Genomic DNA, 72,089 nt, shown 5'->3' on the forward strand with positions numbered 1-72,089 from the left:
ACCATGGAAATAATTATCTAAATATCTAGATAGTGGCTAACGAAAGGTCAAGGTATAATTTAATATGAAACCTTTATTACTTACACAGGTGCCAAGTACTCAAAGGAAGTTCCCCAATCTTAGATGTGAAGAACAAAAATCTAAGAAATGGAACATCAAATCTGAGTAATAGCAAAATTGAAAATTTGATTAATAATCACAGGTTCTTAAATGAGAGCTTCTTAAATTTCCTTAAATATACTGCACAGCTCAGAAAAAGATGCAGTGATTTAATTCTGCTACTCACCCCCTAGAGCAAAGGAGTATAGAGGCAGGGACTTGGAAGTAGCATGTTCTACCCTTAGCTAGGGTCCAAATTAAAAATGTAGCTAATACACTTCCAAAAAGAGTAATTTGAGTAATGCAAAGCATTTTTTGGTGTCCATTAAAAAGAAACACTTAAAATTCTAGACTTTCTTTTTTTTTGCTTCCTTCAGAAAAAAAATAATAATGATAAACTCATTCCAAATATCAGGACTGTTTCAAACAACAAATTCACATTGACAAAGATTCTAATGCACAGCCATATTGAGGAGAACCCAAGTGCTATCTCTGGAGGCAAAGAAACGGGATGAGTACCCATAGCAACGTGATTTCAAGGCAGTGGAATAACCATGAAATCAGGGGGAAGAGAGCAGCTGTTGGATCCAGCACATTTAGCACAACTAATCAAACCAAGGTCAGCAGCTGGTGTGAGTTCTGAAGTGAAAAGATAAAATTCACTGACAGGCTTTGAAAAAAGGTCCATCGACACAGAAATGACTGTATCTGTGTTTTGTTATGGCAGAAAGGGCAATGTTCAGTTCAACAAGCATAGACAGCTAAACCGTCTTAATGAGCATCTTCAGGAATGAAACATAATAGAGGGAAAGATGTATTCCCTGATAAATAAGAACGGCTTAAATCCAAGAATCTTACTGACTATAGACTCTGATATTATTTCATTCATCTTATCCCTTAGATAAATTTAGAGCCATTTGGCCCCATTTTATGTCTAGGACTACACAAGTTTTTTTTTTTTTTTAAGATTTATTTTATTTATTTATGCATACAAGAACTGGGGTACAGGCCAGAGGTGCAGGGGGCAAGAGGATTCACCAGAGACAGAGTGGGGAGCAGAACAGGTGGGTCTACTGAAATACACTGCTGAGGGGAGCAGCAGGCAAGACAGGAGAGGTCTGCTCGCCTTGTGGGTTGCTCCGAGGCCGGCAGGGATCGAACCGGCACTGCAGAGGCTGCCGACAGCTTCACAGCGCTGCGCTCAACCACCTGCGCCACCAGGGAGGCCCTTGATTTTGTTATTTTGACCCTGATGAGAATTGCTTTTACTGAATTGCACTATGTCAGCACAAGTAATCTAGGAAATAACCATGAGGAAACATACTTCAACATTGACTGTAATGAATATATGCCTTAAACATATTTTCCAACATCATATTGCATGCCTGAGTATCACAATAAAATTTAAAAAATTCTTGTGTCAGAACTAACTGGCTTGTATTCCATCTAACTACCCTATAATTTGCTGTTTTTTATTTAATTTGGAGTCTAGGAATCTTGATTAATAAATTTGTGGCCAAATCTTAGAACTGAAACAGTTCTTAAGGGATAAGTTGTTACCCCAAATTAATCTACCCCTAGGGCTTGATCATACATTCCTAAGTCTAGGTTCTGTTTGCTTTGGTTTGTTTCTGAGTATTCACCTGCTGAATTTGAGACTAAATAAACTAATTAATATCATTTTAAAGAATGAAACTAACTCTACGCAAGAGGTTGTGTAGCAATCCACATTGAGAATTTTAGAAAAAAGCAAATGTATAATTTTTTTGCCTTGATATAATGGGTACAGTCTTGCCACATTGTCCAAGTTATTCTGTTGGATCATTTCTCAGGGAAAACATCATCAGCATTACAAATGTTGTAATTACCTTGCTTGACTCAAAATCCAATGACTCTCAAACACGTCCAGTCTATTCACAATATCAATTTAATCAGATCTTTCAGCTGCAATTTGCCTACAGTGTTATCCATTGACTGGTATTGTTCATGTCTGCAAAAGTTCCTCCATTTCCGTGATCTAAATCAATGGTCAAACTTTCTATCCAAGACACTGTCAGGGAAAAACTTTGCTATTTCCTAGACTCAAATATATTGTAGCTCCTAGCACTGGTTCTACTTACACAGCATGCCTGAAATCTCAATCCAAAAAGAGAATTTTCAGTTGTCACATAGTTGTGCAGTTAGCATTTTTGTTTTTAAATTTCATCTACCTTGGAAGTGAAGCTCTGCTTTTAAAACGACATGCAACACAGTGGAGGAAGATAAGAGAAGAATTGAAATTCATTGTTGAGATCTCATTAACCAAATCTGTAGGCACCAACATGCATTGGTTATCTACGCAGGAAGGTGGTGTCTCTGAATCAGTAACTTAATGAATAAAATATGAAGAAGGTGTTTTGAAGTGTGTTTTTATGGAGTAGTTGTAGTCTTAGAATTTTCATCTAGAAATTGTTTTAAACCCTATGAACCATAATAAAGAATTATTATGACATATGTGTTCAAGAGCTCCATTTCAAGGGAAGAAAACAAATATAAGCCCATTTAATGTGTGATTTAAGAACTAAAATGAAAGAAATCTTGGTATAAGTGTATTAAGTGAGAAGCAGTGGATGAACATGCAATAATCCCTATTAAAAATACTCATAGTAACAGAATTTTCTTTCTTTCCTTAAACACAGGAGGATCTTCAGAATGTTATTAAATGGACATCTCTGGGTTTTAGTAGAATTATAGAGAATAAATCAATATATCTTCTACTGGGTATAATTTATTTTATTCTTCATGCATCGTGAAATTTATACATATTTATCACATACCTACTATGTATCACAGTAAGTATTGTGGGCCCTTAGAATTGATTTCTTTCCACAGGGAGACAACATCATATGTTGAGGGAACTAGCAACATACAAGAGATGAGATAACAATCAATACTGTTGTTTCCCACGATCAACCACGGCGAAGGAGAAGCACTGAAGATGTAGCTAGGTTTCACGAATGGAATTTAGTTGAGTCATGAATGACATAAGTTTGAGGGATCACTTATATCCTATACATGCACTATCTTGTGAGCAGATCACATGAAGATCTAGATAAATATAGTACATTACTGAAAATGTATTTTATCTTCCTTATGATTGTCATGATCATACTTTTTCTCTTGTTTATTGTAAGAGTACAGTATCTGAAGCATCTCAGAAAATGTGTTAATGGACTTCCAGTTGACACAAGGTTATTAGTAACTTAGCTTTGGGGGGGGTAAAAAAGGATTTTTGACTTCCTGGGGGTCAGCATTCCTAACCCCCACATTGCATGTTAATTAAGCAAATTGTATATTAATTAAGCAAATATTTACCACGAGCACACTGTGTTAAGTGGTGAGGATGACATGGTGGACAGGCTGATTGGAACAAATTGAGCTTTTAAACAGTGGGAATGCTAAAAAAAAAAAAGAGGGGGGAATATCTACCAATATTTTACATAAAATTATTGCTGTAACAAAAACATAATAGAAAAGAGAATTCAAAATTCATAGCAAAAGCTATTTTCCCATGGAATAATATAAACTACTCTAGATCATTTTGCAATTAAAATATGGTCTATACCCATCCAACTCACAAATAGTACTGAATTATCATTTACATTCAGTAGTCTGCTGTGTATCCAAGGTTATAAATATTTGGTATTTTTTTTCCAAATTTGTAAGGTTCTTATAAATCCTGTTATTTAGGAAGCAGTCTTCAATGATATGATCAGGTAAATCTAATTATAGAGGTTACCAGAAAGTAAGGGGGGTGGAGAATGGATGAAGGTAGAAGAGAGAAGGGAATATAATAAGGAAAAAGGGGAATGGAATGGACTCGTAGTAAAGACCTTCTTGTAGCATGTCCACATGTTGATTTTCAGTGATGAACACCTGACATTTATATTATAATGCAATGTTACTTTAATAAACTAAATTATACTGCATGTAATACCTAGCATAAGAGTACAAAATATGAAACTGACATAACTAAAAACAGGTATAGGAAGATCAATCATAATTGATATCATTTCATATGGAGTCCTAAATACTTAGCATAGAGTTTAAAATCAGCTATAGGACTTATATAGAAATTAGACCAATTATTGTAATAAAAATGACTGTAGTAAATAGTCCAACAGAATACTACAGGACTTCTTAGCCTCAAACAAAAAGGCAAAATCAGAGGCAATCAAGTGATTATTTGGTCAGAAAGAATTGAGATTCAGGGTACACAGTTTCAGATAGAAAATGAAAATGTTATCCTGAGAAGGGGTAAAAGTTAGGTGGAGAAGTTTTAGGATGAAAATGAAGTGGGATACAAAATATTTTACTGTTGTTTATACTCCAGCAAGAGTCCACAGTTGTCAGCCTTTGTGATCCAGATGTCCATCCCCCCTGCTGTGTTCTCAAAAATGGTTCCTGGAACAATTGCTGTTTGACCCAGTCTAAGGGTCTTTGGCCCAGTGCAAATAACAAGCAATTTTCCGTGGAGACAACTCTGGCCCTATTTAAATGGCTCCACTTAAATCTATTTGTCATAGACTCGTCGGAACATATCCTGGCGACCTTGGTATAATGAGTTCTCTTCTTCAGCTCTCAAATCAAGAGCAGCTGTGATAAATGTGATAATAGAATTTAATGTATAAATATTAATTTCAAAGATGAAAAGATACCACTAAAAAAAAATGTTTAGTATTTAGCAACAATATTGTACCAACCATTGCTTAATCTTTGTTGGGGAATTATTACCACAATTATTAATCCCAAAAGGTGTATTGAAAGCTGTCCTTGTCCTCACCACTATGTTACTATCTACACATACCAAAACATCCATTTTAAGAAACATCTGGGTATGTTGAAATTACATATTTACAAGTTCACCTCCCACTATATCATGAAATATTTGAAAGAAAATACCACGTTTTATTATTCATTTTTTTCATCAATTTTAACAGTGCCAGAAAATAGAAGGCAATCCATACAATGTTTATTTACATTAATCAATTCTTTGTACTGCTAATTACTGCATAATGTAGCTATAGGCAAAGAACACAGAAGGGACAAATCAAAATGCATAGAATAAAAAAATTTTCAGACATAATAAAATATAAAATAAGAGCGCCCATAAATTTAACAACTTTGTCCTTAGAACTTTGCAAATACTTTTCATTCAACAATGATTCATTTTCACTGGCAAAGTCTCCAAGAAGTCACTTATCATTTTGATGATTTACTAGCTCGAATTGTTATTTACTCCACTTGCGCAGTCAACCAACAGTGCCCATCCCTTAACCAAATCATACCTAGCACATTACCATTTCCCTGCAAGTATTAATCAGCAGCTATTCCATGGTGGTACCTGAATACTGTGAGCTAAATTGAGCTGAATTATAATGCACATTAAGAGAGTAGGACTCAGCAGATATTGTTGATATATGGCAATTGTGTTCCGCTTTTACTGATCATACATTAAAGTGTATTAAGGTGAGAAACACCCCTTAAATAAGTAAGTGAAAGCTTACCCTGCTTGAGCAATTTCAACTTAGAAATTAATGTGTTAACATGGCCTGTACGTCACAGCCTATCTTCTCCAAATAAACACTTGTGATGGAAGTAGGATGTACTCACTTGATATTATACTGCCCTCTGGCTAATAAAACTTGCTGCCAGAATAAGAGATTAGTTAACATTCAACATATGTTAATTAATGTACTTTATTAAAATGTGTTATTGTTGCCTTTATTCATTCTTAGTACTTACTTAATTCATTGCTTTAGGGAATATAATAAAATCATTAGGGCTTTTCAGTCATCAAAAACCTCTCACAGTTGAGTTAGACTAAAATGATAGGACTCTTCCATTTACTTCTTGCTGCTTAAAATAATCATTTTTTCTCAATATGTGGCAAACTATAATTTAAAAATTTATTAAATCAAGTGAATAAGGGAAATCCATTTGCAAAATATGTGGGGGTTTTGTCCTAGGATTTCAATTCAATATGTTTAAAATATTTTGTTACAAAAAGATTAAATTTTATAAATTTACAATACTTGGGGAAGTCATTTAAGTTAGTGATCTATGCACTCAGGCATACAACAGAACTTCTTTAATCAGAGTAGCTTATTCCTTCTGTAAAAGACGCTGACTCATGCTCAGGGCTGAAAGCTTTCCTTACTAGACTACTCTGAATGACCCCTATTGGCTGTTCCCACCAGGTGAAGTATTATGGTAACTAAGAGTCAACTGGATTAACCCTTAATCCTCTAATATCAATCAGGCTTACCTGAGAAAAGTTAGGCATACAACCTCCAAATCTTCAGTGATCTAACACAAAACTTAATAGTTTGTGTTGGTAAAGTTTGGTTCATGATTTCAACACAAATCAGCTGTCCTTGTCAAATAGAAAGTGCTTCTACCACAACTGCCATCATGTCCTCTGTGTTGTCTTTTCAACAAGTGCCTTTAACGTTCTTGTGCAGGGGAGGAGAAAATATGGAGAACAAACAGATCTTCTATGCCTCATTTAAGAGTTTACATTCTCCTACAAAACATCGTCCACAGCTAGTCACACAGAATGAAACAAACTGCAAGATAGATCATGATGTGTATGGGAATACATGGACAGTTGATGAGAATAAATGTCTTTTTCTATTGTAATTAAGTTAGGGTGCAACCAAGGGGCACCCAAGGACCCCAAACTGTTAAAGGGTGCATGCCTTAAATGCATCTGGCCATCTGTGCACACAGAGGCAAAGGGAGCACTCTTAGTGTGAAAGGTCTTAATAGAACTAGTGTGCCTAGAGAAGAAAAGATATTCCTAATAATTTCCCAATAAATCTCCCCATTTTATACACCCCCTCTTGAGCAAATGCCCAGGCACACAGGGTCAGCCTGAAGTGGGAAGCTGAGGCCACAGTCTAAGGAACCTTATGGTGGGGAATAGTAAGAAAGGGGTAAGGTAGGTTGCAGATATTTGGAACAAAAGTAGAAAAAAAAATGCACAGCCAAGATAACATCTGCCATTATCTCTGCAAAGGGCAGCCTTTCCACATCCGCTGAAAAAGACATGTGGCTAGAAGGGGATCCCTGAGTATAACGAAATTTTCCTCCTAGATGTTTTCTTTGCTGTAAGATTGATTTCTCCGGGCCTCCCTGGTGGCGCAAGGGGTTAAGCACTGCACTATGAAGCAATCCGCAGCCTCTGCAGCACAAGTTCGATCCCCAGCTGGCCAGAGAGAAACCCATATGGCACAGCAGATCTCTCCTGTCTCCCTGCTGCTCCCCTCAGCAGTGTGTTTCAGTCAGTCTGCCTGTTCTGTTCCCCACTCTGTCTCTGGTGAATCCGTAACAGGGTGGTCCCCAGGAAAGGGGGAGGTTCCAGGTTCCCTGCCCCACCCAAGGGAGGGTGGAGCTGAGCAGGGAGAAAAGAAGCTGCAGAGGAGACTGAGGAAGGAGCAGGATGGAGCCAGGAGACCTGGAGGAGGCACATGGAGCCTAGAGACACATGAAGAAACTGTGCTTGCCTTTTGGTCGGGGACTGGGTGACACAGATGTAGGTGAGACCCATGGGGAGGTGACCATGGCAGCTTTTATCTCGAATTTGATTTTGCTCTTTTCCTTCCAGGCCTGTCTGGTTGTTTCTGACCCTTTTCTGTGGGTCCCACTGGAAGATGCTTTAGACTTGGGGCAGCTTTGGGGCCTTGCTCTGGGCCAATCCCATATGGATGGACTTTTACCCACGAGGGGACGGGGAACTTTGGGTGCTTCATTTAGAAACTAGACTCTTTGCCTTTCCTGTCTTGTTTCCTAATTGTATTAAAGTTCCTCCCATTAAAGTCTCCTATGTTTTGTGTTGATGTGGCGGATGGCAGAACCCATTTAGAATAGGCAGGTTTGCGGGGTTTGGGCTGCCCCTCTCCCTGCCCTGTAACAAATCCTCTCACTCCCCACATCTCTGGCCTGTACCCCAGCTCTTGAATGCATAAATAAATAAATTTAAAAAAAAATAAGATCGATTTTTCCAATAGAATGGTTATTTCTGGAGATGCCCCTAATTCTAGGTAACCTGCATCAGTGAAGGTTATGGTAACAGTTTCACCCAAATGCACAGGGCTTTGACTGACCCTATCCCATATACCAAGGTGATGCATATTAGAAAAAACCTGCTCTCAACATGTTGGACAAGTCTGTCTGAACATTTTGAGAGACTGATCCTGTATTAGTATATTTCAATTTTTATTTCTATTTAATAAATTTTTTTAAATGTAGTACATTTACATAATTACCTGAAGCTATTTTGCCTGCATGTCCCACTATGCCAAAATCCTTAGTTCCTGAGCAAGAGAGCTTAACTAGGGACAGAGCTTTGTGGCCAGATGTAGCTAGGTAACACAGCAGGCAGGTAGGCTCTGAGGGACTCCTCCTGCTTCTTCAGCTTTGAATCACACTCAAATGAATTGGGGCAACTTGAAGGAGACACATGGAGAAGAGACATTTTAACTTATTTAATAAAGCCAAATTCTAGTTTGACTTATAAAGTTTAAAATTGTTTGGTCTTACTGAATTTTACTGCATACATATTTAAAAGTTAAGTCTCTGAGATTTATTTTAAATTTAACAAAGCTAACTTAATTTTAAGGATTATTTTTCAAATAAGTTTAACGCTTATTTGATTAATTTATTAACTTCTTTAGTATATTGCTTTTTCCCTATACATCCATGAATTCCAAGTGAAACAAAGTCATGTGCAATAAGATTTTATTTCAACTCTAAAAATATACTAACTAACAGACATAAAGACATACATACAATCAAATGCTGTTTTCAACTCATCTGTTAGTGTTTGTGAAAATTTCAACAGTCAGTGAGTGGTAAGTGAACCTGAAAGGACATAAATAAATAAGATTCTAAAAATGATAATTTGCACACTGAAAACATGCATTACTTGTTCTTAATGCTGCCATAATTTTAGTTGCTTTTCTGAGTGATCTAGTTTTTCTCTTTAACATTGGAATTTTAAGAACATATAATACTTTGAAATACTCTGTTACATGTTTAAAATAAGTTTTTGTTAAAAGTTACAATGAATAGATCTTAGTAACATATTAACATAGAAAGTATACAATTTCTTTTATAAAATTGTCTGGTATACACAAATTCTTCTTAGTTCGACAGAAGGAGGCAGTACATTTAAAATGAAATACAAACTTAAATTTTTCTTTAGTTTTCTACTTTTTCTTTTTAATATTTGGACTATGAGTACCAAAATATATAAAATCAAAATTCATAAATTTATAGACTAAAAACTGAAAAGACAGATGGGTAACGTTCAGATTTGAATTTATTATCCTCTCCTTTGTGACCAAATTACATAAAGTGATAATTCTGAAACCAGTTTGCCAGTGACCTTCTGGGCCTTTTCAACCACCCCAGCTCCCTTTACTAGAGAAAACAATCCACCATTTTTTTGTTTCTCTACTTTCTATTCAAATGCTAACATTAATCAATCATGGCAATTTGAACATATTCATATTCTACCTAGAATGTAGAGCATTTGCATTTCAAATGTTATTTGCACTACACACAAAGCACTGAATTTGTTTTGATCTCAGCTGATCCTTGGTTTGAAATCAAACACCCCAATAGATGCTACAGAACCTTCAGTTACACTTCTTTGATGACAGAATCTTTATTTTTTAGTGGAAGGGGAAACAGTCTCTTCTGGCAGAGACCAAATATACAGTAGGGATCAGCATGTCTCTTAAGGCTTGGAGTGTGCGGTTACAAATTCATAGCTTCTATAACTTTGATGGGAAATTGTGATTTGGAAGCACAGCAGTGCGATTTTATAACCCAACAGAAGAAACTTGTATGAAAATAACTGATGGAAACACAAGTTCCAGGAGAACTTCTTACATGTGTCTGGTAGTGCCAGGTCGATTCAAGCCCACAGCTGCCTCCCCGGCTGGCATCCCCCGGCCTTGCGGGTGGACCAGCTCCCCATGGCTAGGACCGTTCCTGTGATTGTTTCTGACAAGCGTAGCAGTCTGCTCACAGGCGTGGAAGAGTTTTTCAGGAAAAGAAAGAAATATCCAAATTTTGGCTGGCACGTGGATTATATTCCCACAAACACTAAATACAATTGAAGTTACAAAAAAAGATACAAGGAGATCTCCAAAAAGATATTTCGTATCTTCATCATTGGGAAACCTGCTTTTAAATAAATATGCATGCTTATTCAAACCAAATTCATAAATTTATAGACTAAAATCTGAAAAGACGGACGGGGACATTCAGATTTGAATTAGTCTACATGGCACTTTCACTGGATCGAAAGATATTAATGGACAATTTGCGTTTCTTTATGTATTTGTTCATTGGGAACATCTATATGATCCTTCATGCATCGTAGGCATGAAAGTGCTACCTGGTGATTCAAGACTTTGGAAGAAACTGTGTGCCATATTAATTCAATAGTTTGGGGAATCTGGTATAGTTCTTTAAAACTCCTTTGAGAATCTGCAGGGAGAATGCCAAGTGGGATAAGTAAACCATTTTTGTCATGAAATCCCAAGTTCACAAGTTTACCCGTGTCACTGTCAGCTTCTTTTGTAGTTCTTGTAGAAGTACTTTCTTTTTATGTAGTTTTTCCTTTCAATTAAAGATTATTTATTATTCATATCTAGTACTGCTTTTTAATAGTTCCTCACAGTTCTCCTCAGCTCCAGTCATTCTCCTCAGTGTGGCGGTGGAATATCTGGGTGAGGCCAGCAGCACAGGGGTGAGGCTGGAGGCCCAGGGAAGAAAGAATTCCCAAGGAAGGAGTGGGTAACAGGAAAGGCGGATTCATTAAAATGCCCCACAAGGGAGCAGGGGGTGGGACGGGAGCTATCCAGGAGCCATCCATCTGTCTGGGAAGAAGGATTTGAGTATTTCTTTCATACTGTTTTCTCAAGCTTTCCTAATGGGGGGCACAGGTTTGAACCAGTTATCTCCTGGGGTGTCTGGTCTCAGGTGCTGGCCTTTGACACAGAAACATGCCCTGGCCCTGCTTCTGCAATCCTGGAGCTGGGCTGGTTTTTCTGGTCAAGGTGTTGGTCTGCCAGCCTGTTTCCCATGGCAACCTTATCAACCCCCTTATCTATTCAAGCCTCTGGGGCAAGGAGTGGAGGCTTAGTTTTTAACCTTATTGAATGGTACCCAGACTCCCAGTATTCCTTAATCTCTCACTGTCCCCATCATCTCCATAGAGTAATGTTGTAGAAATTCTGGCCTTTTACCCAGGGGAGGAAGAACAAGCAGTACTTAAGGATTGTGAGGTCAGGAAAAGCTTTATTACTCATGCATGAGGTCCCACCCTTTTGAAGACCAAGGGTTCCTTTTATACAGAACTGTCTTCATATTTGTTACATTGATAGCATCGATTTTTTCAGCAGGCACAACTGTTAGGGGGAGAGGATGTCCTGAGCTAATCCCATCCAGGCTTTGTGGACCCCAGCCCCACTCCAGACTAAAGCCATCAGGACATTGGGAAAGACAAATCCCATCACCACCAAAGGGAGGTCGGCTGGGACCTGAGGGTGGAGTTAAGCAGCCAGGTTGGGTATAAAAACCAAACATGTGGGCCTTGGGCTCGCTATCGCTCGCCTCCTGGCTTCAGGGCTCCTGGCTCACGGCCAGCTCTCAGGGCGCCATTTTGGGATTCCTGATCGGCTGATTGGGTAGGACGCATTTAAAACTTTGTCTCCCACTGATATGATAATATACATAGAGAACCCCAAAAACTCCACAGAAAAACTAATTCAACTCATCAATCAGTTCAGTAAAGTGGCAGGATACAAAATCAACACGCAAAAGTCAGTAGCCTTCCTATATACAAACAATAAATCTGAAGAAGAAGAAATCAAAAAAAAATCCCTTTTATTATTGAAACAAAAAAAATCAAATATTTGGGAATAAATCTAACAAAAGAGGTAAAGGACCTATACAAAGAAAACTATAAAACACTGTTAAAAGAAATAGAAGAAGACACAAAGAAATGGAAAGACATCCCCTGCTCATGGATTGGGAGAATAAACATTATTAAAATGGCCATCCTACCAAAAGCAATATACAGATTCATTGCTATTCCAATCAAAATTTCAATGTCATTCTTCAAAGAAATAGAACAATTATTGATGAAATTCATATGGAATCACAAAAAACCCCGAATAGCCAAAGCTCTCCTGAAAAAAAAAGGGAATGGAGGCATCAAACTCCCAGACTTCAAACTCTACTACAAAGCCATAATCATCAAAACTGCATGGTATTGGAACAAGAACAGACATACAGACCAATGGAATCGAATAGAAAATCCAGAAATAAACCCACCACAGATTTATGGTCAACTAATCTTTGACAAAGGAGCAAAGACTATGCATTGGAGCAAAGAAAGTTTGTTCAATAAATGGTGCTGGGAAAACTGGGTCGCTACATGCAAAAGAATGAAGCTTGACCACTACCTCACACCATACACAAAAATCAACTCAAAATGGATTAAAGAACTAGACATAAGACATGAAACCATAAAATACATAGAAGGAAATATAGGCGAAACACTACGGGATTTGCACATCAAAGACATCTTTACAGACACATCACCCAAAGCAGTGATAGTGAAGGCAAAGATAAACAGCTGGGACTCCATCAAATTAAAGAGCTTCTGCACAGCAAAAGAGACAATAACAAAAACAAAGAGAAACCCCACCAACTGGGAGAACATTTTTGCACCCAACACTAATGATAAAGGACTGATCACAAAAATCTGCAAAGAGCTGATGAGACTCAACAACAACAAAGAAAATAATCCAGTCAAAAAATGGGCAGAAGAGCTAAAAAGAAACTTCTCTGAAGAGGAAATGCAAATGGCCAACAGGCATATGAAAAAATGTTCAACATCACTTGCCATCAGGGAAATGCAAATCAAAACTACCATGAGATACCATCTTACACCAGTGAGAATGGCACATATTAAAAAAACTAGCAACAACAAATGTTGGCGAGGTTGTGGAGAAAAAGGAACCCTCCTGCACTGCTGGTGGGAGTGCAAATTGGTCCAACCACTATGGAGAGCTGTGTGGAGATTTCTGGACCTACTAAACATAGAGCTTCCACAGGATCCAGCAATTCCACTCCTAGGTATTTACCCAAAGGACACAGAAACATCAATTCCAAAGAACACCTGCACCCCTATGTTTGTAGCAGCACTGTTTACAATAGCTAAGCTTTGGAAACAACCCAAATGCCCAAAAATAGATGCCTGGATCAAGAAGATGTGGTACATATACACCATGGAATATTACTCAGCATTCAAAAAAGATAAACACATGCAATTTGCAGCAACATGGATGACGCTGGAAGGGATCATGCTCAGTGAAATAAGCCAAAAAGAAAAAGAAAAATACCGGATGGTCTCACTCATAGCAGGAATCTAGAAAACTTAAATAAGGGACCAGGAAAATGAATAATTATAAGAAAGTGAAAATCAAAATCAACAAAAACTATGAACCAGAGACACTTTTAGGGGGGCGGGAGGGGAGGGATTGGGGTCAGAATGGGGGGGCTGCAATTGTATGGGGAATATAAAAATAAAATTTATTAATTAAAAAAATAATAATAATAAAATATATTTGATGATAAAAAAAATAAAACTTTGTCTCCCACTTTTCTCCCTGAGTTGTCCATTTCCTCATTTCCCCTTCCCTTGTGAATAAACCTTTTATTAACCTTTCGCGTGTGCCTGCAGTAGAGCATTGATAAGTCCTTTTAAGCGCGTGGGTGAGGACCCACAGTCAGGCACCCCGTTTTGTATCGGGGCTGCCCTATAACACAACCACTTGCTGCAAAGTCCCCAGACAAGGTGGGGGAGGACAGACAGGCAAAGGGGAAAGAGGCAGACACCCGGAGATGGCCTTGGAGACACAGACCAGCTTTGACTGGCTACCCCACCCTCCTGAAATGCAACTTTGTGTAGATGGCAGTGCTGAGGCCCTGGCCATGAATCTTTAAGGAGAAAGAGCTGTAAGTAAGCAAACTTGTTAATTATGCCTGCTTTGGAGTGTTCATTGCACCTGGACTGGGAGTTTTGTTGGAAATTTTATTATATTCATTTGCTCAATAATATATTTTCTCATCAGTAATGCAGCGTTTTGTGCATCAAAATAAATTGATCTGTCCTCTGTTTAATTCTCATTTTTTCCATGAGATGTCAGAGTTCTCACAATCTAGTCATTTTAAATATTCCCCAAAAAGCTTCTTGCTTCATGAAAAAGGAACTGTATCAGACTGAAAATAATTGTGTTGCTCTATTAAAAGAGGTTGCCAACTATCTAAACGCACATCCTGTAGAAGATCCCAAGCATAAATACCAAAGAAATCAAAACATAAACTCCCTTGAATACATAACGTTGTTCTAAGTCATTAGGATTTGTTCACAATCCATGTTAGAGTTTAAAAATTACAGGCAGGATTTTCACATAATTACAGACGCCAGAATATTCACTGGTTGAAAGTGTCTCATGGAAATCATATCCTGATGAATGCTGTGATCAGTTTAAACAAACACAAATTCCTTCTTGTATTGTTCGCTCAGATTGAGGGACACTCCTGAACCCCCAAAATTCCACACTGTAGAGGGGTCTTGCTATTAGCGCACAAAGCACACTCAGTGTGAGAGGGCTTCAGGATTAGTGTGCATGAAGAGGTAAGAGAAGAATGGATAAGCATTTCCCAGTGAAACACCCAAAGTTATCCGCCCTCACTGGTAAATGCCCAGCCGAGCAGGGCTGGCCTCAAGTAGGACACTGAGGCCCCTAGGCACCTTCTGGCAGGAGCCACAGGAGAGGGGCAGAAGGAACCAGGCAAGTCTGGGACAAAAGGAGAAAATCCAAGCTATCATTGTCAGCCTCAGGGAGGGTCTCCCACCCTTGGGTCTTCTTAAGTCTCTACATATCTCTCCTTCATGTGTTTCCTCCAAATTTCTCATGTTCCTGGACACGGCATCAGTGAAAGAGGAAAAATAGCCTTAAATATGCCTATCGTATTTCACCACTAGGAAAAAAATCACAATTACTGAGAAAAATTTAAGCAAGTAACCCTATTTCTAGCAAAAGTTATTAAATACATCCAGTTATGAGACAAACATTATGTTCTTAGATAAATCTCTGAAATTATCAACAGAAATCTGACAATTTCAGAAACTCACAATCTCTTCTTGCAAAACTTTTAAGATACTAGTAAATAGCACAAAAACTTAGAGGATTCTCCAAAGAGAAACATCAAAATGGAACAGAGGAGTGCTTGCCGTCACTGCTGCTGTGGGTTCTGATCTGATACTGTGATACTGGGCGACCTGCGTTGTTTCATTGTTTTTTTTTTTTTTTTTAAAGATTTATTTATTTATTTATACAAACACTGGGTATAGTCAGAAACATGGGAGGGTGAGAGAATTCACCAGAGCCAGAGCAGGGAGCAGAACAGGCAGACAGAGCGAAGACACTGCTGAGGGGAGCAGCGGGCGAGGCAGGAGAGGTCTGCTGCGCCATGTGGGACCCTCGCCGGTGGCTGGGGATCGAAACGGTGCTGCAGAGGCTGCGGGCAGCTTCGCAGCCCAGCGCTCAACCACTGCGCCACCGGGGAGGCCCAACCAGCATTGTTTTTAACAGGCGCAGAACTTTTTTCAAAGCTCTCTGAAAGTCCAGAATGACCTGGACTTGTAGCCAACAAGTGACCAAGAGTCCTCATTCAATCTCTGTGTATGCACACTTCTTGAAATATTAAAGGTGATATTTAGGCCTATAGGCCACACAGAATATCATCTTTGACTTACTTCATTGTGCAAGATGGTAAAAATGATGAAGACTCTTCAAGAACATGTTCCTGGACATGAAGCTTAGACTTCTTAAAGAGTAAATGTGACCTCGTAAAAGGTTTTACTTTCTCACCTGAGCTTGCCTGGTGACTGACCTCCTAACAATCACACCAACTACCAGTCAATATTTATCTATTCTTATCCTGTTTTTTCAACATTCCAGAAATGTTACCAATAAAGTGATAGAAAGTTGTCAGAAATAGCATTTCTTCTGAGGTTGTGCTTTAATGATTTTAACCCAAGAAACTTTGATTTTCCTATATACAAGTTGCCTTCATATTAAGCAGCTTTTCAGAGAAGTGCGTAGTGAGAAATGTCAGAGTGAATCCTTAAACCACGGAGAGTATGAATTCCTCTACTTGGGTTCTGTCAGTTGGGTATAACTGAACAGTCCCATTTCCCACAGGGTCCATTTGGTTCAAGCAAATATGATTGTTTTGACAAACCCTAACTGCATGAAAGTTGACAACTTGTTACAGAAGTATTATCATCGAAGATCTCGTCAAAGGACTTGAAGGAAAAAAATGTGGTTGTCGAACCCAAAAGCAGCAATATAATAATAAAAATAAGGCACCGTGTCTTCGGAGTTTTCATACCTACATCTAAAAACGTGGCCTTCAGTCCCTTCTTCCCTAGTCACTCCTCTCTTTCCACTGCTGTAAGGAAACATATTCAAGCATTTCTGGAACTGACTTAGCACCATAGTACCTCCCCAAATTTCTAATCTTGAAATTAGAATGCCCCTGGGGAGGGGTGTGAGAGGGCACCATGACAGTTTAGGAATCTCCCTGTCCAAGCATTGTTTGACCGGTGACCTGTTTGATCTGAGTGAAGGTCTTAGTCCAGGAGGCACCTGGAGGAGTGATGGATGCCAATTCTGTCAGAGACTGAGCCGCTTCAGAAGGAGTCAACTGCTCTAAACCAGACGCCGGTGGAGGGGGAGCTGCTTGGGAGATGGGGCACCATAAAACCCCCAGAAGTTGTTCACCGCCTGGATGGAGGCCAGCTCACTGATAATTAACTGTCTTTTTTTATCTCGCTATAAAACAGCCAGTTAGAGATGAGCTGTTAGAACTGTTTCTTTGGAGCATGTTGCTTAGCCCTTCTCAGATTTGCTGGCAAATCTCAAAATCAAAACACACACTGAAGATTCAATTTCTGTCCTTTGCCTTTTTCAGCTTCAAGACATGTGGCAGGCAAAGAACCTGGAATTTCTCCACAATCTGCCCTCTCTTCCCCTGTTGGACACTGGAGTGACAGATCCATCCATCTCTAAAAGACAATGTTAAAGGCAAAGTTAAAGATGTTATGGAGGGGACTCCTTTTCTATAAAAAAAGGAAAAAACATGGAATTTGATAAGAATAACATGATTTTTATTTTTTTAAGATTTATTTATTTTTATACAAGAGCTGGGGTACAGGCCAGATGTGGGAGGTGAGAGGATTCACCAGAGAGAGAGAGCAGGGAACAGAACAGGCAGACAACAGAAATACACTGCTGAGGGGAGAAGCAAGAGAGACAGGAGAGGTCTGCTGCGCCATGTGGGAATCCCCCTGGCAGGCTGGGATCGAGCCCTCACTGCAGAGACTGAGGAGAGCTTTACAGCATGCTCAACCAGCTGGGCCACCGAGGAGGCCCCAAAAATAATATGATTTTAAATATCCATCAAAAATCCCTAGGAATAGGGGCCTCCCTGGTGGTACAGGGGTTAAAGTCTCAGCACAATGAGACTATGAGTTTGATCCCCAGCCAGGGAGCTGACCCACAGGGCACAGCAGACCTCTCCTGTCTCCCCGCTGCTCCCCTCAGCAGTGGATTTCAGTAGATCTGCCTGTTCTGCTCCCTACTCTGTCTCTGGTGAATCCTCTCATCCCCGCAACCTCTGGCCTACACCCCAGTTCTTGTATGCATAAATAAATAAAAAGAAATCTTTTTTAAAAAATTTCTAGGAGTAATCGAGTATCTTTTTTTTGGTTAAAATGAATATTTCTTTAAATCTCTCTTACCCCAATTTCTTAGTTTTTTTTTAAAATTTTTCCAAAATTATTTAGGTTTTGATTCTCAGTTCTTCCTTGAAGCCCATCTCAGCTATAAAAGGCAGCTAGCTTTTGCTTAATACATGTTCATTGATATTCACATGAAACAACTTTCTCTCAAGACTTATTTTCTGTTATTTGCCTTTGTCACTGTTGATGTTTGAAATAAGTCATTTAACTGGGAAAAAGTGTTTAAATTGAATAAGGCTGACATAGACAATAAGGTGAATTTTACCTGAATATATGTTTAAAGTAAGATGACTTTTCTTAAGAATTTTCAATAAAACCTTCCATGTGAAGACAGCAGAGGTCGATGTGCCTGAGGTCAAAATTAGATTGCTTTATGGTGGATTTATGGTGAATTTTATACTCTCGATTTGAGCAGTAAATTCAGGCCCTGGTGTATCATTTCTGCCCAGGATTTCAACTAGGGCTAGTATGTATATAATTCTAGCTTACTTCATTATTATAAAAAAAATGGTTTCTTCAAAACCAAATTTTGCAGCCTATATTTATTTATATTCTTTTACTTTGCTTTTCAAATATAATAAACAGAAACCACTAAAATTTAAGATAAGAAGGTTACCATTCTTATACTGAAGTTTTGCAAAAGTGGTCACATTTTTAGGAATGAAACTCAGCATTTATAATTACTGTCCAAATTTAAACAAGTATACCTTGAAGCAAAATAAGTGAACTGGAGCACTAAAATGATATTAATTGTATATTAAGTGACATAAATTCTGCAGAAATTTTTAAAAGAATATTATTCCATGAGCAAATAAATTTGTAAGTACAAAATTTTATATCTTGCCTTTGAGAGTCAGAGATGTTAATCAATTCACTAAATGTTCTTGAGAAATTCAGCAGAAAAAGTATGTGAATATCTCATGCATAGTTAATTGAACTCAGTTTGTATAAACTTGCTTTATTAGGGATACTTCATGCAACAATTTAATAATTTCTGGAGACTATACTTTGGTAAACAATCATTTTTCTTCTAGGTAACTATTTACATAAAAATTATTTTGTGTGAAGATGATTGTCTTTCTAAATTTACTTGACTATTTTCTTATTTTGATCATTCTAGATAAAAACATTCCCATATGTAGGTGTATATTCAGAATTGTTACACACCTCTCTCAGATAAGATTTTAGCCACACCATCGTGGATCTACACACACACAGCACACACACACACACCATAAAAGTAAACAAAGGCAGATTTCTATGATGTTGAGTCAAAATTAGGTTGTATCTGCATTATCCAATCAGCATGATTCATTGACTGTTTGATAGAAGCAACCAGAGAGAAATGACCGCCCAGCCTCTACCAAGCATACAGATTCAAAGGAAAGTTGAATTTACATGAGAAGGAAAAACAATAATCAATAACCAAAAAAGCAGAGTGATACTTAGATAGTAGGGGCACATGTACATATTAGAAGGAGATTACACTGGAAATGATATAGTAGCAGAAGCAGGTGAAGATCCAACAAAGCTGTGAATTTTCCTTATACAGAAAATATTGCAAGATAATATTAGAAGTAAGACCTAAACCTAAACAAACTGATATGTTTAAGTGGAGCCAACTAAGCAGTGCAATTAGAAGCAGTTGGGAAAAAACTGAAGAGGCAGGAAAGGGAGAGGGAGCAGAAGTAATGAAGGTGGCTCCTTATAAAATTTGAGTTAATTCAGGAGGAAAAGAACATAGCACAGTGCTTAAATGCCTATCAAAACATGCGCGCACACACACACACACACACACTCCAGGGCACTAACATAAATGTGTATATTCTGCATACCAAATTATAAACAATTATTTAATAAATAGCTATTTAAATAATGGCAATTTACCAATTTCAGAAAAGTAATATCATCAATGTAGATTATAAACACGGATAATACTTTCAGAAAGATTGCTACCTTTACTGATTATCTACTGATCATAGCATCCTCCTGCAATTATATAAATAATCATTAATTATTCCTTTATATTATGAGGTCAAATATATACCCAGCAAACCAAAAATCATGCCTTATACCACATGTTTTATGCCATAACCTGTATAATTGTTTTTTTTTTAATCAACGCAAAGGAGGAAATAGAATATAATGTGAAAACCAAGATTAGATAACTCCCGATTGTAAGCTACAATATTGTGTAAAGCTAATAAAGCTTGGAGTCTAAATGAATGCTAATTGATTGCAAGATTTTCCTTGAGTAAGCTAATAAAGAAGAATTTTCCATTTGCTTCATGTGAGAAGGCATAAACTAAGTCACCCAAAACTCATGTTTTACAAATGCCAATGATAATCGTTTCAATATTTCATCAAAGTAAATTAAAGAAATGTCACTGATAAAATATTATGTGAAACAAAAAACCAATCACCAATTAGCCATTTTCTTCCAAATATATCAAATTTAATGTATGGTATCATACATTCCACTTTGCCTATCATTTATTTAATAAAAATTTACATTTATTGAGTTCTTAAACTTTCCACCTTATTTATAATATAAAGTTACAGTCTACTTGACTTTAATGGAATTCAATAAATGAGCCTAATTTGTGATGCTAATAATTCCTGCTTGAATGAAATTGTTTTCTATAGTTTATCAGTTATCAGTATTGAAGAAATTATTTCCCATAAGCATTAGATATTGCATTTTCTTCCATGTATAAACAGAATTAATCAAATAAATCATAGCTAACTAATTGGAGATTATTTTTCCATAGAAGGAGGTTTTTCTATGCCAATAATTGTATATAAAAACATGTACTTGTTAATTTATGTTTCCCTTTGTGATGTTGCTCTTTATCTAATTCATCCTTAATATTCTTAATTTCGCATCAGAGTTCTGAGTGTTTAATGCAATGCCAGGGTCTTCCTAGACTTGGGTTTCTTTTTGTCTTATACTGAGCAAAAGTATTAGTTTAATTTGACTTGCAATGTTAGGGCATTGATGTTGAACAAAATATGATAAGGCACATTGGGCCTCCCGGGTGGCGCAGCAGGTTGAGCGCAGCGCTGTGAAGCTGTCCGCAGCATCTGCAGTGCTGGTTCAATTCCCAGACGGCCAGGGAGCAACCCACATGGCACAGCAGACCTCTATTGTCTCGCCTGCTGCTCCCCCCTCAGCAGTGTCTTTGGTCCGTCTGCCCGTTCTGCTCCCTGCTCTGTCTCTGGTGAATCCTCTCACCCTCCTATGTCTCTGGCCTGTACTCCAGTTCTTGTATAAATAAATAAACCTTTAAAAAAAATGATAAGGCATTGAAAAAATGATGCCTGGATGTTTGAAAGACACATTTTAGAGTCATATTTTTACTTACATTCTTTTTATTCTAAATCAGTAATGAAGGAAACCTATACTGTCACAAAAGCAATATTTCTGGTAACCTTCCAAATTTCATTAATTTATTAAATCAGGAAAGCTATCTGAGAAAAGACAAAAGGTTTACATTGATTTGGAAAATAAATCATTTGTTGAAAAAGAATGTCCATAGTTTTCGATGGGGATTGGGTGTGCTTTAAATATTAACATTAGAACCAATGCAGTCTTTCTCATAGGATCTTTATGATAAGAAAAAGTCCTTAATGTGACTTTGAATAATCATCCATATGTATTTATCTTAATAGTTTACAAATGTAATTCTCCCTACTTATTATTTTGTTAAACTCAATCCCTTTGGGATAAGCAATGAAATAAAGAATGGATTTAGTAGAATATCATCTCTTTCAGGTAATGCCTAAAAGACACCATCCTTCCCAGTTTAATCATAAGGAAACTTGCTCTCATTCAGATTTGCCTTTGTTTATTTTCTGCCAGATGTTTTCCTCCACCTAGCTCACTCCAGATTGGTATACACTTAGGTAAGGAATGCATCTCTCTAATAATGTTATAGTAAGGGACACTTTCACTTATTTCTTCAACACTTTCAAAACACTAAACCAATTAAAATTCTCCTAAAATTGTCTTTGAATGCTTTATCTCTCATTGCTACAGTAGCAAGCCTTGAATGTTTATTTTAAAAAGAAAGAAATTATTTCCATGACGTATACAAGTGTGGCACTAAAGAAGTGTGGACAGTTTTGTCACAAAGGTGAACAAAGTTTTGGGGAATGTTGAGGAGAGGATGCTGATTTGTTCTGACTGAAGACAAGGAGAGCTTCATGAAAATGGGTAAAGTTTAAACTAGCTGTGGAAGTTGAGTAAGATTTTGACAGATGAAAATGTGTGGGAAAGTCTACTAGATTTCTGATTTTTTTTTTTTTTAAATTGACAGTGCAACATTTCTGGCAGCTCCTTTTTATTAACTTTTCCCCCCCTCTGAGCTGCAGGCAGACATTTAGCAATTAATCTTCTGGTGTTACAGTGAAATAGGAAAGTGTGATTAGAATCGAGAATAGCTCAGTGTGAGGATAAAAGATAAAAAAGACAGAAGTGACAAGTCTCCGATCATAAAAGCAATCAATCTTCAGAGATTAGAATTCTGAATTCTAGACTTGACTATGTGGATTTTTGTCTGTTCTAGATGTCACTGGGGTTCTTCCCTCCCGTGATATGGTAAAGTCTCAGGAAAAATGATATAGTAGTTTAGTCCTTTATGAAGTATATTATGATCTGTAAATAAACATTTTATAAGGGAAGTGAAGTAATTCTACTAATGTTCAATTGCAAAAAACAAAATGGCTTTGTAACTTATTCTTAAACATTCACCAGCTTTCTGAAGAATGAGTTTACTTGGCTAAAATTTACACCAACATTATTATTGTATTCCAAAATCACTGTCATAATCATCTTCATTTTATTCTTCATATCCTTAATTCCATCCATGCCTAACCTTTTATAATCCTTCATCAATTTTGTCACACTTTCTGTCAGACTCAGAAAGTTTTCGGAAAATGCACATAGTATTTTTCAGCATATGTTGTCTCTAACTGTAATACGTACAAAATGGGTAGGCTAATGATTCAGAAATTTCCCAGAAGCAAAATGTATTCTTGATGAAAGTCAGGTAACTATTTAAAAAAGCACAATATTGTCTACAACTAATAAAACTATATATATATGTATATATAGACCTAGCCAACCTCCAAGCTGAGCATTCACTGTACTCCTGGTCAAACAAGAAAGCCTCCAAGCTGAACTGTGGCCGGCAACCTGGTGGACAGTGGCAGCCTCTAGGCTGAGCCTTGGCTGGCTGAGCCTGGCAAAGTCCTACTTGTTGAACCCTGCAGCCTCAAGGCTGAAACCAGGTAGGCCACCTGGTCCACCTCGGCAGCCTCCAGGCTGAGCCTACCCTGGCCTCCTGGTCGACCTTGTCAGTCTCCAGGCTGAGCCTAGAAGGGCTTGTTGGTCGACATAGGCAGCCTGCAGTCTGACCTGGGCAGGTCCTACTTGTTGAATTCAGCAGCCTCCAGGTTGACCCCGGGGCCAGCCTTCATATGAACCTCGCCAGCTTCCAGGCTGAGCCAGCACCAGCCTGCTGGGCCAATTCAGCAGCCTCTGGACTGTGCCTGGGACCTGCCTCCGGACTGTGTCCAGGACCTGCCTGCTGGTCAACCTCGGCAGTCTCCAGGCTGAGCCCAGGCATGTCTACTGTGTTACCTCTTCAGGCTCCATGCTGAGCAAGGGCCAGCTTTCAGGTCGACCTAGCAAGCCTATACATAAAGCATTCACTGGAATCCTGGTCAACCTAGAAATCTACCAGGCTGACCTGCAGCCGACCTCCTGGTCCGCCTCGGCAGCATCAGGTCAAGCCTGTGTGGCTTCCTATTTCTCATTGGCAGCCTCCAGGCTGAGCCCTGGCAGGCCTCCTGGTCCACCCCAGCAACCTCCAGGTTATGACTTGGGCTGGAATGCTGGTCAACCTCAAGAATCTCCAGGGTGAGGCTAGGGCAGTCACCAGGCTGAACCATGCAGCCAAATGATTGACCTCCCCATCCTCAGGCTGAGCCAGGGAACAGTCTGCTAGTAGAGCCAGGCAACCTCCAGGCTCCCTAGGTCAACCAGGAAGCCTGTCCAGATTCAGCCTGGAGGACTCAGCTTTGAGGTGGCCGAGGTCAAACATGGGGCGGCCTGGAGGCTGCCAAGTTTGAACAGGAAGCTTGGAGTACTGAGACTGGAAAGTGTGGAGGTCAGCCAGGAGGCCTCCTGGGACTCAGCCTAGAGGCTGCCAAGGTCAAACAGGAGACCTGATTGGGACTCAGGCTGGAGGATTCCAGGGTTGACTTTGGGGACTGCCTGGACTTTCTGCCTGTTGGCTGTGAGTTCGACAGGATTCCCGTCCAGACTCAGCCTAAAGACTCTAGATGTCAACCACCAGTTTGTTGCTTACACAGCCTAAATGCTGCTGAATTCCACCTATAGGCTGATTTGAGGCCCTGCCTAAGAGCTCCCAAAATTAAGTGCCTGCCTGATAATATCCTGCACCTGTACTCAGCCTGGAGTCTCCCAGAACAACAAAGTTCTGCCCATCAGGTCTCAGCCTAGAAGATTTGGAATTTTTAATGCCAAAAATTCCAAGGTCTATCCCGAATCCACTTGTAGACTTGAGGCACCGGCACCCAAGAACAACAGCTGGTTATACCTGTTCTCAGGATGGTGACAACTATGACCAAAGTGATGCAGTCACAAATGACTTGTCTCTCACTAAGCATTAATGTTTGCCTTTCCCATATTTCCTGCAATCCCCCCGCCTTGTTTGGCAGGTTTGTCTTCTTGCATTCCAAGGAGCACAGCAGTTAAAAAAGCAAGCTGGTTCCCCCCCCACCCCTACCTCCTCCCCCTTGCAGACCCTTGCCTATCTCCTTTTATTTTCCTTTGTATAAATACCACTGCCCTCTGCCAAAGAGCAGGATGGTTGTCTTTCAGGCATGAGTCTGCTGCCCTCCTCATTTGTCAACAAATTAAACCACTTTCCTTTTTCTCAAACTCAGTTTCCTTTTATTGGCTGAGGGAAACTAAGGTTGGCGTTCGGTATCAAGATCATTAGCCGGTGCTTGATTTCAATGAAGTTAAACAGTCTATGTGAGAAATATTTTGGAAAGTAGCCTCAAACTTTAACACATGATTGTAGAAAAGAAAATAAAAACTTGGATTAATGCAAAAATAACAGCATCTATTTCAGTGACAAAAATAATATTGCAGAAAATTGTAAGATTTCTAGTAGCCAAATCCTGAGGTCTATTTTCTTCAAAATGGTGATATTTTACTAGATGATTAAGTATAAATTTCAGTTTTAAATTTCTATTTCTACTCCAGTATAGTCATATATTTAATATTCTTTTTCTATTATATCTATTTACCCTATGACAAACAAGTAAGATGAATTTATAATTGCCAAAAAGTGATCACTTGAGAAACACAGTGATTTAGTATTTTCATTAAATGTCTTAAATAATAATTGTCATTCACCAGCAATTTTTTTTCTGTCCTGAGGAATTTCAAGAGGAGATAATTCTTGAAGACGATTTCTGAAATTTGAGAGGATGCCAAAAAAAAAAAAATGGAGATGAGATATGTTGTGATTTTTAAACTTCATTCAGAGACAGAGGCAGATACAGATGTCAGAGACAGACGGTGCCATGCTTGCCCCACCGAGGTCATCTTACTCATGGACAGATTGTGCTAGTCTTTACTCCACTCGTAGTTTGATTTTTGAGGAGCAAGGTAAAGCATCCTTCTTTGCTAATGTTTGAGAGAGGGAGGGACAGGGAAAATAAAAGGGGAAGAGATAAACAGAGAGAGAAAGAACACATTTTCTTTTTTTGAATATCATTTTTCCAATTGCTTCTTAAGAAGTCATGTGCCACATAATCTGAAATTTCATTAGGACAGTCATCCTTTAGATCCTATCGCTGTGATTTGCCTCCTTGTTCGTTTCTTATGCTATGTATTCTGATATGAAAAGGAAAAATTCTTGCTGCTAAGAGCAAATACAATTCTGTTAGCTTTTAGGTGCATGGAATGAGAGACACCAGGGGCATTACAGACTGAACAGAGGCTCCAGTTTAGAGGGTGGACAGTCAGGGTGTAGGAAGTCAGGTGTCACTCACCAGACCCTGAATATTCTTGCTGTGAACAAGTGATGTCGACATACACAGTCATGGTTCATCACCACACAAACACGGCGATCTGAGGAAAATTGCCTTTGGTGTTCAACTCTCTCAGTTTCTTGAATGTAATTGTTAGAGAAAAAATAACACACAACCATCTTTGAGTAATTAAAAAAAGATTTAAATAATGCATATCACAGGAGCAGCCTGTTTTATGCACAAGACTCTTGATTAATGAAGGTTTCAAGTGTCTGTATTCTTGCAAGGTTGATCACAATTGCGACCGTAGAGCTATGGAAAAAACTGTCCTTGTTAGACTCAATCTGATGTAAATATTCATGTGAGGGAATCTGCTGAGGTCCCCTCCATGTACCCACAACCTCAGTGATCACATAGATAGATAAATGTGCTTATCTTCATGACTGAATGAAGGATTTAGCTGAGTTGAATGGAAGAAAATGGACTACTCATAGCTTCTCATGTTAGAAGGAAGCCGGGCAATAAGGTAACTCCCAAAGTCATTGAATCTGACTTTTACAAAGCAGATATAGAAACAAAACACTGGGATGGCTTGTTATCAGGGGTAGATACTATAGGGAATGCTGAGGATTATACTTCCATAATGACCAAAAGAAACCTTGTTCTAAGTAGATATACAAAGGTTACCCCATCTCTTATTTTGAGGAGATTGTATCGATGTGTCACATTGAAGAATATCTTGGACTGCCCTAGGTATTTGATTTATGAGACTATTGTGTACTGGAATAATTAAGAGAATTTCAAAGAATCAATGGAGGGTTTGGGTAAAGGAAGGAAAGGATGTTTCCCCTCCTAATTTAGGAATGTTAGTGTAGGCTATCATGGTGGACCTTTGCAGGTAAATTTCTGAATAGACCCACCCACTCTTGCTTTCATAGGCCTGTTGCCAGGTTGAATTGAGAATTCTGCTGCCACTAAATGAAATGCCAAAATTCAGGGATTTTGAGTATTCATGGGTTTAAGGAATATAAATACCCGAGGATATGCATGTTAACTTAGTATATCTTAGGTAACTTAATGTATCTCCTGCACTTGAAAAAACAGTGTCAGTGCGAAAAGCAAAGAAAGCTCCAAGTGAGAGTCAGCACAAGTCTCTAGGTGTGTGATACAAAAACACTTGAAGTCCATTTCAGGAAAGAGTTTAATAAAATTAAATATTGGGGGCTCCCTGGTCTTGCAAGGGGTTAAACACCGTATTACGAAGTAATCTGCAGCCTCTGCAGCAGGAGTTTGATCACCAGCTGTCCAGGGAGCTACCTATATGATGAGGCAGACCTCTCCTGCCGAGCCCACTGCTCCCCTCAGCAGTGGATTTCAGTCAGTCTGCCTGTTCTGCTCCCCACTCTGTCTCTGGGGAATCCTCTCACCCCCTGCATCTCTGGCCTGTACCCCAGCTCTTGTATGCATAAATAAATAAATCTTTTTTAAAAAAGAATTTAAAATAAACAAATAAATATAATTAAATATTAGCTTCCAGAATTGCAAAATGATGCAAATTTCCATTTTTTATGTCAGTCTTCTGAACTTTAAATTGTGCCATTGGTATATGTATGAATGCAAAAATGAAATAGTCACTATCATGGGTGTTATATTTTTTCAAAGGTACTATAACTGTCCTTTGACTACAAATAGATATTGAAGATTGAATTTAATGAACTATCTGAACAGTTCCATTTGTTGTTATTTCAGAAAATGAATTTGTAAGCGAGGAACCCATACTTCTTCAGGCTTAATGGCCTTATTTACAGAATCTGTGGTAAATCATTCCACCAAATCCCTCTGTTCTATTTAATCTAACATTTGTATTTAAAGATAATATTTTGCATTTACTGTCTTCTCTTTACTTTGAGAAATGAAAGAAAAAATGCTATAGTGAGGTCTTGAAAACATAAGCATAAAACTAAAAAATGTAGAATGTTTTTTGCATAGAATTCAAAAGGCTTTAAACAAACTTAAGCCCCCTTTTTTTGCACTGAGTGGACACAGGTTGATTAGTTTTCTTTCTTACTATGGGATGATAATTATCAAAATATTATATTTTATTATCCATTCAAAAATATATGGACACTGTTAAATTTGGCCAAGTACTTTTGATACGTGCCTGAGGCTTTGTGACATTTATACCACATTTTTGAGGATTTTTCTATTTTGGTAAATGCAATCATAGTTGCTAATAGCTAATAGTTAGCATATTTAGTTATAATTTTATAAGCCAAAGGAAATGAAATTACAAAAAGGTAGTATTACACTAGGAAAAGTCCCAACCATGAAATTACTATATTGATCTTATAGTTGGTATTATTCAAAAAGTGTTTTATTTAAATGTTTTAATAGCTAAATGTCCAGAACACAGCCTCTACACAAAATCTGCTTTTGTCTTTCATTTAAACAGCAGAGGACAATTTTAAGGAACCAGGAATCAAGGACTTATTTCTATAAATAAATCCACTGTTTGTCTTGGGGACAGTGCTTATATGGTCAGATCCCTTTCTATTTCTACAACTATATCCTGTAAGGTGAGAACATTACAAAACTCATGTCCTCAGAGAAGCATTCAGTGATGTATTTTACCAGAATTAGCCCACTATCCCAGGAAAAACAACCGAGTCATTTAAGAAAAAATCCATCCAAAAACTTGAGGGGGAAAAGGTTTTTCTTGGTTGTTTTTTTGTTGTTGTTGTTTTTCTTCCAAACCAAATAAGACAGTCTAAGCTTTTGTCTGGTTCAATATATGGTATAGTATGTGTATGGATGCATAGGCCACATTTTATTCCTATACACTCAAAAGTGAGCGTGAACCTGTTACAAGGCAGGGAGAGGGGCACCCCAGGACCCACAAACCTGCCTGCTCTAAATAGGTTCTGCCATCTACTGTGTCAACACAAAACATGAGACTTTAATGGGAAGGAAAGAATACAGGAAAGGCAAAGAATATGGTTTCTAAATTAAGCACCCAAAGTCACCCATCCCCTCGTGGGCAAAAGTCCACCCAAGCAGGATTGGCCCAGAGCAAGACCCCAAAGCCTGCCACAAGTCTAAAGCATCTTCCAGTGGGGACCCACAGAAAAGGGTCAGAAACAGCCAGACAAGCCCGGAAGGAAAAGAGCAAAATCAAATTCGAGATAAAAGCTGCCATGGTCACCTCCCCACGGGTCTCCCCCACATCTGTGTCACCCCGTCCACAACCAAAAGGCAAGCGCAGTTTCTTCACGTGTCTCTCGGCTCCATGTGCCTCCTCCAGGCCTCCTTCTGACTCCATCCTGCTTCCTTCCTTCCTCAGTCTCCTCTGCAGCTTCTTCTCTCCCTGCTCATTCTCCACCCTCCTTTTGGGTGGGGCAATGAAACTGGAACCTCCCCCTTTTCCTTGGGGACAACCCTGTTACATTTCTATAGTTCACACTCTCTATATGGCTCTTTGAAGTCTTCTAAATGGAAATGCTTGTCTTCCTTAGAATGCATATTCTACTATTGAATTATTTTCCTACTGCTTTCTAGGGGCAGTAGTTAAACTTCCTCAATAAAGGCTTTATTTGGTTATTAAAAATCATATACAAAACAAATATTATTTGATGTTTTTGTAAGTTTACACTGGAAACTTCAAGTTGCTACATATAACCATGACACTGTTCTTAAAAAGAGAAAAACTTCCCTTGCTCTCCCCACAGCAGCCAATTGACCTTAATCCCACACTAAACTACAAAGTACAATTATTTAGATGATTGCTTTACTCAGAAGTCTAGAAATAACTCTGGGGTGATGCTGGTTAATGAGTAAGACACATTAGCCTATATTTAATGTTTCTTTTAAGAAATGAGACTGTGATTTCAATTTAGATTACAGTCACCAGGTCTGCACATCACTGAATCACCCTCAACATAATCCACACTGTTAGCCTCAGTGGTGTTACAAGAACACCAGTTATAAACTGAGACCTAACAGTCAGAAAATAAATAAACTCTAAAATTCTCCTATCTCAAGACTCTCTTGCAACTTTCAGAAATGAGGGTTGTTTCGAGGTAACTGCCATTATAAGCAAATTACTGATGACTCTCAGAGTTTGTTCCATTGTCTTGAGTTTGTCCCAAATATCAAATATTCAGTGTTTCTCAAAATTTCCTCCATTGGTGATAGTAGTTATTGTTACAAAGAAGGAAGAAGGGAAAAAGAGAAAGAGACAGGAACGAAGAGAAGGATGGAGAGAAGGAAAGCAAGGAGGTTGAAGAGGAGGACAACCTAATAGGCTCACACCTGTTATGGGATGAATGTGCCCTCCCCCCATTCATACATTGAAACCTTAAAGTGAAACACGATGGCATTTGGTGGTGGGGACTTTGGGAGGTAATTAGGTTTAAATTAGGTCATGAGGACAATACTCTTACGAAGAGGTTAGTGCCTTATGTGGAACCAAGCTTAGCCAAGGTTTTGCCATATATCCTCCACCTTGATATGTTAGTCCTTGTCCAGCCGCATTCCAGAGATAGTTTCAGCAGTCACAACACTCACTCCACTTGGTGACGAAAAAGCAGACCACCCCAGCCTCCAGTGAGGGCAGTTCTATCCATAAATGGACAGCATCACTAACCATCCAATCAGTTTGAAACTGTAACCGCACGCACCAAAATGCCTTTGTAGTAGCCAATGAGTAATTGCCAGCTTCTTTCAAAATTCGCGCTGCTTGTGACCCTATAATTGACCCCTGCTTCCTCTGTTCGGGGCACTCAACCTCTGCCGTTGCATCGGTGCATGTCGAGGGCCCGGACTCGAGCCCGTAATAAACTCCTTTATGTTCTTGCATCGGCTATCTGTGTCCTTGGGGGCTGCACTGGTCGACGTTGGGCACAACACCTTACATGAAAACTAAGAGAGACAGACTCAGACTGAAGCTTCCTTCTGCAGGGACATTTGTTAGGGTAAGTAGTTAGCAGGTAGGGGTGGGGCAGCCAGGGACCTTCAACCTGCCTGCTCTGAATGGGTTCGGCCGCCCGCCTCATAAAACCAAAACCTACTCCAATGTGTAAGACCTTCAGCAAAGAAGAACTTTAACACAATTTGTATGTAATAGAAAGAAGCGAAGTTTCTGTTTTTGAAATCAAGTGCCCTGTTGTTCATCCCCTTGAATGCTCAGCTGAGCAGGGCTGGCTTAGAGCAGGGTCAGCAGGGCTGGAAAGCCTGCCATATGTCTAAGCCAACGTCGGCTAGAGACCCATAGGAAAGGGGCAGAAGGGGTCAGACAAGTCTGGAAGGCAAAGAGCAAAATGAAAATACAGATAAAGGCCCCCATGGTCAGCCTCCCCACAGGTCTCTCACCCACATCTTCTCCAAGTGTCTCTTTTCATGTTCCCCAAGTGCCTGGACAAGCCCCAGGCTGAGAAGCAAGCACAGCTTCTTCAGATGTATCCTGGTTCATGGATACATCCTGGATACTTGCATACATCCTGCTCCACATCCTCCTGGCTTTCTTTCCCGTCCTCTCCTCTAGCCTCCTCCCCAGCTCAACTCCACTCTCCCTTGGGTGGGGCAGGGAGCCTGGAACCTCCCCTTTCCCCGAGGACCACCCTGTTACTGTTCTAAGAGTCTAGATTAAGATGAACACTGCATGAGAAGGTAAGTATGGATTTTTATTAGTGTTTCCGTGTGTGCACATGTGTGCGAATGTGTGTGTCTGTGTGTCTGTGTGTGTTTCCACATTAGTTAAGAGAGGTCTCTGAATAATTTGGATAATTTAATTGGAATAATCTAAATATAATCATTTGAGTCTGCTGCTCAGTGTATCATGCTAAAGTCAAAATTTTAAGAGCAACAGAGCAGAAAAAAAGCTTTTAGTATGTAGGCACATTTGTTTTGGTCTTTGGTTATAAAGATACAGCTGTGAATCCAGGGAAAGAAAAGTTTGTCCAAGCAATGGGTAAGGAGCACCTTCCTGGAGGAGAGGTCACAAGGACCTCGCATTTTCTCCTTGGGGTCATCCAAGCTGAGCTCCAGGGCAAACGTCTCTTTATTCATAACTCCACAATCCACGGGGAGATAATGAAGGTGGCTGTCAGCCTGGCCCATAACTGCACAGTAGCAGTGCAGACAAGAGGGGCCTTGGGGGATGTTGAGTGGAAATAAAAAGGACTCATTCCCATAAGAATATACTTTTACTCTCTTACTTCAGCCAGGGGTTTATTGTGGTTTCAAGTGTTTTAATCTACAAAAGGTTTGAAGGAAATAACAAAAAATACTGAGCAAATTATAGTTTTTGCTAGAGTGGTTTGAGTCAAGCATATAGGCCCTGGTCTTTTTTCCCTCAATTATTAGTGTTTTTTTTTTTTTAAAAGATATCCAAGGGGCTGAATCATCTGTATTAAAAAACTCAGTAGCTTCTTACAGTTAGCACGCCACCAAGGGGTACCCAGGGACTCCAGAGCATTGAGGGGTGCATGCTCTAAAAGGGATTTAGTCATCCACCCCACAAAGATAAAGGAAGCGGACTCTTAAGGGTGATCGGTTTTTAATAGAATTAGTGTGCAGGGAGAGAGAAGAGAAGAAAGGATATTGCTAATAAAACTGAAAATTATCCATCTGTATGTTGGCAAATATCCAGCCAAATGAGCTCAGGCTTCTGAGGCCTGAAAGCTTTCCACCAATCTAAGGCACCTTCTGAACTAGGACAGGAGGAGAGAGAACAAATATAAAATACATCACATCAAGATAATGGCTGCCGTTATCTTTATTGTAAAAATACTGGACATTGTTTTAAAAATTAGTGAACACTAGTAAACAGAGTGAGGGTTCTGAGGTTAAAGATTGTGGTAGAAAAAGTTAATAGAGTATGAGGGAATTACTGTTGAAAAACATATTCAAAAGTATGATTGAATGAACAATTCACTAGGTGACACACTTGGGAACTCTAGGGTTACAGAATGCTCAGTCACTCCCTGCTTGGCCAGTTTTGGGGTGCATTACCAAGAGTCCTAAGTTACGGATAATGGCCACCATATCAACGGCAAGGGATACACTGGACAGAAATCTTCCTGCCCATCGTCCTCATAAGAAATTAAGTATATCTGAACAAATGAGGAGTTCATTAGGGAATAGATTCTGTTTCCTCCAGGAATTTTTGTTTTGTTACAATTAACCTCTTATCTATTGTCTGTCTCTATGATTTTGCCTGTTCTAGACACTCACATAAGTAAAATATGTTTTAAAAAATTTATTTATTTCTCCTTCCCAACAGTCACTTGGATACATATTTTAGCAGAGTTAAAAAGACCTCCTCAAATGGAGTGCCCATCCCATGTCTTTCAATCTCTAGATTGGAAAAATGCTTATTTGCCACATGAGAGAATCTTTTTTGCTTCACTCAAGTTTTGTGGTAGATTGACTGGCTATTCTCTGAGACTAGTGTCTGCTGAATTGGACAAAAGTTAAATAAAACTCCTTCCAGAGTCATTTTTTTTTAATTTGTCCAAGAAAATGCACATAGTTTTTTCTAGATATGATTGTGCCTCAATTCAAGTAGATTGCATCCAGGGGAAAACTCAACGCCGTGATCGCCTGTGAAGACTATGACTGCTGCCAGTTCTAGCTGTCATTCCTAAAAGCACGTTGCTCTACAGTCTCTGCTGCTCCAGATATAGTCTGGATTTTTGTATGTTTGGCTGTGTCTATCAGCATGAAAAGGATTAATCTGACCCGCTATGTGATGGTCCATCCCACTGAGTCTGCCCATTGCCTTTGTTGGGAATGTTGATCAGCATGAACAAAAGTGATCTTCTTAGTCACATCTTGGCTCACTTCGATGGATACTCTCTGGGTATCTTTGAAGCTTTATACTTAACATCTTATCAACCAGAGCCTAAAGTTAATGGTCTATATCTTCCTTTTTTTTTTTTTGTAGCATCCAAAGATGCATAAATTGTTACTGAATATTAGAATTCAAGTTACACAATAGCTTCCATTTCAGCGTGGGAGAAGCTGCCGCTTGTTCATCCTGTTTGACAGCTTTCTACCAATATCCTTCCCTGACAATCATCATTATTCACAGACTTTGTTTGCACATAGCCCTCAAATTTCTCCCTTCCATTTTAATTAGTGGTTTCTGTTCACATGGTGAGAATTCAGATGGCAGGTGTTGAATCTGTGTAGTTAATTAATAATAAGTATGATTTGGGTAAAACAAAATATTTTGAGACACAAACATAGATGATAAATATGTACTGGTAAACAGTGGAACTAATTATGGTACTATTGTATGCTTGCTATAAAGCAGAGCATTCCCATGAAAATTATTTCAATCTGCTTAAGGTTTACAGTCCTAGATACTCTTTTCTTTTTACTTTTTTTTAAGATTTATTTATTCATGCATACAAGAACTGGGGTACAGGCCAGATGTGCAGGAGGGTGAGAGGATTCACCAGAGAGAGAGGAGCGGGGAACAGAACAGACAGATTGACTGAAACGCACTGCTGAGGGGAGCAGTGGGTGAGGCAGGAGAGGTCTGCTGTGCCATGTGGGTATCTTCCTGGCCTGCTGGGAATCGAACAGGTACTGAAGAGGCTGCGGACACCATTGGAGGCCCGCTAGATACTCATTATATTGCATGAACCCTTAGAATAAAGCATTGCCTGCTGAATGCAAAGTCTTTAAGTATTACCAGCACATCTGTCATTTGGCAATAATATTCTTTGGATTCATCCACAATGAAGAACAGGAAATGTTATGTTAATCATTTTGTACTTCATACACTTGTTATATAATGACTCTGAATTTTAGTCAATTACTTAAAGCTAAGTGAATAATTTTCTAATGAATAAAAAGTATTTTCTCAGAATATACTATTTTCAGATATGATAAAAATATTCACAGGCTGTTACTATAATCTAAATTATATTTCATGTTACATTACTATTTTCTTCATATAGTCTTTAGCAACAGAATACTAATACAAATAAATTAATGCAGCATATTCATATAATGTTGTTTTTGATATTGTTAATACTATGTATGCTTAAGTTAACGAATTTCTGAAAGGAATTTTTTACTATTATTGGCTCTGTTAGATATCATATCAAACATAAAATATAACCACCATGGAAATGAAAATATGTGAGTCTTTTCAGAACTTATTGGACATGTCTTTTCTAAGAACCTATTGGTTGGTGTCAAATTTCTCCTCAGAAAACTTCTTCTATTTCCCTTTTTCCCCACTCGCACACCTCTCTTTGGCCCTTCCTCCCTCCCTCTTCTCTCAAAACCTCATTTTTTAGCATCCATTAGTATTTTACTTTGTTGAATCATGTGCTATGTAAACATCCAACATTGGTCGAAGTCATCCTAACTTCCTGACTGCACAGAATTCCCTCAAATTCCACCCAATGTGCTGTAAGTGGCAGGACGTCAGCTTTCCTAGGGCTGGATCGTGGTCTATTGTTTGACTAATCCACATTTTCTTGATCCAGTCCTGTATCAGTGGGCATTGAGATTTTTTCCAGTTCTTTTCTAAGGTCAATGATTTTTTCAGTTTTATTGAGAAATAATTGAGACATATCACTGTATAAATGTAAGACATATAACATCTTGGTTGGTGAAATATGTATTTCACATACATTGTGAAGTGACTATCACAATAAAGTCCAATAAAGTCCACAATAAATTATATCATCTCATGTAAATACAATAACATGAAAAAAGTTTTGTGATGAAAATGTTTAGGGTTTAGTCTCCTAACAGCATTCCTGTATGTCACACAGGGGAGCTAGCTGTGGTTATGTGCTCATGTCCCAGGTCTTATTTACCTTATAACTTGAAGCTTGCATCTTTTGATCATCTTCCCATAGTTAATTTGTTGTCATTTTGATTTCTACATCAAGCAAGAAGTAAACAATCCCTAATAGCATTTTCCTTACAATTTTTTAAAATATCCCTGCAGACTTACACAAAGAAACAATTGAAAAAAAAAAAGATTTGGCAGAGAAAATTCTGAGATGGAGTGATCATTTGATAAAGAATGGGGTCTTTCCTCAAGATAACAAGACCAAAAAAATGTGAAATTATTTTGGCCTTTAATAAAAGTATCTTTTTAAAGTTCACTATAGGAAAAGTATAAATTTTTTAATATGATTATGATCATTACTAATATAACATTTATTAAATGACAATTATAATCATACATTGTCTACTTTTATTTCCTCCCAATAAAAAAGTACCAAGAATTTATGATATTTAAAAGGTCCATTAATTCAAATGAGATTTTCAACTATTTCATCCAAAGGTAACAATTTTCAAAGTCTCCAAATGGAGATATAGTATAGACTAGATCTGAGTTTTCAGACACAGGAATTCCAGGAATGACCTGCAGTATTTATTAAAACCCAGCCTGCTGGTGAGTCGTAGAGCAAGTTAGGGTTAATAGGCAGCTTTAGGGCAGTGCAGGCAGGGACTTCTTCCGGAGAGTTAAAGAGACACCTGAGTTGAGGACAACAAAAGGAATAAGGGAAGCTCCAGAGATAAGGGCAACAAACTCCAAAGGGGATTAATCAAATACCCCAAAATCTGGGAAAGCAGAAGTTCCTGGATAAAGGTAATAAAAAGGGGGCATCTCTGATAAGGGCTGTGATGCAGGAAGTTTCCAAGCACAGTAGCAGATGAAGTGAGACCGCTGAGAACTGATCAGTCACAGCAAGACTGATGGAATTTTAGACTAAGTAGGGACAGAAAGTATATATTCCCGAAGCAGGACTCCTGACAGCTCCCCCTAACCCCCAGGAACATCACATCTGGGAGTCTTTGCTTTTGTCTTTTTCCCTAAATAAACTTTACTTTCTGAAACAGGTTTGATTCTCTCTACTTACTTACCTAAACTGTGAATTCCTTTTTACAGCTACAACCACTACAAGCTACACCTTTTTACAGCTACAACCACCACAAGAAGTTGTGGTGGTGAAAGGGTTACCAGGGTGAGACACAGGGCAGCTGTAATCAGGCAATAGCACACACCGGCTTCACTGGGACCTGTTGCCCAATATTCTGATTCAGTCTTCAGGGTGGAGTCTGAGAATGTGCATTTGTTTCTACTGAATGGTCGGCAGAATTCTATATTTGAAAGTCTACAGTCTACATTCTACTGATGCTGATGACACCAGTGAAACTTTGAGGACACTAGACCAGTGTAATTAAATACACAGCTTCATTTTATTTAGGGTAAGCTATTTTTTTTTAAAGATTTATTTATTTATGCATACACAAGCTGGGGTGCAGACCAGAGATGGGGGGGGAAGTGGCATGAGAGGGTTTATCTGAGACAGAGTGGGGAGCAGAACAGGCGGATCTACTGAGATACACTGCTGAGGGGATGTAGCGGCAGGATGGGCACAGAGCAGGATCTCTATGACCCGAGCAGACGGGGTAAAGGAGAGGGTCCTGGCACCCTCGGTAGCTTTTGCAGACTTTTATTGGGATTTATCAGGTACGGGGCAGGCAGGGGTGCCAGGGGACAGGAGGCTGGCAGGCCTTCCAGCCCCCAGCCAAGTCTTCACTCTCTCTAGGCTCTCCGGCCTTCTCTCGTGGCCTCTGCTGCTCTGTTCCTTTTGCTCTTGTTCCCTCGCTGGTTCTCTTACTGTTCTCTTTCGCTCTGCTGGCGTCCCCGTGACGCCGCCCTTATAAGCCCAGTCATAGCCCAGGGTGTATCCACTTACGCATGCCCACAACCTACTCCAGGCATTCGCCATCGGGCATGCATTCAGGACCACAGGGATCCATCATCCATCCTAATGGCGGGAGGGCAGAAAAGCCTGATACTTTTTACTTTACCCTACAGGGGAGCAGAGGGCGAGCCAGGAGAGGTCTGCCGCGCCACGTGGGTCATCTCGCTGGTCGGGGGTGGCACTCGTGCTGCAGTGGCCACGGACAGCTTCACAGTGCTGCCTCTTGACCCCTTGCGCCATAGGGTAAGCTATTTTTTAAGCAAGTCATTTTAAAATTAAAATTAATGTGTAGAAGTGTAGTATCAATTCCTGAAGTCTCCATGTCAAACATAATTTGCATTGGACAGGGAATTCTAACTAGTTTGATATTTGAAAACACTAAAAACTTAGGCATCTTATAACTCACCAAGGATTTTCTTTCATGAAATATATGAATTTAATGTTTTTACATGTGATGATTAGTATTTGGGGGGGGGGAGATAAAAGATCTATGAAAACTCAGATTGCCCATTAGATTTAAATCCCATAATTATCCCAAATTAAGGGACTTAACCATTTTATGAACATGGTTTATAACCTTATATAAATTTCATGTATATAGATATTTTAACACCTTGTACTTCGTCATGACCACAACCGAAAGTCTAGTTGTATACACCACCATGGACTTGAACCCCTTGGCCAGTTTCACCCACCTATGGCCCTCCCCCCTTCTGGTAAACAGCAATCTGTTCTCTGAATCTCAGAGTTTATTTTTGCTTTAATTTGTTTGTTCATTTGCTTTATTTCTTCACATTCTACTACGAGTGAAATCATCTTAGCATAATATTCTTTATTACATCTGTGTTGTTGCGCTTGACAAGATTTCAGCTTTTTATGGGCTAGTAGTATTCCATGGCATGTACACAGCACTTTTTATCACTCACCAGTCGGGCTTTTAGGTTATTTCCATATATAGGCTATTAAAAATAATGCTGCAATAAACATAGGGGTGTATATATTTCTTCAAGTCAGTGTTTTCCTATTCTGCAGGTGAATATCCAGCAGTGGAATATTTAGATCATATGGTATTTCTATTAATCTTTTAAGGACTCTCCAGACTATTTTCCATAGTGGCTCCATTAAGTCTTGGTTATTTTTTTCAGACCTTATGTCTCTTGCTATTATACGACTGCATGACTCATTTGCTTCCTCTTTCATGAAAGTCTTATCATGGAGAGCTTGCAAGAACTTATGAGGGGCTATCACCAAGGAGGGAACAAAGGAAGATAAAAATTTATTTTCATAAACACATCAGTTAGTCCCACAACTAAAAATCAAACATCCCCAAAGCATTTTTCTCTGGACTCTCACCTGGGAGAGACTGCCAGGCAGAGAGCTTCATGGATACGTGACATGTGTCCCCACAGAGGGCCTCAGGTTACAAAGGCCCCTGTGCTTGCTTGAATATTCTGCTGTTCTTATCTTGAAAGTCTTCATATTTTTTTTAATAGAGGCCTCATAGTTTCATTTTGCACAGTAGCCTGTCATCTACTCAGGTAATAATTCAAATACTGTGTTTTCTCCTCTCTCAAAATAATTAATACTTGGTAAATAGATATCTCAAAATGCAAATAATGGCTCTTGGTATAATTACTTAAAGCCACAAATGTGTCTGAGCATTCACTTAAGAAATGTGTTAAGTATGACAAAAAAAATTGAACACAAGTGTACCGAACTTGAAAAAGAGAGGAAGGACCTCCCTGGTGGCGCAACGGTTGAGCACTGGGTTACGAAGCTGCCCGCAGCCTCTGCGGCACCGGTTCAATCCCCGGCTGCTCCCCGGCCACCGGAGGAGGGTCCCACATGGCGTGCAGACCTCTCCTGCTGCCCGCTGCTCCCCTCAGCAGTGTACTTCGTCAGTCTGCCTGCTCTGCTCCCCGCTCTGGCTCTGGTGAATTCTCTCACCCTCCTGCGCTTCTGACTGTACCCAGTGCTTGCATGAATGAATGAATGAATGAATGAATGAATGAATGAATAAATAAATAAATCTTAGGGAAACAAAAGAAAAAGAGAGGAAAATGAGCATTGTGTGATGGGAACAAATTTACAATGCAATTGACTCAAAGAAGAAAGGCAAAGAATTTAAATCTTTCCAGACATTGGAGGAGCAGTCAGTGTCTACATGGGAAGGAAGTTAGCCTTGCATTTGAAAGAACTATACTGCTTAGCAGAAAAGATTATCACTTAATCTGCCATGAAATAAAAACACAGGCAGACGGAACACTTCATAAATGGTGAGAGATTTCTCTCCAGCATGAAAGTACATAAAATGCCTCTGTAGCAAGGGACATTTTAACTTACTCAACCCATGTAGACATGACTTCCATTTGAGGTTTTTTTAAAATTATTAAATCAAAGTGATGTCGTTTTGGGAGTTGTTGGGCTGGGAGAGTGGGGTCCTTGGGGTCACTCTGGGAAAGGTTTTATCAGAGCTCCCCTTTCGCCAGCACTGGAGAGTTTCTCAATGACACAGAGACCATAGTTATATCCTAAAGGGCAGGTTTATCATAAAGGGAGAGAAGAATAAAGGACACTGGCACAGACACAAACGGGCAGAAAGGGCTGCCCCAAAAGGGAGAGGTTTGCTGAGAGAGGCCTGCATGGTCGCAGGCGGGGGCCTTGAGGAGAGCGGCCTCTGCTGAGGGCATCAGTGAGGAGAAGCCCGGGCAGGATACAGGTCACAGGAGGGCAGGAGGCTGCTGCCCAGTGGAGGGACAGAGAGTTGGTGAAAAGAGGCACCTGCACAGGCACATGTGGGCAGAATGGCTGCTGCCCCAGGCCAGTGCAGAGATTGCCCTTCTCTTTGGGAGGGGCTCACTCTTTCCTGTAGTGCTTTTGTTTGTTGTTTACTTTGAATAAACTATTTAGAATTGGAAAGATTTCTACAATAGCCCTCAGTCTCCATGTTGCTTCACCTTCAGGTCTGAGCTCCTGACAATCCCTCCAGCATCTGATGCCTGCTTGGGTCTATGCTTTGTGATCTAGGCAGTTGCCCCCTAGGCTTTTAGTTCCAATAGCTCGGTCAATGGCTGTTAATTCCTTCTACCCCCACCTCCAGCTCTTGGCATTGGGAGCCAGGTTTCTGATGTTGTGGCCTCTCCTTTCCAATTTTTCTACCCTTATCCTCCATCAAATGCATATTTTTATATCACTCAAAGAAACAACACATCTTTTTGGTACCAGATCACACAAGTACTGAACCGCAAAGGACACTTCAAAAGTTCTTTTGTGCTATTTTCGAAGGGTTCCCCTGAAGAAGAAGATGTACCCATTTGAAAGTAAGAAGGTAGAGTGGACAAAACATGAGAGAGGTAAATCTTGATTTTGTTTTCATTATAATGAACTTCTATGTCTCAGCACAAAATGTCCAACACTTTTAATAACTCATCCTCTGCTTGAATTAACAAAACACAGTAAAACATGAATTAACCAAGGAAGAACACATTCTAAAATAGAATATTGTCTCCTATCCAGGAAAGATTTATTTTCATTAAAAATACGTAAATGATACATATTGAATTAAAATTACTCTAGAATGTAAGTAGCAAAACTATAACTGATGAGTTTCATAAGGGTAAATGTGATTCGGTTGTACACCCTCTATTTCCATGTACTTAAAATTTTACAAATAGGATTCTAGAACTTCTAAGACTTAGACAACTGTCATGCAAAAATAATTACTCTAATCCATCTATATTATTGTTTCTCTGAATTATGACACTGGAGATCAGCGCCATCTTTTAAAAAATCACGGAAAAATGTGTTTTGGGGAAGAATGCTTGAGAATCAAGCTAAAGTTTAAATCCTGACTGACTTTTTGAAGCTGTGTGAATTTGGAAAAAGAATTAAATTTTTTAGCCTCACATTTTCCACTTTGGCTAATCATGATAACAAATTTTCTAGGACTTTTATGAGAATTAAACTAATGAGTATATAGATTGCTTAGAGTGATAATCCAGTATTCGGCAAATAGTAGGTATTACTAGCATTGCACTGATTATGATCTCATAGATCAGGGCTCTAGGCTAAGGTAACAATCATCAAGGCCCCTCAAAGAAGTGCTTTTCAATACTGAACCTAAGTCATCCAACAAATGTTATGTGCACATTTATTGTAACATATAGTACTTAATTTGGCTCATATATTACACTGGAAGGAAACAGAGATGGTGTTTTACTCACCTTTGCATTATTTATGTAAAATTTATGCAAAATTCCATGCTTAAAAAATATTTGCTGGATTTCAACTGCCACATGATTTCAGCTATCTGCACACTTATTTGCAGATATAGAAAGGCTATATTCTTTGAGAAAGGATAAAAGAACAAGAAGTCATTAAAATTTCAGCTATGGCCTGCAAGAGACCCTAAACCATCTGAAGACCATACTCTTCATTAGGCAAATGAGGACAGTTGCCCTGGAGAAATTGTAACAGGGGGGTCCCCAGGAAAGGGGGCGGTTCCAGGTTTCCTGTCCCACCCAAGGGAGGGTGGAGCTGAGCAGGGAGAGAAGAAGCTGGAGAGGAGACTGAGGAAGGAAGGAGCAGGATGGAGCCAGAAGGAGACCAGGAGGAGGCACTTGGAGCCGAGAGACACGTGAAGAAACACACTTGCCTTTTAGTGGTGGGCTGGTTGAGAGACCCGAGGGGAGGTGACCATGGCAGTTTTTGTCTTGATTTTGATTTTGCTCTTTTCCTTCCGGGCTTGTCTGGTAGTTTCTGATCCTTTTCTGTGGGTCCCCCCTGGAAGATGCTTTAGACTTGGGGCAGCTTTGGGGCCTTGCTCTGGGCCAATCCTGCTTGTGTGGACTTTTACCCACAAGGGAACGGGGAACTGTGGGTGCTTGGTTTAGAAACTCTATTCTTTGCTTTTCCTGTGTTGTTTCCTAATTGTATTAAAGTTCTTTCCCATTAAAGTCTCATATGTTTTGTGTTGATGCGGTGGATGGCAGAACCTATTTAGAGCAGGCAGGTTTGCAGGGTCTGGGCTGCCCCTCTCCCTGCCCTGTAACAAAATCAGATTGCGTGTTAATGCCTAGACTGAGATTATAACCTGATTCTTTTTTTTTTTTTTAAGATTTATGTATTCATGCATACAAGAACTGGGGTACAGCCTAGTGGTGTGGGGTTGAGAGGATTCACCAGAGACAGAGTGGGGAGCAGAACAGGCAGATCCACTGAAATACACTGCTGAGGGGAGCAGCAGTGGTTGAGACAGAAGAGGTCTGCTGCGCCATGTGGGTAGCTCCCTGGCTGCCCTGGATCAAACCCATGCTGCAGAAGCTGCACACAGCTTCATAGTGCTGTGCTTAACCCCTTGTGCCACCAGGGAGGCCTCATAATCCAAGTTTGTTAGCTCCCTCATCATGCTGTTCACACTACCACTGGGGATTATGAGACCTTTTAGTTTTCGATCCCCATGTCCAAGGGCACCGCCTTGCAACACCTGCAATAATAACTTTCTTGCCACTGTTGAAAATGCCTAATAAAGAAATAAATCTCCAACCAATTGCCTCCTCAGCTGATAGGAAAATCATGAGTTTACTCCCTCAGATAGGATCTATTTAAAAAGAATGTAAACCTGACCTGCAAAGAAAAAACCATCCAATCTTGATTCACCGTTTTAAATGTTATAAATATATGAAACAAAGCAAAAACCATGATGAGTCTATAAGAATGCTAATTTGAATGCTAATTTGAAGTTAAGTTCCAAGCCAAGAGCAGAGAAATGTGATGCTATTTTTTTCTGTTAGAGCACTGGAGTCTTGGCAATAACCCAATTAGAGTTGATCTTGACAAAAAAATATGATTACTAGAAATCCCACATCTTAGTAATATCTAAAGGACATCTTGTTTTAGAGGCAATATATATTTGAAATGGTTTCCTTCCCATTAGCAAAGATTAATACAATATCTCAGACAAAAAGAGTTTCAAACCTATAATTCATTTTAATATTAATATGTTTTATTTATTAAACTTGGCAAAATAAATTTCTGTAATTTAAAAATTAATGTAAGGTACAAAGTCAATCAGAGCACATATGTGAAAGCTTTGTAGCAGAGCTTACTTGGGCAATGAAAATTCTATTCCACTCACATTCATTTTCTATTTTTTTTTTTAACTTTTGAAAGGGTAATGCTCAACAAAATAAAGCAGAAGGAGAAAGAGAAGCACAGCATAGCATCACTAATATGTGAATATAAAGTGAAAGCAAATTTAAAAAGACATGTTTGTTCATTTTACGTTATAAGAATACATACATTTCATGTTAATGTAAATAGCTTATCTTTATAAAATTCATTATTTTCTACCATATAGACCTCTAAAGAGGGAGAAAAAGTGGGGGAATCATTTGACAGTTTTGCTTAATTCTTTAATATCTGGCTAAAATAAACCACAGCAGGGTTATTATATCTGCTTATATGTTTCATCTGTTTTCCCCACAGTTGGGGAAGGACTCTGTACTTGAAAAGAATTTTTAGGTAATTGTGGATATTCTTCTTTGCTCCTGCAACAAAATTTGACAAGTGGTACTTTCTGAAAGACCACTGCAAGGTGGAGACTGAATTCATTTTTGCACTCTGTTATAGTGAAATCCATAATCTTGAACTCTGCATGGCTCACTCACCCATGTGTGATTTTGAAACAGCATTTATTTGTCATGTGGACTATATTAGTTCACCGAATTATACAGATGATTGAAATGTTGCTGTGTTTTATTATAAAATATTAAGAGATCACTTTCATTATCATCACCAGTGGTCCCATTAAAAAGTTTTTGAGAATCAGGAATCTCTCAAGCAGATGTTGATGCCTGCAAGTTTTCAAAAATTCTGTTTTTCAGTTGAAATGTTGATTATAACTACTGGCACAAATACTGTCACTACCACATGCATTATCAATTAGTTCTCTGGGTTATAGTATAGAGAGACTTTACATTGTTTCCAAACATTTAGAAGACCCGCATGAATAGGATTAAATGTTGAAAATGAGCAAGAGTTTCTAACTAGCATTAATTTTCTAGCTAGCTTCAACCACAAGAATTCACAAAAGAATTCATTTGTATTCCAAAAAATTGTTTTGTGTATAGTTGCACAATTCTTCCATGTTCCATTTCTCTACTTCTGTTCCATTTGAACTTTTATAATAAATGCATACTATACTCAGATTTTTGCTGAGATAAGCCAAATAAATAAATAAATACAACAAACAGGTTATAGTCCAATGACTTGATTGTGTGGAACACAAGGCAATAGAAATACTTACTGTACTTTTGTTAATTGGTTCAAAATATTGAACTTTGGGCCTCCCCGGTGGCTCAGCGGTTGAGCGCTGGGTTGCAAAGCTGCCCGCAGCCTCTGCGGCGCCGGTTCGATCCCCAGCTGCTCCCCGGCCACCGGAGGAGGGTCCCACATGGTCCCACATGGCGCGCAGACCCCTCCTGCCGCCCGCTGCTCCCCTCAGCAGTGTGCTTCGGTTCTTCTGCCTGCTCTGCTCCCCGCTCTAGCTCTGATGAATTCTCTCACCCTCCCGCGCTTCTGACTGTATCCAGTGCATGTATAAACAAAACAAACAAACAAACAAATAAACAAATAAATAACACCTCTATAAAAAAGAAAAAAACAAAATATTGAACTTTATTTCCTACAATAGCCACAATTTTGCTTTGGATAAATTTGTGAGACATTGCTAAATTATGTTAAATTCTTGCAAACAAGGAAAGAGTTGAGGTCACATAATGAGCTGGAGATACATTTTCCCAGGTAAGAAGTGTATTTGGGAAGGAGGGAAGATTTGTATAAATCTGACTATGGATAAAAAAGAAAAAAACATTTTGACTTTTGTATTAGGGTTAATAGAAACAAAGTATGTGGAAAGAATACTGAAATTGAAATAAAATAAAGCAATAAGGATATTTTCCCTTAAAAGAGTTAATCACACCAGGTTCAGCACAGAAGACATTTCATCAAAGCAGTAGCAGGAAGGGCAAGTAGTTGCAGAGGTTATTTTAAACTAACAGTTTAAAATCATTTATTATTGAATAGCTGGCTGGGGAGTTAATTTAGAACAGTATTTGTCTGCATGTGTGGTGCCATGAGAATCCCCATGGCTGAAAATAATAGAAGCGCATCTCCCAGGGAGGCTAATGGCTTTATTCCCTCTCCAGCCAATCAGAGCACTGTGAACAGCCTGAGCGTGGCACAAGGCTTCCCTTAAAGCAAATGACACAGGACACAATGCGGCGATAATTAGTCATCAAAGTCCCACTCAGTCAAAGTAATTACCGATCAGGAATTATTGCTTATAGATTGCATCCTTTGGAAAAGAGTAATTAACCAGGCCAAGATGCTGAATTTAGGGTGTATTTGCAAAGGAGTAGTCAGTGGACTCCCAGAACATACTGCCTTGTTAGGCTTCTGATCATTCATATGATTCATGCGTTTAGCATCCTCACGCTCCTATGATGTCATAGCGGCTCCATGTCTTCTTGCTTTGTCCCCAAGACAGGCAGGCTCTTGAGATGTCTGATTTCCAGAAACATGCATGGAAGGCAAGCTTCTTGCAGTGTCTGCAGAATAATCCCATACATAAAATAGAAATTGAAGAAATGTTTATTCTTTTGTGTAATGGAAATGCATTTAGCAATGCTGTAGATTCATTCAATAGAAAGGACATGAACTTAAAGTTTAAAAAATACAAATACAGGGACTCCCTAGTGGCACAGTGGTTAAAGTCTCAGTGCTGTCAAGCTATCCCCAGTCACTGCAGCATGAGTGATCCCTGGCCAGGGAGAAACCCAAGTGGCGCAGCAGACCTCTCCTGTCTCCCTGCTGATCCCCTCAGCAGGGTATTTCAGTAGATCCGCATGTTCTGCTCCCCACTCTGTCTATAGTAAATCCTCTCACCCCCCACAACACCTCTGGCCCGTACCCCAGTTCTTTTTTTTTTTCTTTACTAAAAATCTTTTCTTTTTTTTCTTTTTTTTAAATTTTTTTAAAGATAAATTTTATTTTTATATTCCCCATACAATAGCAACCCCCTTATTTTGACCCCAATCCCTCCCCTCCCCTCCCCCACCCCCCATAGAGTATCTCTGGTTCATAGTTGTTTGTTGATTTTGATTTTCACTTTCTTATAGTTATTCATTTTCCTGGTCCCTTATTTAAGTTTTCTAGATTCCTGCTATGAGTGAGACTATCCAGTATTTTTCTTTTTCTTTCTGGCTTATTTCGCTGAGCATGATCCCTTCCAGCGCCATCCATGTTGCTGCAAATTGCATGTGTTTATCTTTTTTGAATGCTGAGTAATATTCCATGGTATATATGGACCACATCTTCTTGATCCAGTCATCTATTTTTGGGCATTTGGGTTGTTTCCAAAGCTTAGCTATTGTAAACAGTGCTGCTATAAACATAGGGCGTACCCTAGTTCTTGTATGCATAAATATATAAAAATAAATCTTTAAAAAATATGAATACGTATCATAATAACAAAACTCTATTATATATTGTACATACACATACACTATTTCTTTGTTGAGGAAAAAAATACATGCCTGGGTATCTTAACATGTTTGGTAAGTAGAATTTTTGTTTTAACGTATACCTTCTCTCCCCCAATATCTAACTTTATGCTACTTGGGATCACAAGTGACCTATAAGAGCACGTAGGAACATCTGGAGTGCATATAGATATATGCATGTATGTATACACATACATGCACATACACACACTCACACACACTCACGTGGATGCATATAAATACACATATACTATGCATAAGGTCCCCAGGCTCTTTGTTAGACCTGCTTCTAATCCTTTGGAGCTGCTGTGTCACCTACTACCCTTGTTTCCAGAGCTCTCTTGGGAGGTTGTACCATAGCCCTTAGGGTTTCCTATTATTATGTCACCAAAAATATCTCACTAATTCAAATGTTCAATAAAAACTGTAATAGAGTTTGCATTGAGAGGAGAGTGATGTCAGGGATTGAACCCCAGAGGCGGCAGCACCACCCCAGTGGCAGCACCATCATCTTAATCATCTCATCAGTGAGTGCAGGATGCAGGAAATACCCATCAACATTTCTATGCCCTGATTTTTGAGACTCTGCAGTGACACCAGTCACTTAGATGAAAATGATGTTTGATTGGCCAATCACTTCCCAGTATGCAGAAGATTTACCACATATGGATTTACCTCTATCTGGATATTTATAGCATTTTTAGTTTTCACCTAGGTTTAGGTTAAATTGCTGTCATTTCTTTTGGAATTCTTTTTTTGACTTTTCACATTCATGTGGCACCAGGCTTTATTTATTTTATTCTGGGAGATTTCCAAATAACAGTCAGGAAATCAAAATTAGGTTTGAAAAGACTTTTCTAGTATATGTGCATGGAACATCTGTCCTTTTTACACCTGCAGAAGGCTCTCACTCATTAAGAATTTAGTATCACCATTTTATGTTCTTTCATTCTGTATATGTTAAGGCAGCCCTATAAGAAATCCTGAGCCCATTCATATATAGAAAACTTAGTATCCATCCTCAATAGCAATCAATATAAGAACTAAGAGGCAGAAACTGAAAAGAGGCCACACTGCAAAGAACCCAATAAACATTCATATCCTCACATCCAATTCTAAATATTGCAATATACTTTTTCAGGCTTACATCTATATAGTTGAACTATAGGTTTTAGATTAAATTATGCTTGTTAATGATTGGGGGAAAAACACCTTTGAACCTCTTAACTCACTCTGTTCTTTTCTTTCTCTTATCCAGCCATAGCAGAATATGCCCCCTGACCCAAATTAAATAATATGCATAAATTGTATTTATGTGATGCAAAAACACATTATCTGCCTAAACATGCATTAAACATTTTTTTTCATTATTTAGTACAAAATGCTGGTTCTGTCCATGCATTTAGCATATGTTCATTCAGGAAAACTCATTTTAAAAAATGGCAAGATTAGCTTCTTGACCTAGAGTTCATACCTAAAGCCTTGACATTAGTGCGGTAATCCAGGCCATCACATGCTCCCGTCCAGCCCTAAGCTCAGATATGTGCAGACAATGCAGGAGCCCATGCACAGAGGGAACCAGTTTCTAGCTGGTGAAAGCAACCTGTCTGCAGCCAAACTTCTGTCAGTGGAGTAGTGTGATTACCCGGGCAGTTGACAGACATGTAGGAGGAAGAAAACCAAGAGATTTATTGCAATGAGGACTCCAATCAACAAACATGTAAAGAAAAACAATTGTAGTCTCCTTCCCCCACTATTGGCCCAGCACATTCCTATTTGGGTCGGGAAAGAAAGCAGTAGATCCTGAGGTATCTACTACATGTTGTCTTACAGGTTAGAAAACTCTGCAATGTCTTGAAAAAGGGAAGAGAGGATTATTTGTTCAGAACTAAAAGGTTCGGGGAAATCCAGGAGGCTCAAGACTTGGAGGGGTTTTTCCCAGAGGTTCCAATGCCAAGTGTAGGGCCTTCACTCCTTCACCATCAGGACTTGAACATAGCAGACCTGCAAGTTTCGAAGATTCCGTTATCTCTGGAATTCTGCCATGCTCATACATAAGACCTGAGCCAGATCCACTTATTTTTTTTCCGTCCTCTAAGTGCAGGAGCAAAGAGTCTATGTGTTGCAACAACGGGTCTCTGTCCTTCAATGCTGCGTCTTAGATAGGAATCCTTGATCTTCAGCTTTTGATTGTCTTCCTTCAATGCATTGATGATCCCAGCAAAAATCCAATTTAATATAATCACCACTTCCTCCAAACCCATCTAGTACCTGATATGGAGCACACACCCACGCACGCCCTTCCACAAGCATTTCACCTCAGGTCACCACCAGTGAAAGATGAATGCTTGTATCACCACCACATGCCATGATATTGCTGTGCTCCATCTTCTGCAAGTAATGACATTTCCTCTCCAGTCTGCCATTGGGTAATCCAGCCTGAAAATTCCCTTCTAGGGTCAGTTTCCTATGTCAATAGCTGGCACTAGCTCTTCTTAAATAAGTTTCCCAGGAAACAGTTGCTGAGGCTCCGAAGTTTGCATACAAAGAGCCAGGAGAGCAGGGCTGGGCAGATAGAGAGATAGGACTTTGGCAAACTTTAAACAGAGGACTCCACTAGATATTATGGGGATATCTCTGGAGTTTGGGGATGTCCTTGTCTTGTTGCAACTAAAACTAGGAAGTCATCCCTTTTTTATTTTCCTACATCAAATCATTGAATACAGTTGCACACAAGGAGTGACCATGAACTTGACTTAGCTGTTCCCTTCAGTCAACTATCTTTCCTGGAGAGGAATACAGCTGATAACTGGCAAGACAAGACTACCAACAGCTGTGAGCAAGAAGGCCTAATTCCCAAAGGAGATCATGGACCAGAACAGAGTCCTAACTCCCAGGAACTTGCCTCTGAACTTGCCTCTAGCCATTTTGCTCATGTTTAAGCTCACACATCATTTCCTCATGTCCTCTCTTGACAAACTGGACTAGCAGAATATAAGGAAAATGCTCGATTTCATCCTTATTTAAGAACAACGAGGGATATTAATTGATTGACAAATTCAGGAGTTTCTATCTTTGTACTTTTGTGTCTTAAGAAGTTTTATGAACCTTCAAATTCATGATTCATGGCTCACAAAAAGGAAAACTATTTTGGAAGAAAGATCTTTTCAAAATGATACAATATTAGTGATTGCTCATTCAGAAGGCCAAATCACAGTAAAACTTCCCAAACTGAGACTAAATATTTATTTATTGACTGAAAGGTACAGAATACCATGGGAGCAGATTCCAATAGTTCTTTGATTTAACAAATTCATTATATAGAAACAAACTCATTATATAAAAGGAAAACAGTAATTTGTTCAATCAGCCTTTGTTGACTAATAACAATCACTATATAGACAATTTGAGTGACAAAGAAATAAATAACAAATAATCCCTAAGGCTGTTTGAAATTAATTGGGGTAGCTAGAAAAATACAAAACTAGCTATACTAAATGAGATAAGGAAGTAGGTAGTATAGAAACTGTACAATTAAAACACTGGGTAGAGGTGAGGGGGGGCAAATTTATTTATATTTCAAATCTTTTGTGACATCACATTCTTTGGAGATAGTCCCAGATAATAATTATGTGTATAGGAGCTCACAAAGAACTGTTAAATACAAGGGTCAATGAAGTTGATCACATAGGCATATGGACAAGCAGCTCATGAAGGTGGTAATCAATACAATAAATTGAAGGAAATATGCCTAGAAAGGAACCCAATAGGGGGTAATGGGAAAATAATGCTTCTTCTGAGTAAAAGGAAACTATTGTCTTTCATATTTTTGTACATGGGTGTTTTGTCAAAAATATGTGGCAGATTTCAAATGGGTAAAGACATCAACCATTTGAAATATAGGTCACTGACAATAGATGAACCAAAAAATCAATATCCTACACCCAAGGAAGTATTGATTTGTTTAACAAAAAGGAAAAAATACAACACAGTCCAAAGTTGAATAGAAAATGAACTTTATACAATATTCCAAAGATGGCAAGATGTGAGCACTAAACCTTATAAAGAAAAAACTATTACCAGAAAAATTTTAGGCTAGCCAAACTGTAGGAAATTCATACCCAGGGATGTATAATGAGTGAATTATGCTGGATTTCATTCACTTATTGGCAAATTGTTGCATTCTATATCCACAGATGTATATTAGTACAGCAGAGTGCAGATTATACGTGCTTCAAATAATGAAGTGTGGATACCTACAGTTAAAATAAGTAGATCTCTGAAAAATATTTATATTCATGATATCACTGAAATGTTCCCTTCGTAGACAATCCTTAAACTGGCAAATACAGATAACTGCTCTTATTATCTCTTGACCCTAATAATGGTAAACTTGACTCAAATGACATTCAGCATTTCTTTCTCTTTATTTTTCTGAGCTTTTATTGAGTTTCCTATTACTTAATTGATTCAATCTTAGTTGTTCTGAGCAGCCAAGACCTCCTTCAAACACTGTACATAGCTTACTTCTTGGGATAAATGGAGGATTTATGAGAATCCTCCATGTTTGTAATTTAAAACCAACATAGATTTACATGTTTTCTGAATCGAAAATACTGAAAAATATAATTTAAAAAATATTTTAAAAATAAAAAAAATTGAGTCTCCTTCTATTAAATCTAATTTTCTAACAAATTTGCCCATACACAATAATTCTTAGCCACATATTTTCTCTTCTAACTTACGGAAATATCTAGAGATCCCATTATAGCCCCAAGCTTTAGAGGAAGTGGATGAGCTGCCAGTTCAGCTGTAAAACACAATAGAGTTCAAACTGTATTTCTTACAGTACCTCAATTGCTGAGAAAACTTTTAACTGTATGTATAAAAGTGTTTACTCAAGGTTAAATGCCAAGAAAGAAAAGCAGTTAGCACAAAATCACTCAGCTTGTGCTTGACATTTCTGTAGTAAAGGATCATTATCCATGACTTTAGATTATGTATCTTGATTATAACTTTCATAATGTGATTGTTTAAAAATTTCTCCAAATTAGCAAGTCTCTCAGACTAATCCCAAACTTGACTACTGTATTGCCTTCATTTGACATACTGATTACACTCAGCAAATCTTAAATTGGAAAGTCAGTTATGGTTTGAATGTAACATGAGTTTTGTAATAATTATGACTTAAATTTTTGACTAAAATAAGAGTTGAATTAAAGAGACAAAATACAGTTCTCCTTAATTTTTAACTGAATATTTTATTCACCTTCCCTTACAACCACTCTTGCTGATATCTAACAAATGTATTTTCTCCAGTATAATCTAGTAGGGGAACTAATTTCAAGTCTACAGTTTAGGTTTAAATATACCTTTTAGAAATCTAAATATTATAGAAGTTGATTCACATTCTTCTTTCTTTTCCAAAAGGGAAAAAAAAACCTCCATTCTAAAGTTGATTTAGATTCTCTAGGAGAAGGTCTGCTCTATCATGTTGTTCTTTTATTCTTATTGCTTAAGGTGGGTCTAGAAGGCACCCAACAGATGTTTGCTGAATCAACAAATGCATACTTGGTTATTATTAGAGAGCCATCGAAAGTTATTGGTGTCTAGAATGAAAAAACAAAATGTACAAATGTGTTAAAATTATAGCAAAATTACACAGCTTAATTTCCATAAACACCAGATACTTAAATAGGTAAAATTAGCATTGTTTATAGTTTCTGATTGAAGCATAGGAATATAGAGTGTGGAAAATAAGCTGTTTTCCAGAAAGTAGTGAACTCATAATTTCTTCTAATAATGTCTTTTCAGTAAGTGTCCAATGGCAGAGATGATAGTTGCGTAGGATACAGACATGGTTTTTAAGTCACCAGTCTTTCCAATACAGAACATACAGCCAAGGTAGTTGCCATGATGGGTCTTGGCTGGGCTTGGGAATTGTCAACCTCAATGGCCTCCATAACATCTGCTCTCTCCTTCAAATTCTCAGAAATAGTCACAGTTTCTTTTACCTCCAATAACTTGGCTGCTCTTTCTTAGAATCATTGTGCATTTATTAAGTACCCATTACCCAACATCATTACTCATTGCCTAACTATCTAGTGGAAAATTAAAAGTAATCACCACTGAGTAATCTCTTCAAGATCCCAAACCCACACTATTGTGAAAAGCTGCCTCTATGTTGAGGAGATGAAGACAAGAATCAGGACACTTGAGAATGGAAAAAGACTCCCATTGAAATGGGCAACAAAACAAATCTATCATGTGTAATTTATTAAACTGGTTAGTCAACTTCAGGTCATAGCCTAAGAAATAACACCAGTTAAACATTGAATGTAACCAGCTCCTGACACCTGGAAGCTGGCTGAGATACACTTGTGTCTTGATGTTGCTGCAAGTTGCTGTAGGACCCTCAGCTAGGTGTCAGTGTTCTCCTCTTGAACACAAAATATTTCACAGAATATTAGTATCATACCAGCCACTTTGTGACCATTGCTGCCTCAAAAAGAACGAACCCTTCTATAGTCATGGATGAACACAAATAGAACAACTATTATCCAAAAATGTCTAAGCAGCACCGAACACTAGCTATTGTTTTGTTTTTATCAATGACAGTTTAAGTCTCAGTCTAGACATCCCTACATCTAGATAAAATTTATAAAGACACCCAATCATAATACTACCCTCACCTCCTGACTGCAACAATTCCATAGTAAAGTCCTTTTTCTTTACATTCTCCCCAAATCACCTAACACAAGATCCAACTCTAGTTGGAGTGAGCCAAGACTAATGACAGGAACTCTGATGTATAAGCCACTGTACTACCTTCGCAGGGTCATGCTGATGGGTTGCTTAATGCTTAGTGAAAAAATTTCTATTCCTTCTGAGGAGGATGCTGATAATATCAGTTCCTGACAACCATGCCAGGTCATTTTAATTAATAACACAGAAGAGAGCCACCACTCCAGAAATATCAACATTCTTGCATTTAGCTACTCTTAGACACCCAGCAACCCCCAGACCTGAGAATGAAGAAACTCTTCCCACTCCCATGTGTTCCCACATTACTTTGCTTTCTATATGACTTCCTTCACTTACCATTCTAGGAGGAAGGCTGTTCTTGAGTTCTGACTCTGCTGTCTTCTGACTCACTAATACAAAACCTTTCGTTTGCAGGGCTGGTTTCATGGTTCAGTTTTTGGCTTTCTGAGTTCAAGTAGGTCTGTAATATAATTTATTTTGAATACTTTCCTACTGAGACACCTTGCAGTTCCCCAGGGTGGGGGTACTCCCCCATTTCCATTAGTAATAAATCAACTTACTCAATGCAGGTGTGTTCCTGGTGGTCTTATAGCTAGAGGACATTGACACAGCCATCACTGACATCTGACTCACAGCTGTTTTTTCTTTGCAAGCTGGGTGACATCCTTCTACTTTTAACATATTAAAATAAGAAAATGCATAATTTTTTCATGTGGAAACCAAGATACAAAGCTTCCCTTTGAAGACGTAAATTGGTGTATACTGTACAAAAAAGTGGGAAAAAAGAAAATATAAAGCAAAATAATATTAGGGAGAAAAATGTCTGCCTTTATCGGTTATTTCAAATACACATCTAATGGGAGGTGCATCCACAGCCATCCATCATGAATGTCTCCTACATTTTTGTTCTCAGTATGCTTGGTGGAATTGCTTGGTGGAATTTTTTAAATCAATTACAGCTTTACTCCTTGAAATATGATTCCTTACTAGGGAAATTTTATTGTCATGCTTGTGATATATATATATATATATATATATATATATATATATATATATATATACTTTTGTTATTTTTTTCCTGGAAAGCAGAAGAAAATTATTGTATATTTTTTAATATAGAATGATTTATTTCTTCATATCACTAACCAAAATATTTTTGGATTGAAAGAATCATTCTGCATACTACTATACCTGCCTCTGATAATTGATGTGATTTTTATGCTGAACCAATTGATCAACTTATGCACTCATCCTTTTATAATGTATTTTTCCTTCTGATTCACCTATGTAAATTCTAATCTAATTCTTCTATATTCTATAAATTGTTTGTGTGAGTCTCAAATAACTTTCAGAGGGAAAATACTATTTCTCATGCCTAACAGAGTTGCTTCTTCTCAGCATTTCCATATATTCCTAACTAAGCACTGTTGGTCAATTAATAAACTCTCATTAATTTACTAGCATTTGTTGAAATATTATCCTAAACTAACAATCATATCTGCAGGTGTACTAACTTAGATAAACTGCTCATCTTGCTTACATATAATATCATATCAACAAAAAAATCAATCAGAAGTCAGTGATATTGCTTTCGAAAGTCTTGACACATTTGAGATAGAACCACAGAACTCGACACAGACTGTCACAAGTGTCACAAATTTAAGTATGGTCATCTTTACAATAGCAAACCACAACAACAAAACCACCAGGTAGTCATAAACTCTGTATTATCTTACAAGAATTATTTTTAAGGTAATTGGATGGTTTCCAGATTCTGTGAGTGTTCATGATTAAAAGAAGGAGGAACTAGTATTTGGAAAATTTATATGTTAATATTTCAGAACACAGCTGATTTTTAGCAATCCTATACAAAAATTTCAAAATTATTGAAGACCACAACAAACTCTTGATGATCTTTCGCAATATTTACTGTATTATGTATTAAAACTGAGAAATTTTAAGCATGTTATTAATTCATTTAAATAGCAATAATAATCTTATTACATGCTCATAAAAGTAACAATAAAACTATGTGCTCCAAAACAAAGATGGAGTGAAAAAGGAAAAATCTGTTTATTTGCAGCTATGTCAGGTAATAAAGTATCTAACTATAGTCTGCCAGTCTATCTGCCCCAGACCCTGTACATCAACAATGATAAGAACAGGGATGACATTCAGAAGATAGTGCTTCCCTGGATGAATCTTTAGAAGAAGGGATACCAAGTTACTCACTCTGGTAACATCTAAAAGTGAGACCATGAGAGAATTGAAAGAGAGAAGCTGGGATGTTTGTACTTTTTAATTATAGTTTGTTATTTATCTCACTTCCATAGTGTTTGTGTGTGTGTGCCTACATAAAACTATTGCATCGATGTAATAGATTGCTAGACAACGTTAGCAGTCAGTAAATATTTGTTTAAAAATGACATGAAAAATGAAGCAAACTAGTTAGTAATGGATTAAACAATCTAAAGATACCAGGGCCTAAACTTTAGTATCCTTTGAGCTCTGAGAAAGTAAAATTTAAATTCCTGCCAAAATACATAGTTCTGTGGCATCCTTACTTCAACATTCTGGGGAAATATAAAATTTAGCATTGTGGTATCCATTGTTTGGAAACAAAATTTATTATTTAGAAAGAAAGGGCAGAAAAAGACATGGATTGGCTAAAAAGCATTGGCTAGGAAAGTGAAGAGATGCTACAAATGCCAAAGTAGTGAAGTATGTTGTCTGCTATGAAGTCGAATAAAACAGGTAGAACAGACATTGCATAAAGTTTTGGGGAAGTTTAATGAGAGAAATTAGTTAAATCCTAAGTGCAATTAAAAGTGAATTCACAAATACTGCAAAATTTGTGGGGAAACATCACACGGGTGTTCAAGCTTCAATAAGATGTACAGTTGTGTGGCAGAGCAGTACAAGATGAAGCAGAGAGAAAACAGCACCATCGAGCTCATTTGAAATAAAGGAACCATAGTAGGAACAAACACAACAAGGACTAAGCAAGTCTACAGCAGGTAGTGATGTCCGGGAGTCTGGCTCGTGCAGAACACTTGGGAATTAAATCCCTCCGTGTAAGAAAGAGATGAGGACAGTCACTCTCTGAAGCCAAGATCAAAGTCTGCAGAGATGAAGACTGAAATGATCCCTGCTAATGCTGCCTCTGGCTACAACTCCCAGTGGGAATTTCCACCCAGGCACCCAGAGGAGAGATGAAGATTGAGCCAACCCCTATTCTAGACCCGCAATGGATCTTTCATCCTCCTGTTGTCAGTTTGTTTATATCACATTCTACACGCAAAACTGTGAAATGAGAGTTCTGGAAATGGTAAGTAAAAACTAGCCTTTTGAAGACACACACAACGGTAATAAAACCCAGAGCCCGTCTGGCCAGTCTCAGCTTAGAGACATTGAAAAGAAACACAGATCTTATTCCAGAAGCCTGAGGCATATTGTTCATCTACAGTATGGGCTCTCTTCAAAATTCCAGGCCAAGAGTTTTACATATTTGAACAGACAAAAATATTTTCAGAAATCTTTTCTATACTTCACTTCTGTTTCACAGAGAGAACAAAGATATAAACACATGTAAAGAGAGAAACAGACATAAAAGACCACACAACACAAGATGTGGAGAAAGAAATCCCTCTGTCCCTTGGTGGTTCTCCAGCTCTTAGAACAAGCCTGCCAGGTGGCTTGGGCTCAGTGTCTGTCCTCGGCTCCCAGGAGATGCTCACGTAGCCTATTTTTTGGGGAAATAGACATTGAATGAGCTTAAAATTCATTTGAGAAAGATGAATCTGACTGTGATTCATGATGGGATGGACGAGGCAGAAACTGCTGCCTGGAGCAAGGCCTCAGGCTTTGGAAGGACTTCAAAAGTCTCCCCAGGAAGAATTTGCTTCCTCCTTCTCATTCCAAAAGTTCTTTCCTTCAAGGCTATTTGAAAACCTTGGTCCATGCATAGTTGCACAATGATTATACAGTTCTAAACACAAAAGTGTTTGGTAACTTGAGAAATTGTCAGTGATGAAGTTACCCAAAGGAAAGAGAGCTTTTTAGGTTATTCTGACCCTCTATCCACCCACAGTAGATAGATTTTTTTTTTCAAGTCACTAGTTTGCCAGAAAAGTTCTAAAAACTCTTCTCCAGCTATCAAATGCACTATTCAGTGATTTCAGTTGGGATGTAGCGGTGCCGTGGAAGGCTGGCTGTAGCAGAATTGCTGCGCTCCTGAAATGTCACATCTTGACACTGACCTGAAAAGTAATGTCAGGAGGAAAACAAAAACCGAAGGGTCCACTCCTATGTGGAACATGGAGAAACTAACAAAGGAGCAGAGAGACTAAGGCAAGCCAGCCCTGGAAATCTGACCTGCAGTTAGGCAGCAGGAGACGAGGGAGGGGCTGGGGAAGGGGCACAATGAACGTAATGGAGACATACAGGGAATTTGGGGGGGCGATGACACACCCCACCTGAAGAGGTGTGACCCTATTCTCCTAAGTCATACCCAGTGCTGTTGACCAGTGTTAGCTGAATACACGTTGATTTATTTTTTTAATTCAAAAGCCAGACTACTAAGTGATAAGAGGTTTAAATTCTTTACATTTTACAAATACTTTGCCTCACTTACCAAATGCCTGAAGTGAATACATATTTTTAGCCTAAATTTGCATTGTAATTACCCCAATTCTGGATCCCACTGCCACCATGTAACTACGAAGACACCACCTAAGAAAAGTTGGAGAAACACTTCTGGTAAAACATTTCTTTAGACAAGATAGAGAAACCCTGTAATTTTCAGTGAGATGATTACATAAAGTCCTACCTATAATTTTATTTAATTGTACCTTTTTATCCCATTTTTTCAACCAAGATCCCTTTCTTTTTTTTTCTACCCTGGTCTCAAAAGGAAGATATTGAAACTATCTTCAAAGCAGAATGTGGAAGGATATTTACAGAGTCAACTATTGCCAATTTGTATCTAAGATTACAGTATTTAAAACTATTCACAGACTAGTTAAAACTCATTCTACCAATTATTTTCTAATAATTGGTTATAGGTATAGCAAGGATACCTTTTACAATCATTGACTATCGAAGTGTTAGTCATAGGCTTCATAGGCTACACATAAGTAAAATTATTAAGACCGTATAATCATCAGTGATCTCCCTGGTGGTGCAGGGGTTTAAGTCTCAGCACTATCAAGCTACCACCAGCCACTGAGGCCTGAGTTCGATCCTGACTGGCAAGCTGACCCATATGGCACAGCAGCCTACTTCAGTCTTGCCCACTGCTCCCTTCAGCAGTTTATTTAAGTGGATCTGCCTGTTCTGTTCCCCACTCTGTTTCTGGGGAATCCTCTCACCCTCCAAACCACTGGCCTACACCCCAGTTCCTGTATGCAAAATAAAAAAAAATAAATCTTTAAAAAAAAAGACTATAATAATCAGAGATAATATAGCAACAAATGCAAACATAGGCTTAATTAACATATAGAATTGGCAATAATAATGGACTGAAGCATTAAATTTGCTCTAGAAAACTTACATTGTTGTTGCTAAATAGAGAAAATGTAAGAATGTGGATTCTAGAGCAAGAATTCCTGGGTTCAAATCCAACTCCACCACTACCAGCTACATAAATATTCTCAAATTATTTAGTTATGTCTGACCCCTGTCTTCTCAGCTGTAAAGCAGGAATTACTTAATATCTACCTGATAGGATAGGTATGATGTTTAAAAAAGAAAGCACTGAGGAAAGATCTAAGCCAACAGTTGTCTGATTGTGAGTTCCCTTTAACACATTAGATGTTAATGATATTTCTATATTGTAGAAATGATGATGACAATCTTGATGAAATTATCAGTTTTTATTGCATAAATATTATTGACAGTCTATATTAAATTAATCAATGTTTATATTGTAGAAAAAATTGAGTGTAGATGAAATTTATCAGTGACACATTTTTCCATTTATATTTTCTAGTCCAGATAAAGATAAACCATATCTTTAAAGTATATTCAATTAAAATCCTAGATGTTTTAATCATACTGCTGAAAAATTTTAGAACTTTTGCTGAAGTTTACTAGCAAACTTCTAGAAAGGTTGACATACTTTTTCCCACAGAGCCAACTGGTTAATAGTTTTAGTCTGTGCAGGCTCTGTAGATTCTGTCAGTTGCTCGACTCTGTCATTGGCAGGCAACACTTAAGCAAACAAACAAGGTCTGCCTTGAAATTTTATTAACAAAAATGGGCAGGAAGGCAGACTAGACCCAGGGGCATAGTGCGCTAACCCCTCCCCTAGATATTTTCATAGGATAAAAAAAAATCTTGGAATATTTTAACCCCATTTGAGCTGCCCTCTAGGGAATAAATCTAATTAAGCTACTTGAGCATCAGTATGACACTGTGAATGCATGTATCCAAACCCTCAATTTGTTTTTAAATAAAAGGATTATGAGCAGTTGTGAGACAACCCAATGTTTCTCGTTAGCAGGTATAAAGAGGAGAAGGTATAGTTTTAAAGATGGAAGAATGCTGTCAGACTCACCAGCTAAATCAGGTGACACCAGCAGAGGAGACACACTCATGTATTTGTCTTTCTGCTCACCACATGGAGACCAAACATGTAATACAAATGATAAAGGTTTTTTTTTTAATTTTTGTTAAAGATTTATTTATGCATACAAGAACTTGGGTACAGGCCAGAGGTGTGGGGGGGTGAGAGGATTCACCAGAGACAGAGTGGGGAGCACAACAGGCAGACTGACTGAAATCCACTGCTGAGGGGAGCAGAGGGGAGACAGGAGAGATCTGCTGTGCCATGTGGGTAGCTCCCCAGGTGGGGATTGAACTTGTGCTACATGCAGAGGCTGCGGACAGCTTCATAGGTTGCGTCTTAACCCCTTACACCACCAGCAAGGCCAGATAAAGACATTATTAGTGGACTATTAAACTGAGAGTGTAATAACTTCTCAGATTATAATAAAAATTCCTGCTAATCAAGGACATCATTTTCTAAAATGCACAGCAGGTGAATTTGTCCAATCAGAGGCTGAGCTAGAACCCAAGGTCGATGGACTAGTAAGCCTACCTGCAAGGTCCCTGAGCTGTCAGGCAGCCTGAGGACAATGCTGCACTGCCTTGGTAAACAGAAAGGGAAAGGGAAGTTGACATGCTAGAGAAATCTGAATGTGGCTCTGCAAACTCAAACGCATATCATCTGGATCTTTTTCAATGTTTTATCTTTTGTTTTACACTTAATTATTTTTGTTCAAGTTTTATAATTGTTCGAGTTTTCCTACTTCCTTTACAGAGTGGGTCAGCCTAAGTGTGTAAGGAAAATAAATCACTGGAAGACTGGCTGCTGTGCTGGTTTTTTTTTTTTTTTGCTTTCTGAAGCACAACATTTTCCCTCCCTATAATCCCAACACATAGACACATCCACTGCATAGGGTGGGTGGGAAGGGAGGCAGAAGTTATGGTACTTCCTAGGGCAGAATCCCTGAATTTCCCCTGCGTTCTTCCACACAGGACACCAAAAGTCCTGAAAATATCCAGGGGGGTTCTTGAAATATCCACAGAGGGCAATGAAACCTCTTTGTTTCCTTAGCAACTACCCAGGATTCCAAAATTTGAAGAAGTGAGCATATTCCTAAGCTTTTTCTGTCCATACCAGAAAGACTGACTATCATTCAAAGTGATGACAGTAGCGCAAGGTTCTAGGTAGTGAGGTCCACTGGCTTCACCCAGGGAGGACTGACATGGGGGTCTACTCTGCATCCTCTTATTCCAAGGTGAGCACATTTTCTCTCATCTTTCTTTATGCTCATCCAGAATCCAACACCAAGCACATATCTGTGAAATCCATAGGATTGGTGCCTCATGTTGAATTGCTTGGACCTGCCCAAGTCTTCCACTTTGACAGGACACAACCAAGAACCTAGGTGCATGATCACAGCATCATGATCCTTTCTACTCATCCATGATCTCCAGTGACTCCTCTCTTCTCTCCTAGTTTTCTCTCAGTCAAAGCCAGGTCTAGAGCTAGAGACACCTGGTATTTCTGTTTCCTGTCTAAGTAGCAAGCACTAATAAGTCCCAGATATAACAGATAGGAAGATGGATAGAGAGAATGATAAAGGCAAAGAGAGACATATCTGTATAGTACTACCAAGAAATTGCTTCAGTTATTCTATTGCATGTGTGAAACACAATACTGATTATACTGATTTAAAAAGAGGAAGAAAATTAATTCATTGTAGATATTATAAATGGAAATCCAAAGAAATCTGTGTACAATTCCACATAAAATTGAATGAAAGTTTTTCACACTCATTTTCTAATCATTGTTGTAAATGTCTCATTTAGTGAGCACATATTGTGTTAATGTCCTAGATATATTTTAAAGTCTCCGTTTTTGCATATTTTTCTAGGTAACCTCTTTTTGTCTTCTTCAGTATATACCCTGTTTCTCTCCCTCACTGCTCAACATTAACCATTCATGGATTCCTCACACTGCTCTCTCTGAATGTACAATAATATTAACAATGATATTGACACAGAGGAAAAGGATGCATCTTTCTTTGTGTATGATAACTGGGACGTCAGGGTTTAGGTTTCTCTGGTTCTTGAATTTCTCACCTATAAATGCATCAAGAAATGACTCCATGGTCATTTCCGACGTTTTAATTCCATATGTCAATGTGCAAACATGAGGTGATTCAAGTCAAAGAAAGAGGAAAATAAGGCTTTCCACTTCAAATATCAAAATAGCTAGTTATCAAATAACCTGGTTTCTTACCACTGTTGCACACACAAAGAATTATTGCATTTCAGGAAGTGTTCTCTTTAATACCACATATGTACAGTTGAGCAAAGTACACATATAAAGTCAATGAATTATGACTAATTTTTATGGACAACAAATAAAAATGAGTCATGTGTGATCTAATCTAGAGATGCTCAAAATATGGTCCATGAGCCACAGCTGGTCCACAAATTGATATCTGTTTTACGTGAATTAAGTATAGAAATTAAGTGTGGGTGTTTGGAAACATGTCTAGTAATTAGAAGTTTAATTATATGTCTGTTGTGTCTAATGAGAAAAATAGAAGATGGTACCTCACACATTTTTTTTTTAATATTTATTTATTTATACAAGAACCAGGTACAGGCAAGATGTGCGGGAGGGTGAGAGGATTCACCAGAGACAGAGTGGGGAGCAGAACAGACAGACTGACGAAATACACAGCTGAGGGGAGCAGTAGGTGAGACGGGAGAGGTCTGCCATGCCATGAGGGTATCTCGCCAGCCGGATAGGGATAGACCCTGTGCTGCAGAGGCTGTGGACAGCTTCACGGTACTGCACTCAACTGCCTGCACCGTCAGGGAGGCCTGGTACGTCACATATTTTTTAATTTCATTTTTCGTCTGTGATAGACGGGGGATCAGGAGAGTATGTGATACTGGATGCGGGCCTCAGTTTCCTCCAGCCAATAAAAGGAAACAGAGTTTGAGGAAAAGGAAAGTGGTTTAATTTGTCAACAAATGAGGAGGGGGACATTCATGTCTGAAAGGCAACCATCCTGCTTTTTGGCAGAATCCAGGGGCATTTATACAAAGGGAAAAAAGGGGAGACGGGCTAGGGCCTGCAAAGGGGAGCAGGAAGAGGTAGGCAGAGACAGGTGGGCGCCAGCTTGCTTTTCTTCGTAGATGATGTTTATTTATTTATTTTATTTTATTTTTGTGGAGCCCTAGCCGGTGGCTGGGGATCAAACTGGCACTGCAGAGGCTGCGGGCAGCCTCTCAACCCAGTGCTCAACTGCTGCGCCACCAGGGGAGGCCCCGATAGATGATGTTTAACCCCCTCTTCCTTGAAATGCAGGAGGGCTTGTTATGTCCATCTAAAGTCAAACCTGACAAAAAAGGGGGAAATTGCAAGAAAGAGGAGAAAGACAAACTTGTTAAACTTGTTAAGCCTATCTGAGAGACTGGTCATTTGTGACTGAATCAAGTTGACCACCTCAGCCTCCAGGCTGAGCTACTGCCAGAATGACAGTCTACCTATCAGCCTCCACTGAGCTGCCGCCTGACTTATGGTCGACCCCCTAAACCTCAAGGCTGAGCTTGGGCCAACTGAAGGTCGACCCCCAGCCTCCAGGCTGAGCTAGAGCTGGGCTGAAGATTGACCCTCTCGGCCTCCAGGCTTAGTGGAGCCGGCCAGCCCATCGACCCCCACTACCTCCAGGCTGAGCTGGGCCCGGTCTGATGGTTGACCCCCTCTGCCTAGGACTAGCTGGGACTGGACAGATGGTTGACCCCCTCATTCTCCAGGCTGAGCTGAGGCTGGCCTGCTAGTTGATCCTCAGTCTCCAGGCTGAGCTGGGGCTGGATTGATGGTCAACCCCTTCAGCCATCAGGCTGAGCTGGGACCGCCTCTCGGTGACCACCTCTGCCTCCAGGCTGTGCTGGGCCCAGCCTGTCTGTCGACCCCACCCAGGCTCCAGGCTGGGCTGGGCCAGACTGAAGTTTGACCCCCCTCAATCTCCAGGCTGACCTGGGGCCCAAGAGATGGTTGACTGCTCAGCCTCCAGGCTGAGTGGAGCTGGCCTGAAGGCCGACCCCCTATGCCTCCAGGGGCTGGGGCTGCAGTGATGATCCACCTCCTCTGTCCCAAGGCTGAGCGCCAGCCAGTTTCCTGGTCTGTCTCTTTGGCCTCCAGGCTGAACAGGAGCCTCCTTGCTGGTTGACATCCTCAGGCTCCGGTGAGCTAACACTGGCTCGCCTGTGGTCACCTTGGTGCAGTTACAAATGACTGGTCTCTTATATTGGCATTAACACGTTGGTCTTTCTCCTGTTTCCTGACAGGTTTATCTTCTTTATAACCCATCCCTCAGTAAGCATTAATAAGCTCATCTTTCCCCTATTTCCTGCAATTTCCCCCGTGTTTGACAGGTTTGTCTTTATGACCGGTCTCTCCCATGAGCATTAACAAGTCCTCCTGCATTTCAAAAAAGAGGGAGTTAAACATCAACTATTGAAGAAAAGCAAGCTGGTACCCACCTGTGCCCATGCTGATTCCTTCCTGCTCCCCTTTGCAGGCCCTAGCACATCTCCCCTGTTTTCCCTTTGTATAAATACCCCTGGACTCTGCCAAAAAGCAGGATGGTTGTCTTTCAGACATAAGTCTCTGCCCTCCTCATTTGTTGACAAATTAAACCACTTTCCTTTTCCTCAAACTGTTTCCTTTTATTGGCTGAGGGAAACTGAGGCCAGCATTCAGTAGCAGATATGTCTTGCCCCCAAGAAAATTTGAAAAGTATCATCCCACAATAGTCATCTATCAGCCTTATATATTATCTTGTGTTATGTACTACTTTTCACTCTTGAAAATATCTAGCATATAATTATAAAACAAATGGAGCTGTTCAACACCTATTTCAGGTTGCAATAAATCCCTCTCGAACGGCATTCCTTTTGCTACAAGCATCACCAAGACTCCCATGTAAGCAAACAACACTTACCATGTAAGTGCCCATTACATGTTGGCACCATAGACAAACATAAAACCTGATCACAAAAGCTTCAATTCAGTATGGAGAAGCAGAACAAAGCCCAAGGAAACAATAGGAAAACTAGAGAGGTGAGCTGTAGATGAGTCTGCCCAGCAGCAGCTGAAAGCTCTGTTCTCACCTTCCTATACAATCCCAAGGCAACAAAGGGCAAAGGAAGTCAATTGCATTGCTATTTATTTGCCAGATCCTTTATTTACTCCAAGAAATTGTTCAAGCAGACATTAAGATCATTGACATTTTAGCAAATGCTTAAAACTTTTGAATCCTGAATTATTTTTCTCTCCCCCATAGGTCTGTTAGAACAGTAGTCTTCTAAAAGCAGAGCTGAAGAGTACAAATCATTATAAGTTTCAGGTCAATAAAATGTGCTTTGGAAACTCACTGAACCTCCTACTAGACTTCACCTCATCAAATAATGAAAAGGGAAAAGGAAACCCTCTTCTTGACAACAATTTGAACTCAGTGAGAATGTATTAAATCAACTGCCCCAGGACAAAAACATATTTGTCATCCCACAATAGATGGGAGCTGACAGATCTGAAGGAAAGAGGTGGAATCCTCTTCGTGTTGATGCTTAAACCTCACAGCTTTATCCTGAGGCCAGAGCCACCTGGTGTCCTTTGCTGTATACACACAAGGCTGACATTTGTTTTAATCTATGAGAAAGCACAGACACCACAGTGGCAAAGAAGTCCCAATGGATCCACAGCTACTTTGAGCCTTTTCTGACATTGTTGGATAGTAGCAGAAATTGAGATGTTCAACACTTATTTCAGGTTGCAATAAATCCCTCTCGAATGGCATTCCTCTTGCTACAAGCATCACCAAGACTCAATGTAAGCAATAAGAGATGTGACAGTTTTTAATATGCTTGAAATTCTTTTAACTTAATCATTTGCTCCCCCTGTAACTTTAACTACATTATATTCCCAGTAAATTTCGAAGTATATTCCCAGTAAATTCTGAAGTACATGTTTTAGCAATGAAAACAGGCAGAGTCATATAGTCATATGTACCATTTAAAAGAGATTTTCTAATCTCTATTGTTCTTCACTGTTATTTATCTTCAACAATTAACTAGCTAATTTAAAATTGAAATGTCCTAAATACGAACATCTAAGTTTTGTATAAATTTTGAAATTCACCCAAATGTCAAAAGCCTAACTGTGGTAAGATAAAGACAAGGAATAATGATATAATGAATGTTTGGGGCATGGACCACAGTGCAGGCAATATTAAAGGAAACATGGATCTTAGTAAAATTTTCAAGAAATGCAAAGAACTTAGACCTGAACAATCATAAAGCTAAATTATCCCTAACACAATAGTTCCAGAATTTCATGACTACAACACCTTGGTCATTTAATTAGAGGATATTACACTCTTGTATCCAAGATCTGATTCGACTTGACCACGAAAGGCTTATAAATATTTTTAAGGATTAATCTTTGATATTTAGGTATCTTTTCAGAGCACGAAAAATCAAATACATAAAAGGCATTGACTTACAAAGTAAACTAACCATTTGGATCAATAATACCCTAATCAAAAAAAACTTTCTGAAAAGTTCCTTCCTGCCCACTTTTCTTTGTCATTCCAACGGTGAGCCTGGCTTTCACACTTAGCAGGTTGTGAGCCTCCCTGTTTATCTGTGTGTGCCTGGCACTGTGTACACTGGTTTGCAAAACACAGGCCTTAAATGTTTGAATTAATGAATCAAGTTTTCTGTTTGGACTTGAATAGAAAAGATCAAAACTTAATAATTAACAAACAAAAAAAAATAGACAACCCACTGTACTTGAGACTTTAGCTGAGGCCACATATTAATGAGACCATTGGACTAGAAGTAGGACTGCTTCTGAACTCCCTAGTAACAAATTGACATGAGCTGTTTTCTGGTAAGACTGCTAATACTTTTCCAAAGGGAACTGCACTCTACAATGACCTCTTTTAAGGGAAGAATTTGTAAAATGCCTTTTCAAGGGCAAACTAATTGCTAAAATTTTATCCCCAACGAGCTCAACCTGCCCCCTAGTGACAACTGCTCTGAATTGCAGACACTCTGGGTTGGTGAGGGGCTGTGACCCAGGTCTCACTAACACAAGCAGTGGAGGTGACAAGAACTCCTGTGGTCCATAAGCACACCACCACCACCACCTGAGTCCCACAAAAATGGACAGATTGAAAAATAAATAAACAAAACTTGTTTTCTTTAAATCCACTGAAAAGGGAAGTCTGGGCTAAAACCATTTGGAAAACATGAAGATTGCATTGAGTAATATGCCCTTTTCTTCCTGTGCTTCTCTCCCACACCACTCAGTAAAGCATTGCCCGCACTCTGCCCATGTGCCCACACCCACCGTGGCCAGGACCTTCAGCTTGAATTCTTTCCTTCTACTCGAGCACAACAGCTACTACTTTGGAAACTCACGTGTCTAGACTCCCACTAAGCTGGTGCCAATTACATCCTTTGTTAAAATTCCACAACCTAAAATAGGGACTGTACAAAGATGTATCTAAGAAGCAAATAAATTACTGTAAGCTCTTTTGTTTTTTCATGTAAGAGCACAAGAATATTATATTTTGATAAAGGAACCTCATTATTGAGAAATGTGGTGTCAACATATTATTATCAGTGATGTTTCTAAATATTAAATTAAATACAAATGGAAATGTGTTCGTTGCTTTTTTGCTCTCATAATTTTATACTCCAGCAATCTTTAAAAAAGCACTTATAAACTACCATAACATAAGACTTACTCTTCATAGTCAAGGGCCTATACTCCATGCCATTGTTCAGGGTAGATGTGATAAGATGGTTCAAGAGGTAGAAGATGAAATATTTTTAAGGAAAAAGATTATTTCAGAAAATGAGTCTAATTTACCAAAAACAAAGTCAAGTATTCATTGCACTTGATTCCATAAACAATATCCAAATTCTTGCCTGAGCTGAGCAAGATCAGCTTAATCGATAATTATTTCTCACTGTGACACCAAGGTTAGAATTTTAAGGTCAAATTCTGAGTCTTTATTTAGTTATCAAAATTGAGACTTTCTTGAGAAATCTACAGATTTGCTTCAAAGTGCAATTGAGATTTTGAATGAGTCTTTGTCCTTACTTTCTGTAGCGTATTCAATCAAAAATTTAGAGCTATCATCTATGATTTGATGGTCAATAAGATATATCTAGCCTGAATGAAATGGGTAAGAAAAGTAAAGATAAAAAAATGTATTAGAGGATGGAAAGAGGGCAAACTATTTAAAATCAATGTGAGTAGATTATTTTAAAACCCCTTTGAAATTATAAATATAAATAAGCAAAAACATGGATGTACATTCAACTTCAGCTGCTTATTTTTAGTTTGCAGTGCTGTGCTGATACATCGGAGGAAATGGAAGCCTCACATAAAATATCCAAAAGAACAAAGAAGTAGTCTTTCCAAACCAGAACATGTCTCTCTCTGAAGGAGAGAGGGGAAATTGAGCTAATATGATTTGATAGTCCTCGGGGCTAGTCACAGAACCGCTCTGTCATCTTTATTGCATTTTGTTTTCCTTCTGTATCAGTAACAAGTGAAATCCCAAATAGAGCTGGGTCCTGGGTGAGGAATCACTGGAGATGATGCTTCCAACAGCCCACACTGATATGTAGCGTGAATAACAAATATTGCTATTTTTAAGCTACTAAGATTCTGCACGTGTTACCAAGCACAGTCCACTTATCCTGCCAAACACACAAACAGAATGCTAAGTTCAAGGCTGACAAAGGCACACATTTCTGTGGCAGAAGTAGAGCTCCTTTTAGGTAACTGAAAATTTATTAGAAGTTGATTTTTTGTGAAAGACAAAGGTTTTGTTCTGGCCTTTCCTACTTGAAAAGTTTTGGCCATTTTATCTTCCCTGGCATAGTAAATAGTAGGGAAAAAATAGACAGTGATCACAGTTTTTTTTTTTTTCTCTAGCTATATTTTTCTTTTTTTTTAATATTTTATTTTATATAATTCTTACATCATTTTTCATCTTTGTACAATGCATGCATATTCATTTTGGTTATATTCTCCATACAATTGCACCCCCCCCCCCTTATTTTGACTCTAGTTCTTCCTCTTCCCGCCCACCCCAGTGTGTCTCTGGTTTATAGTTGCTTGTTGATTTTGATCATTTTTTTTGCATTGATTAGTCTTTTTCCTGGTCTCTTATTTAGGTTTTCTAAATTCCTGCTATGAGTGAGACCATTCGGTATTTTTCTTTTTCTTTCTGACTTATTTCACTGAGCATGATCCCTTCCAGCTCCATCCATGTTGCTGCATATTGCATGTGTTTATCTTTTTTGATTGCTGAGTAATATTCCATGGTATATATGCACCACATCTTCTTGACCCAGTCATCTATTTTTGGGCATTTGGGTTGTTTCCATATCTTAGCTATTGTGAATAGTGCTGCAATAAGCATAGGGGTGCAGGTGCCCTTTGGAATTACTGTTTCTGTGTCCTTTGGGTAAATACCTAGGAGTGGAATTGCTGGATCCTATGGAAGCTCTATGTTTAGTAGGTCCAGAAATCTCCACACAGCTCTCCATAGTGGTTGGACCAGTTTGCACTCCCACCAGCAGTGCAGAAGAGTTCCTTTTTCTCCACACCCTCGCCAACATTTGTTGTTGCTAGTTTTTTTAATATGTGTCATTCTCAATGGTGTGAGATGGTATCTCATGGTAGTTTTGATTTGCATTTCCCTGATTGCAAGTGATGTTGAACATTTTTTCATATGCCTGTTAGCCATTTGCATTTCCTCTTCAGAGAAGTTTCTTTTTAACTCTCCTGCCCATTTTTTGACTGGATTATTTTCTTTGTTGTTGTTGAGTCTCATCAGCTCTTTGTAGATTTTTGTGATCAGTCCTTTATCATTAGTGTTGTGTGCAAAAATGTTCTCCCAGTTGGTGGGGTTTCTCTTTGTTTTTGTTATTGTCTCTTTTGCTGTGCAGAAGCTCTTTAATTTGATGTAGTCCCAGCTGTTTATCTTTGCCTTCACTATCACAGTGATCACATTTTTAATACTGTTTTCTTTACTTTTGCTTAGTCATGCAAGTCACCAAGGACCTTGACTTAAAAGTTAAAAGAAATTGTAGTGATCATTCACAATACATGCATTAGCAGTCAAAGTATAATTTATCTTTGGGAGAGGCATGGAGCTGAATGTGATTTGTGAATGATTCCAAGTATAGATTTCCTAATACGACTGTTCATCAACCAGAACAAGCAAACAGATCCATATTCATAATGAAATTAAGATCCTTGTACATGAATAACCAAGATGCTAGAAATACCTTTCAGCAAACAGAAATTTTTGAGCTTGTGGGTAATTCACATTTCTACTTGTTTTCCTTTCTGATTTAACTGACTACTGCAGGTACATATATGTCCATTAGACTAATGAGTTAGATACTTAACATGTTTCCTTTACTCTCTGTAACCACCTGTGTATATCAGTCACAACAAAGTAGGTTAGGCCTTGGTAAAAGCAAAACACCCCTAAATCATTTTTTTAATTTAAATATTTTATTTTATACAATTCTTACATCTTTTTTCATCTTTGCACAATGTATGCATTTTCATTTTGGTTATATTCCCCATACAATTGCACCTCCCGCCTTATTTTGATTCTTATATTATCTGCTATTTTATATTTAATATCATATGGACAGTAAAGCTTCAAAACAGCCTTGCATGATAAATAATAGAAATCTTAGTCCTTTTTTTTTTTTTTTTTTTTTGGTGGGACCCTCATCGGCTCATCGGCTGCCAGGGATGGAATCGGCACTGCAGAGGCTGCTGGCAGCCTTGCAGCCTAGCGCTCAACCGCTGTGCCACCAGGAGAGGCCCAAAATCTGAGTCTTTTTGATTACACTTAATCTTGTGCATAAATTATCTTTAATTTCTGAAAGTTCTGCTAACATGTATAAGTTAATGTGTATAAGTTAATATGTATAAACACATCATAAACTAGAGCTCTAGTTGAGATAATCTCATAATTCTTAAATTAGGTTTTTTGACATACCTTCTTCAGCAAGAGTATTCCATGATACAACACATGGAGTCTTGAGTAACATCCAAGATTAGGTTCGCAGGAATCTTCAGATGGGCTCAACCAACAAAATTTGTCAGTCATTTGGTTAACTATGCGGTGTGGCAGATAATCAGCTGATAAACTTCTTCACTAACTGAAGACAGAATGGACTAAATCTACAAAGTGCTTCCCGTGTCGCACACACACCGGAGCAGGAGATATCCCTGACCCATAATTCATTTGAACTGCTTCCAGAACA

Source organism: Talpa europaea (assembly GCF_964194135.1).
Source record: "Talpa europaea genome assembly, chromosome: 5".
Lineage (NCBI taxonomy): Eukaryota > Metazoa > Chordata > Mammalia > Eulipotyphla > Talpidae > Talpa > Talpa europaea.